At 39.9% G+C, this 72,089-nt stretch overlaps 1 protein-coding gene and 1 long non-coding RNA gene across 2 annotated transcripts; one reads left to right on the forward strand and one right to left on the reverse strand.

Annotated features, from left to right (window-relative positions):
• The first annotated feature begins 15,835 nt into the window (after positions 1-15,835).
• fnbp1b (formin binding protein 1b) lies at positions 15,836-49,621 on the forward strand. Its single transcript, XM_013274042.3, is given in 17 exon segments — positions 15,836-15,989; positions 16,753-16,868; positions 20,520-20,576; positions 20,983-21,130; positions 26,852-26,914; positions 28,108-28,212; positions 32,077-32,205; positions 32,768-32,914; positions 35,137-35,328; positions 36,924-36,939; positions 36,942-37,111; positions 41,882-41,896; positions 44,627-44,736; positions 44,818-44,950; positions 45,375-45,496; positions 45,622-45,779; positions 47,146-49,621. Coding segments are annotated over 17 exon segments (1,902 nt in total). The 5' UTR covers positions 15,836-15,947; the 3' UTR covers positions 47,325-49,621.
• Positions 49,622-69,944: 20,323 nt separating this feature from the next.
• LOC109202747 (uncharacterized) lies at positions 69,945-71,303 on the reverse strand. The gene is made up of 2 exons (XR_002062662.2): positions 70,801-71,303; positions 69,945-70,097 (listed from the first exon to the last, which is right to left on the reverse strand). It is a non-coding gene; the product is annotated as an uncharacterized LOC109202747 (long non-coding RNA).
• Between the last annotated feature and the right edge of the window lie 786 nt (positions 71,304-72,089).

The following is a 72,089-nucleotide window of genomic DNA, read 5'->3' on the forward strand; positions in this document are numbered from 1 at the left end:
AGCAGCAGAAGACAAAGTAGAAGCCCAGTGACCTACAGTAAATTCCTCTACCATGATGTCACTTTTAAGCCTATTCCTCTTTGAAATTGACTTTCAGGCAGTGTTGAACTTCTTACAACCTGGAAGTAGCCCTTATCAAGCTAGCTGGCATTTCCTAATTTATATTCAGACACATGATCACACTTGTAAGGCAACCCTGTAAAGAAAAAGGAATAAGCAAAGCAGTAATGAAGATTACATTACCCTGTCAGACTCTTTTTTTTATGACTTGATAATAGGTAGTTGTTGCAAGTGTGAAAGAGTGATTCTTCTCTCCCCAGAGGTGCTTGCTTGTTGGCTGTTTCACAATTAATTGCACGTTTTAAATATAGCACATGTGCTAGTTTGTGCTTTGGCACAGGCATGCATGAAGCCAAGCACTGAGTATAGATTTGAACCCGCCAGGAGGGTCAGAGTGTATTTACATAAACTCACGTTGCACCATTTTTCATGCAAATATTTATAGCAAACACAGCTTCTTTTAATATGAGGTGTTCAGCTTGAGAAATTTATTTGCTTGGTTTTTACCTGTGTGCAATACATCAAATTACAGTCTCTTTAGGATTGCAGCTTGGAGCCCTTTTTGCCCTGACACAAACAGCAGTCTAAAGTCAGTGTTATAAGTTTGATTTTTTTTTCTTCTTCTTGTAGACATCAAGGGGTCTGGAGATAGTTAACGTAGGGATGTTTTCTCATTTCAGAAAAAAAAAAGGAGCGGGGGCCACTCACTGAATTCGCCAGTAATTTACCTGGTCCAAAGTTCACAAAGAAAACCACCGGCACTCCACATTTTTTTGCAGTTTTTCCCGTGCTCTCTGTGTATTTTCACTTTTGTACCACAATGCTTGGCCGACAAATGCTATTGCCTAGGTAGTCATGCATAGCCAACATACCCTTGAGGTACTTTACAGGCTTTCATGTGTACCTTTTGGTCTGGAAAGCATTTACAAGTTTTTAAACGTAGTCTGGCTTTTTGCAGAGAATAATGTATTACAACCAGATGCTTGCTTTTTTTCTTAGCAGGCTGAATAGAGTCCAGACACTTGATTCTTCAACATGCCATAGGGATGCAGGCTGATTTGAGCAGTGATCTGCAGGTGGACAATGCACACAGCTAATTGGGCTGTCGTCCCAACCCAGCAACCTCAGCTATGCTATTGTGGCAGCACCCACGCTTTTAAGTAGAACAAGGATGTAACTAACCAGTATGTTGTTGGTTAGATTGCATGTACATTTAGTTGTGCCCTGCATCTATGCACGATCTTTATTATGTACAATCCAGTTACTTTGATGTTTATTTTCACAATAAAATGGTTATCATAATAGCTGTTTTAAGATGAGTGCACGGTTTCCGCCAGTGTAATATAAGCATTAGCTGGCACAAGGCTCGAGTTTAATGTTGCACTCGCTTAATGCAACGCTATCCATTTGCTATAAATCTAGAGAGAACAGCATAGCTGTGACTCTGCACCTGTCTACCTCCACTGAACATGAATGGATGAAATATCAAAAATTCCGCTTGCGTAAACCATCCATTGCTTAATCATTGCAGCTGTAGTTATTAGCCTGGTACAAAAGAAATTACTGGACATTAGCCTTAAAAGGAGCATGCAGCGTGACAGATGAAGGATGAGTCACGACATGCACTGCACTTTTTCAACAAGCTCATCCTGTTGTTTCTCGCTTTGAACAGGAAAGTGTATGATATTTCAGGAAGTGAAGTAAAAGTAGAGCACAGTTTCTAAACTCTTAGCCACATGGTGAGGTAGTGCAAACAGATCTTATGGCGATATTTCTCCCTTTGCTGCTTTGTGGAGACAGTAGAGTATAACTGAAACTTTATGACAATAGAGGCTAAGTGTTAGCAGAACTGCATCAAATTAAATTTGTGGCTTGCAAATGTGAGCTTTAGACAGACTAACAGGGTAAATAAATGAACATGACTTGTGGTGGGTCTCTATTGTTTGAACTGCATTATTCACAATGAGTAAAGCACCAACCAGTGACTCCAAAATGTTGAATACCTTTGGTGCAACATCACAGCACCGATAATAGCATTCACTGTGTTCTTAAAGAAAGGTTTTGAGAATGTTTACTGGCATGCCATCACACTCCTGTCCTTGTAACAGTAACAGTGAGATGCTCAGTGTTACACAAACAGTGTTTCAGAAGAGCCTAGCTGTGGCTTGCAACATTATTTCTAAACAGCATTTGCCACTGACAATACAACCTAACCAGGATATTATACATCATTACATTATGACAAAATGCTATAAAAAGTAAGTTGGCATCAAAGTCTTTGCAGGATTGTTAGGAAATAACTGGCTTTCTTTTTGTGAAAGCAGAGAATTGAGTAAAACAATTAGAATCACATGCATGCACAAAAGGGAATAAGCATTATGTACAAATGTGACCGAATGGAACGAAATAAGAAGGAAGTCAAATGTGGTCTAACTTGTGACTGTTTCAATCTGGACCTGGTGTCAGAAAAAAATTAAAATTTTGTTCCTAACTATAGAGGTCTTGTCACCTTTAATTTAAAAAAAAAAAAAAATCTAAATCAAGTCAGATTGAAGTATTCAAGAAAGCAAGACCGCAGCATTTCCTCTGAGACGTTGCTTAGATGCACAGTGTAGAGCTGGTGCTTTAAGCTGCAGAGGTGCTACTATATGAAGATCAACGAAAGAAGAAGATGCACATAATATTCTCAAAAACCAAAGTTGCATAGCTGTGAAAACTGAAAAAAGAAGTTAACCTCACCCTCTGGCTTTACAATGTGACTATAGAGCTTTCCATTATGACACACCTTGAATGTTTCACTTCTCTCGTGTGGATAATTTGGGAACTGGACAAAAGCTGCTTTTCTCACAGTTATGCTGGAGTCCACTAAGTCTGCACTGCCTGTAGGATGTAAAAGTGTCTTTTTCTGTGACATAACTAATTGATGAGGCAACATGGACAAGGCTGAAACTCTACTCAAAGAGCAGCAGCTTAAGGTGAGTTGAGCTTTACAGAAGCATCACTGCATTTATGAATGAGGACACAATATCCCACAGAAGTGAAGTGCACTTTCCCAGTTTCTTTGATTGTGCATTGTATTGTATTGCCAGTTTCACCCAAGGCATGGATCTGTGTATTGGCCATCAAAAGGGAAAGTTGTACAGTTTGGAGAGGATTTGTCAACTTTGCTTGCTTTCTCTTATATTTTTAATTGGAAATTTTAAGTCAACACCTGATGGTTTTAGTCTTGCATTTGCAGCAGTGAAGTATTCAGGGCTTTTTTCCTGGTGGTGTTTTTGGAGTCTAGTGTTAGGCAGATATTTCCCCAGTGTTTTCTGCTGTTCCATTTCATCTTGATTCAAGCTCCCCTGGGGTCTAGCCTCATCCCTCCTGGTGTTCTCTTGATATTCAGGGCACTTCCAGGACTGAAACCTGAGCTAGCTTGTTTCTTTCTATCAGTGTGTTGGAGTCAGTGGGGGTCAGAGCCTGAAACCCTTGGCAGACTACAACCACCATTGCTCTCACCATTAAATCTTATACCCATCACTACCCACCTGCTGACTCAGCGTTACCACTTCCAGTCCATTTTCTCCTCTCCTCCTCCTTTAAGCTGTTGTGATGCTAAAAACAAAGATGAATGAATCTGAATTTGTTCTAAAGGCTGTTAAGGAGTGAAGAGCAGAGGAAAGCAGTATTCATACAGAATTGGCTCACAACATTTTTTTAAATTAGCTAGACCATTTAAAGTACAATTTTGATTTGATTCCCATTTGCTGGTTTCTTAAATGTGAAAATTTGGTGCTTTTCAGATGACACGTGACTTCCTCCTACCTTCTCCACAATGGGAGCGGTTTAGGCTGTTTTGTCATGTTGTCCATGGAAATGTGACTCATTTCCTCCCACCACAGAGTCTAACTGTAACCTCTAATCTTTAGTCACCACTTCTTTTGTTATTTGTAAAGTCAGACTCTAATCAATGCTGTGACAGTGGCAAATATGCAGCTGTTAAACTGCAGTCACTCCAAGTGGACATGTTGTCACCTGAACCTTGTAGCTGTCTGTATTATCCTAATTGCTGTTATATTGTACCACATACTGTAAGTGTGACTTGTAGTGTTGGTAGTGCATTTATTGTCTGTCTCATCTAGGAAGCATCAGCGTTTGTGTGTGTGTGTGTGTGTGTGTGTGTGTGTGTGTGTGTGTGTGAGAACATGCTGAAAACTTGAGTTTAGTAGTTGTTGTGAATGCACTTCCTGATACTTTGCCTTCTGGAAATCTGTTCATTTTTATTCAAGATGTGGTCAGACCATACTATCAGTTAATTCAAGACTTTATTCATGTAAAATGATTTAGTGGTAATAAAAACTGGACCATGCAGACATTCAGTTGCTACACGTTTGTCTCCCGCTGTTTTAACTGCGGGACTCCATTTCTACCAATCACTCATACCTTTCTTTAATATTGCTCACTAACTCTTGTCTCTTATGCTCTTTTCATGTTCACTTGTTTGGAAACAGCTTTAAAATACTGTTTGTTTGATATGACCATGTCAATACAGCATTTACGTGTTGTAGTTTTTTGGGGGGATGCACCAACTTCTTAAACAGGCATTGGTTCATCAGCCTCAGTCCCTTCAGTTTTGATTATATCTGTGATATTCCTTCCTTTACAGTTAGAAGAAGAAGAAGAAGTGACTTCATATTTTATGATTAATAAGTGGCTGTGTGAGCTTTTTTGAGGCTTCCTTGGAAAACTGCAGTGTTGTAATGGATTCTGCTGTTGCAGGATTCTGCATTAAACCCATTTTGTCTCAGCTAGACTGGTATTTTGAATAAGGTAGAAAGTAAATTGTGTGCACTTACATTAATAATTAATAGTTAATGATGCCAGACGGAGAGGACAGAGAGCACTGATGTAGTGTAAAATAGCTTTAACAGTAAATGCCATTTAAATCTTTATCCCTGATTCCCGTTCAGTAACAGCTACGTCCCTCACATTTCTCCCTGAATATGTGTTGCCCTCCATATACTGTACATTAAAATAGAAAACACTGCATAGAACTTAGAATTGTCAACGTGTTTTTTTTTTTGTGCAAGTTCCTCCATGATGAGTAATCTGCCTGTCCCCTAAAAAGTGGCATCTTTACTCATATTCTGAGATGAGGCATGTTAGGGTGGAGCGAAACAACTGCCACATAATTTGGAGATTGCCTGGGAAACTGTAGCACGTATCTCAGCTCATTTAGATAAGTGAAAGTACTCAATGTTCCCTAAGGCCTTTACCTTGTGGAGAAATAGTGTACATATATTAACATGAGCGTAAAAGAGAGGGAAGTGAATGGATTTATAAAATCCAGTTATGGTTTGATTGATTGATTGATTGATTGTTAATTTATTTCAAACAGTTGTGTGGCCTGTTAGCAGATTACTGGCTTTTGTTTAGCTGTGTTATTTTAACTAGTACACTAGTGAAAAACAGCGCTCTCTGTTGTATTAGCAACACTGCTTCCTGACTGCGCTAGCAGTAGTTGTATGACGTCACTTTTAAATTGTGTTATGTCACTCAAGTCAACTTCTTGCTGATGTGCGCCTTCACCTTAAAGAGAGTGGTTTGACCTTTGTTATCTGAAGCTAAGCTGGAGTGAGTTGGAAGCATTTGCAATAAATGTTCCATGTCACTTCTGAAGAAAGTCTCTAGCAACACAGTTGGGTCAAAGTGTAAAATACATAAGATGCAAACATGTTTAATCTAGTCTCTCATTTACAACCACAATGTTTGCCAGCAGACTTAATTATAAGGTAATGCAGTTTGTTTGTGTTATTTTTTTTAAATTACATAAGTCCCATGGCAGCCATAATTTGATTTTAAGACTGACACTTGTTGACAAAGATGTGCAGTAATCTCAGACAGTATAGTTTGAGCCACTGCAAAGGAACATGTTGTTAGTATGTTATTCAGTGGAAAGTATTTAAATTGGGCATGTCATGGCAACATGTAGCATGACTGCCTTGAAACCCAGTATGTATACTGTTAGGGACAGCTGAGCAGGGGTGTCATTTAGAACCTGAAGTCAGTATTAACTCACTGGTTTGGCATGTGTCTGTATTTATTTACCAAGCAGCAACCTCTGAGCCTGTAAAAATGAAGCCAATGTCCAAGTGCCAAAGGTGCATTTCCTTAAATGGCCAATTGAGGCTGGTTCCAAAGATGAGCAATCTGCAGCTCTGCAGTTACCACTCTCATTTAAAGTGTCTTCACACTTAAAAGTTATTTATGTTTGAGACATGGTTGCTTTTAATGACAGGTGGGTGCTGAGACTGTTTTGGTGCATGTTGGAGCTTTTTTTAAGCTCATTATCTTACATTATTTGACACTAGACCGACAGACACTGCACAAAGTCTTTTCGTAGCTTATTTATTTATAGGGGATGAAATTCTAGTTGTATTTTTTCTATTTTAGCAATGATGAGAGGGATTGTGTTTGTGTAATACACCCGTGGCTATGGATGCCTTGAGCTGGTCAAACTGGTGATAACTTAGCACTGCCTTTAGCACTTAGCACTCCTCTCATAATTTAGCTGTTAAAAAACAAAACAAAACAAAAAGTAGCAATAGTATGACTATGACTCAAATCTGTAAAACAGTAGTTCAGGTAACAAGTTCACAGAGGATCTTTCCTATGTGCTATAATAGCATGCATATATCTGCAATAAGCTAATATCAGAAAATGCTGTTATAGGTTGATTCAATTGCAAGTTGTTTGCAAATTAGAGTGCCAGATTTAGGTAAAGTATAGATCAGCCTATATGTAATGGACAGTCAGTACACCTCTTGCTTTAGTGATCCATTTATATAATCTTATGAAGCTTATGGACAGAGAATCTATCACAGTTAAATGTAGATAACATTCAGCTTGAAGAAATGAGAGATGATTATCAACTGACAGACTAAAATATAAATTCATTACAGTTCATTCAAATTGGGCATTTTCCAAAGTTCAAAGTTTCCTTCATTCCACAGACCGTGTTATATAAAGAATTAAAGAGCTTTATCCTCCAAAAAGAAGAAAAACAGCTCAGCAGGAACAATGGCTAATGTGTGTTTGCAGGATTAGCCACAAAGCAGCCTATTGGGTAGTAAAGGTAATTAGAAGGGGGTGTAGTAATCAGATTAATGACTTCATGGTTTAATCAAGTTCTGTGCTAGCTCCTTCTCATTATGCTTCTTATTCTTGGTGCATTCTAGTTTACACTGGCCCCTGTGAAATGAAAATGTTTGCGTATTAGGTATTATTAGGAGTCTTTGCACCACTGTATTCTGGATCTTCAAACTATCAGCACTCAGTTATTTGTCCAGGACAGGTTTTTCTTTTCTATTTTATCCCAGTGAGACGGATTAATTTGCGACTTATTTGCCTATCCCGTCGCTTCATGAAAACAGTGACCATGTTACGGAGAAGAAGTGAGTTTTTTGTTTTTCTGGACAGTGCCCTTTCTGTGATTACACAAAAAGAGGAACAGAAAGAAGAGCCACAGCTGAGCCCTTGTGACGAGTATCTACAGGTGCTAATGCAGATGAAAACGACCAGTGCTGTAAGTCAAGTATTTCTGACTTCAGTCATATTTGCACAGTGATTCGTTTAGTTCAGACAAACATCAGGATTAGTCAAAGGTATGGGTAACAGTCATAAAGGGTTCTGATATACTGTCTGAGTGAAAGAAGAGACGCCTAGCTGCAGCAGAACTTTCCATTTGATGTCCAAACTTTCCTTCTTGAGTTGGCCACCCTTTCTGTTACTATGACTAACAACTGACATGCAGAAATTTCCTGTTGCATAAATGCCACAAGAAGCTCTTCTTATTAAAGGAACAAAGCTGTGAGAGCTTCTTACCAGTGTTACAAGACAGAAGTAAAGACAAATGACAAGCTAGCACAGTAAAAAAACACTATAGCTTAAAGCAAGAGTGCATTATGCACATGTGCATGAATCAACTTCCATTCTTAAATTTTCAGACCATCAGAGGAGTTATTTCTATAAATACCTGCATGGCATGCAAACAAGAGTTGTTTTACGTAAGGTCATCCATCGCCTCAAACAGCTGTTCATATTTTACAGGAAGTTTTGCGTGTATGGTTGCTGCACATGTGTGCATTTGCCCCTGGACACGTGTGCCTTGTACTTTCACAGTTATTTTCATATTACCTAACATCAGACAGTTGATAGCCGATCCTAAAAGGTGATAATAAAAATTGTTTTCATGTCATCATCAGTTTTGTTGTTGTTGGTAAGGCTGAGGCAGGGGGCACTGTATTTGAAGTGTGTTCTACCTGCTAGTCTTTTTTAACTTTAATTCATTATGAGGAGATGGGTCCATAATAAGGCCTTTTAACCCAAGTTATGATGCCTCTGAGTGTACTTTCTTTCTTTAAAGTTGCCATTGCCCATAGGTTTGCAGGTAGGCTACTTATTGACTTTTGTAACTTACTGAATTTTGTGCTATTTAAATATGAACATATGTTCATTCTTTTGAATGAACATATGTTGCTACTCCACGCTGCAGCTGGTGGAGCTGTGATTGAATATGTGTACCATTTACAAAACTATTATTAGACCAAACCTACTTTGAGGTAATCATCATAATTTCACACTCAAAGCCTTAAACATTTAAAATTAAAGTGTAACATCCTATCACAGACCCGCTTTTAGATGGTGATTGATAATGATTTTGTTGGTAGTTGGAGACGAATGACGAGTACCTGCAGCTCATGCTGCAGATGAAAATAATTTTGTTTTGAGCTGTAGTATGCAAACTAATGCTAAATTTACACTCGACTGCTTATTTTAACAAAATGAAGCAACACATCTTTGACCTGGTGTCAGGTAGTTTTCCACTGACTAAAAGTAAACTTTAAGTAATTTTACTAATTAAGCCATTTGGTTTGGGGGAATTTGGTCACCACAGTTGTGAAAACACCGTGGGTTTAAAGATGTAGCTCTTTAGCCTCATGAAATCAATGGTGACCAATTTCGCCAACAGGCATAGTTTTTGACCTGGACTTGGCTGATCATGCAGTCCTCAATGAGAGTATTAAGAATCACGTCCAGAAAAAAAAAGGTTAAACATGTACAAATTTGCTCAGTTGCATGAAGAACAAATTTGTTTACATTCATATATTACACTGGAGTTGGCCGAACAGAGCCATGATTTGGAGGCAGAGCATAAAAATTCTAAAAACAAAAAACAAAAGAAAATCCAAATTTACTTATAAAGCACATTTAAAAACAACAAAGTTGACCAAAGTTGGAACAAAGGATTACAAAGAAAGAATCAACAGCTAGGTGAATAATCTGTATTGTCCAGCCGCCCTGCCAAATTTTAGGTTCCCCAACAGTGGAAGACAGTTTTGCCTGTAAACCTTTTTTAGCCTTTATTAACCCAAAGTGACATAGTTGAGGGGATCTGTTTGCTGGCACTGTATATGATCTACTGTCTGTGTTTGTGGGTGTGCACATGTGCATTGTTGGTGTGTCTCTTATCCTGCAACTCCTCCTGGACTAGGGGGTTACACCGAGCTATGGAGGCATTGTTCCACCCCACTTTATTGGACAAAGCCTGATGTGTGTCAGAGAGAGGGTTTGGCATCTCCACCAAATATTTGTTCTTGCAGCTGAACGCCCACTGTCGTGAGGAGGCACAAGAAAACACTGCATTGACCCACTCAGGGGGACATTAGTCTTCACTTCATCTCTGAGGGTGGTGGTTTTGTCTGGTCAGTAAAAAGCTGTATGTAACTTTCTGAATAATCACTTAATAAACCAGACCAGGACATTTTGTGCAACTTTTTTCTTTTAAAGTTGAAGCTACATTTGGTAGAACAATTGGGCTATTTGTTTTTTTCTTTCTTTCTTTCTTTCTTTCTTTGGTGTGACCCTCACAGCTTAATGACCAGTTCTCAGTGAAAGCAGATTCTTCCTCACTCTTCTCATTCAGGATAGGGTTTGTGAGCTAATGAGACTCAAAATAGCTCACTCATATTTCCCGTGATTAGAGTTTAAAGCTGTTCTGATACCCATAACACTAGTTATGGTGTGAAACAAAACAAAAACCTCTGCAACTTAGACAGTCAGTGGTCTGTGTAGGAATCCCCGTCATTATATACCTTGCATGATTCACTTCCACCAGCAAAAGTCTAGACAAGTAGAAAAGAAAGAGCTCCTCCTTTGACAGCACAGGCCTGCTGTTCTTGCTCTTCAGTCAACGCATTGACCCTTCAAAATGAAGGCAAAAGCATCCATGGACTTTTGCACTGCTTCCTCTCTAGGTGAGCATCTGTCTCCTCGACCTCTCTGGGTTACCCTCTGTGCTCATGTGACCTCATCACTTTCTGTTCTTTCTTTTCATTGAAAGCCTTTCAGTGGGTGGTTAGACTTCGTTGTTATTTTTAATTCACTTTTCATTTACTGTAGAATTGACTACTTTGCAGTGAGAAATAAATGAAGCACATTATACAAAGTCTTTACTAACAAAACAAAGCCAAACATAATTCATACTTTCATTTTTGAAAGTTATTAGTCTGTAATTCCTTTTCATGTTCTTTCCTCTGAGTTGACAAGTGAAATAGCGCCCCCCCCTTTTTTTTTTTCTTTATTCTTGTGCTTTAATGGCATATTGATTTTTACTGTGATCAGCAGAGCAGCAAACTGACCTCTCCAGGGTTGGTATGAGTCCAGTAATGTAAGAAGTGTGCCCAGAAGTTTGCTGATGTAACACAGGGCCTGTTTCAGGTGCTTTTTCCATGATCTCATTATCCTGGCTGTACAAAAGGAGAGATAACTATGCTAAATGGTTCCCTTTTGGTGCTCCCTGCATTCCTTCATGAAGTGAAAAGTCTAGGGCTGTCCTAAATACTCACCTTTAGCTTAGAAGCTTTGGTAGTAATCAAAAGCGAATATCTCAATCTTTAACAAAACCTGGGGAGCGGGGTGCTAAAGATGACTTATCTGATGCCTCGTTCTTTAAAAATAATTTTTATGTTTGGCTAATTATTTTAATTGTTGATTCTAAGCTCACTAAATATCTGAATGTAAGTGTGCTGATACTCTCTACTGTCTGCTGTTGAAGAAAGGAGAACAGACAGTAGGCCAGAAAATAATTTTTCTGCTTCAATACTATTTGTATTTGACTTTACTACATTTCTCTGGACAGTTAAAGAAATATATACTGCTTAAAATGTGCATTTGTTATTCAAAATCATTCATTGGTTAGGAACTGATTATTAGGATAAGATAAGACTATTTTATAATATAATAAAAGACTATTTATAATATAATAATAAAATCTTCATAGATTAGCCCACTGTTGCATCCAAAAACGGGTAACATCAAAGATAACAAAATCCCTGAGTGGATTACTCCAAATCCCTTCAAATAGCTGTTATTGCTAATGTTGTTACGATAAGAAAAGAAGCCCCTTCTTTCAGTTGAAGGAAGAAGTGTAAGGTATACATCATGGAAGCAATGAAATGTCCTGGAATTTTTTATTTTAAAGCTACTGAGACCCAGATTGGGTTAAAAGATTAGTTTTGACTTTGAATACCACTAAATTTATAGCAATTGTGAAATTTAGCCTGAGGTCTTCATGAGGTTTGATTTAATTACACTGGTTTTCAAAAGCTCTGCTATGATCAGAGAGGTTGGAGTGATGTTTTAAGGGCCTGAATGTTGGTGTTTGAAGTTTTTTTTTTTTTTTATATACTGGTCACTGTTCACATATAACTTGTGCCCTTTTTTTCATTAGATTTTGCAGAGAGGGAAGTTCCAACCACATGATATCATATATTGTCTACAAAGTGAAATATTTCTTTGAATTTGTAACCGTTGTAACCGTTCCAGCTGCTTTGACTTGATAGGTGATAACCAGTACAGGGCACAGTGAAACTGGTTCATCTTTGCCTCATGCGTGTCCGTGTGTTGAGAAAGCCTTTCTTTAAATGGGGAGCAAGGCAGTGGCCTGGGCCTTTATTATTTGTGAGATTTCAAAAGTTGTTGTTCAATAATATGTATTAGTTCAGATTAAGTAGCAGTCTGATACCTGCACTGTAATCTTCCTAAAACGCTCAAGAATAACTAGAGGTTATGAGGCTGACCCTTATACAAATATGCATTAGTTTTCTTACAGCCCATGGACCACCTACGTAAATTTAGTAACTGCTAATGTTCCCTTTGTTCTCAGTTTGAATCTGTTTTCCATTTCCTGAATAATAAAAAACATTTAGCCTCACAGTTCTATTTATTTTCTTTTACATACTACCACATAGTACATGTGGGTCACTGACTGGGACGGTATCCTGAAAAAATAAGTGTAGTGGACCTGGGTCATCTCCTGAAGGGATTCCAGCATATTGGCTTTGATAGCAATAAAGTCAGGTGTCCGAGGCAGCAGATGAAAGGATGGTTGTCATAAGTTATTAGTACAAGAGGCAGTAGGAGGATTAATGGAATGGATTGTTTCAAGTTTAAGGTCTGTTAGAGGTTTTGTTTGTATTCAAACCACTTTTGTTATCATATAATGTATTTCTGCTTGAATTATTCTCGTGTTTTTTAGGGCTACGACTAATTACACTGGTTTGAATTTTGGCAGTCATTCATTTACTGTGTTCAGTGTCAAAAACTAGTTACTTTTTCACAATTCTGCAGAGCAAATGTATGTATTATATTGGCTAATATTGGCTTAGTTGACTGGTGTCGTTTTTTTGGCAAGTAGCATGACATTTAACCAGAGACAGTGAGCAATTTTAATCTGTTGGGTCACATCTATTTTGTGATTCCTAAATAAGAAAGGTGGAGACCTTGCCCAAAAAGAGCCAGCAGCCAGAAACGTAAGCCAATCATGTTGTTACACCTTTGCAAGCAGTGGAGGTTCAGCTTCAGCTCTGCAGTGACAGGCCTATTTCTTGTTATTGTAATAAACAGTGTTGTGAAAAAGTCTTTGCCCCCTTCCTGGTTTACTATTTTTTTGTATGTTTGTCACAATTAAATGTTTTAGATCATCAAACAAATTTAATAAGATAACACAAATGTATACAAAATGCAGTTTTCTAAATGAAAGTGTCCTGAATCTGATTGAGATGCTGTGGCATGACCATGCTTGAAAACCTACCAGTATGGCTGAATTACAACAATTCTCTAAAGATGAGTGAAACTAAAATTGCTGATAGAGTCATTGGCAGTTATCGCAAACGCTTTATTGCAGTGATTGCGGCTAAGGGTTGCTCAACCAGTTATTAGGTCTAATGTCAAACTTTTTCACACAGGGCCATATAGGTTTGGATTTTTTCTCCCTTAATAATAAACACATTCATAATGTAGCATAAGCGTATGCTTTAAAAACTTTTTTGTGGCTTACTAGTTCTTTAAATTGAATTAGCATCTTCAATGGTATCATGGGATTAGCATCGCTGTTAATCACGTTGACACTGTGGTTTGAGCCGTCATCTTGTGAATCTGTGCACATGCATTGTGGAAGTTTTAATTGAGCAGTTCTATATATGCACGTATTATGTTCCTCTAACCATTGAATCGAAAGTTATGCCTCAGTCTAGGGCTTTTTAGACATAAGTTGTAATGGCCACCATTTTCTTTGTGAGTATTTATTACACGGCGTGCTGCGGGGAAAAGCCTGTCCTAACGTTTGAGTCTAAGGTTTATTTTTTAGCACCTGACAGCTCTTTTTTGCTTCTCAGCTGTAAACACTGCATATTCTTTCACGTGATTCAGTTTATTTTGAAAAGTCTCAACAGGATCTTGAGCTTTATTGTGAAAGGTTTATGTGGAAAATAAACAAGCGGACACGCGATGGTTTTACCGTCGTTGTTGCTAACAACAACGCATAAAAACAGTCGCTTGTCTGTCCGTGGTGTGGTTATATGAAATATAAGAGAAAGGGAGACCTTTAAGAAATTAATATAGCCACTACAGTGACCATCAAAACGATGAAAAAATATTGCAGTAAACAGTTTATTTTGTGACACCACGAAACAAACGATAGCGTAAAATGAAACGATAGTTTTTATATCGTCATCCAATATATATCGTTATATTGAACAGCCCTACCTCAGTCTACATTCATATAAATAGAGCCTTCAAAATACCTGACCTTTTATTTGATGCCTGTCAAGTAGAGGTACTTACTTTGAAATATGTGGGGTCAAAACCTCCCAGCAGAAAGGTCAAGTCTGCCCCACCTGATACCTTTAGGAAGTCAGTAACTCCAGTTTATCAATAAAATCAGTTTGAGATGCTCCTGTTGTTGAGATCATGGCATTACAATACAGGATTGAAAATGGGGTTTGACCTAATGATAAAGTATGAGTATATGCTTGTGTCTTACTTTCACATAATGCATTTCTTTCTTTGATAGCACTCTCTTCTAATTCATAATTTATTAATACACTTTTTCTCTTGTAGCTGGCAAATTGCTTGGTTGATGGCTTTTCCATTTTACTTCAGGAAGTGTCTCTTGATTTGTGATCTCAGAATGACTCAACATTATGATGGATCGATTTTTTATTTTATTTTATTTTTTAAAATGAGATAAATGGTAAAATGAACAAGGTGACAATGTTTATGAGACCCCAGCAACATGGGCTAGTCCCTCTTGTAATTTTAATCCCCTCACATATAATCCCGCCTCTTCTGTAATTTCCATTCTTTTCATGACCCCTCCCTCCCTCTGTTTTTCCGCTCTCTCTCACTGTCCTCTCTCATCCCACTTATTCCACCTTACGGCTGATGGAGCATTAAGCCTGAGTGCTGTGGGCAGCCATAGCTTCAGATTCAGAGCGTGCACTTGAGTGAGCTACTGCTGCGCGAGTTCCTCCCCTGGTCTTTCACATTCTTGCTGTTTCTGGATAATCAGGAATTACTTGCTTGAACTGGCCAGTTTCTGTTGTTATTGTGTAGAAGTGGGGGTTCATTGTTCCCCATGACGTTACCCCTTTAACTGTGGCTATCTAGAGCATGGTCTTGTGGATGCCCTCTCCAGATTAACCACAGCTTTTTGGTGCTCTAATTTGGAGGACATTGGATGGACATTTTCTGGATTTGGATATTTTTGAATTATTCCACGACGAGACACAGTGGATAAGATGGTGCCCCTGCAAAAAAGGGTAATCTGAGTTATGTGTGCAGAGGAGGAGAGGAGGGTTTTGTGTGCATGATGTGGGTGGAGCTATGTGTGCTTATTGTTTTCTGTTTTGTGCCCTGAATGCTGGATGTCTGTAATAGTTTTCATAATGAAGTAAATATTGTTAATTGCTTTAATTGGAACATGGCATCTCAGAGTGAGCATGTGCTTGGGCGATAACAGCAAGCAGTGGATGGGTGTCTGAAAGTAAAGACTGTAGGATTGATGAGGCAGAGTTTAATTTCAATAAAATGTGTAAATCTGTTGATTTCATCTTGTGCTGAGTGGCTCGTTGATGAGGAGTGATTGAAACTGACTAACAATGCAGAGTGCACCGCTACCCCTCACCCCCACCCTTCTCACTCCATTATATTTTGCTAGAGTACCAGTTAAATGTGTGAAGGCTTGTTCAAAGGTGTGCAAGAAAATTTTTTATCACACTCTAGACAACATTTTGTGGCTTCAGTAAAGCTAGAAATATATTTTCCTGAAGTGTTTGAATGTTTTGCACTTCTAACAAAAAAGCCAGTTTAACACAACTTCTCATAGGCTACACTACACCTCTTAAACTTTTCATCACCACAACCACTTCCTGTGAATGCGCTCTTTGTGGAGGATGTTTAAAGCCGTTCTAAAGTGCCCTGCATGGTTTGCTTAGAGAATTAGAAAGAACTTTTCGCACTGTGCTTAAGAGCAATTATCTGCACTCAGGAAGACTACCGACATGTTAGAAGAGAGGATGGGAGATTGTTGGAGCCGCACTAAGGTTGTCCGTGTCTTTTTTGTTGTTCACCTTTGGAATTATTTTGTAATTTTCTTGGAATTAAGCATACGATTGTTAGTGAAACTTTGCACGTATGTAAATCGATATTCCAGATGAAAGCTTTTCTTTTTTGAAGTGATGAATTTCAAGACGTGACCTCAGCCAACTAAAGGCTCATTTTTTCCTCACAAGTCATGAACGAATCATGAAGAATGAGTTCAGTCTGAACAGCTGTGTTTGGTTATCAGTAGTGAGGATTGCTGCTGCTGCTGCTGCTGCCTGTTTTTACTATGAGCTCTACTTTTTCTCTGTGACAGACCACAATTTGAAATTAAATTAAGAGTAGCAAGGGGAAACTTGCTGGAAAATGACTCTGGTGTCAGGAGGACAGTTGCAGGCTTATTCCAGGAAACACTTCCTTTGAAGAGTTTAAATCACAATTTAGGTTTGTTTGAGTTCAATTACTGAGAGTAAACCAATGCGTGCCCTGTGGGAAGCCAGATGAGCAGTAGTCTACAAAGAAGTTAGATTTTAAGAAACTTAATGATTAGTATGAGCAGTGCTCAACTGCAAAGGTCTTTGGTAAAAATGCACGTGGGCCAGAGTAAGTGAGCAAAAGATCGACAATAGGTCCCTTGCAGTGCCCTCATTGAACTGACTGAATCGTTTGTAATGCTTAACTTTCTTATTACAGTGTAAATGGCATTACACAGTGCTTTATTTTCCTTCTTGAATGATGTAATCACCGTCTTCTTCTTTTCTGCAGGATCAGTTTGACAACTTGGAAAAGCATACACAGTGGGGGATCGAGTTTGTGGAAAAGTACACCAAATTTGTCAAGGAGAGATCAGAAATTGAAACCAACTATGCAAAACAGATTAGGTGAGTATTTTAAGTTTACTCAGAATCTCATTGTGGGTTGCAGAAGCAGTTGTAATAATGGTGAATGTTTTCCTCTTGATGACATAGATAAAAAAGACACACACAGAAACAGACACTCTACAGCAGGATTTGACCTACCGAAGTGCCCTTGAGACTGAATCTTAAACACCACATTTTGAAGCTGACCTTGACCTCTGGCCTCCCATAGGAAGAGGAGACTAAATGAACAATCCCATGTGGGAAACCGTGCATTGGAATACAAGTTATCAAGAAATTCTCTTATTTTCACAGCAGTGTTGTTGTTTGCCTGCAAGGAAGTAGAATTACCTTATGTAACTGCAGAACCAAACATGCAAAGCGGAAGAGGTTGTCTATTCCCCTCCATCCTTTTTGTCTGTGAAGAGTCTGTCTGCTGCTTTGCACTCTATCCTGCGTGCTGTCTGATTGTGTTGCTAGCTTCAGTTTCAGGCAAGAGGAAGTCAGGTTGTGGGGGAAGGGGGTGAAGCTTGTGTTTCCATAGAGATTACTAGGTATCAGCATTATCAACCCCAGGTCTGACCCAGATTTTTTCCCCCTCCAATCACAAGTGTCGGTCCCGCCCCCTCCACTGTGTTTTGCTGCAGTCACTTATTTTTTTCAGGGGAAGTAGTGGGAGTGTATTTGGTCCTGCATTGACAGGATGCGCCTCACAAGACCTCTTGCATCCATGCACAGTGGGAGATACCCCCCAAATCCACAATCCTCGTCTTTAAAGAGGCCAGGCAATATGGCTAATGCTATAAGTATTGACCCCCAACCCCCAGTTTCACAGAATCTAGCCACTACCATTCCAGTATTCACAATGAAAGCCTCTGTAACCCGCCCTGTGATCCTGTATGCAGACCTTGCAATGCCTGTTTCTTGATAATTAAGTCAGCTTGAGATAATAGGACTATCTGTCTGTGTTTATATGCATGCATTATCTACATATCTCTGTATTCATTAACTTTTCAGACCTAAATAAGGACACATGCAAACAGAGATGTTTTTTAATTGGTGCATGTAGTTTTCCTAACTATTAATTTTGTTCTGTTTTTTTCTTTCTGCAAATCTGCTAAGAAATAATGTTGAACTTTAACTATTTAAGGTCCTCTTTTTTTGTCTGGATCATTTTAATGGCATGTAAAATACATCGCCTTAGTTAAATAAAATTAGTTAAATTAAAGCACTTCATTAGTAAATAAGGTGGGCTTGTATGTAAACAAATATAGATATCCAATAATTCTGTTAGTTACTAGCATCTGTCTCTGTGTGTTCCACTCATCTAGCTATAGTAGGTTTATTGAACCGGAGGCTCTCCAGATGGTCCAATGTTTTCAGGGCTTGCTGTTATATAGCACACTCATACACACATACACATATATGTGCATATCGACATGCTTGACAGAAAAGCTAAAATGAGATAGTTAGGACATTAAGACAGAGGTTTTGCGACTCATTGAGTTTTCTATTGTTTTCAACACACTGGTTCTTTGTTGTGGTGCTACTTGGCCATACCTCAGGACTAATTACCCTCTGTAATCAACTTCATTTGTGACATCAGGTATAATCTATTGGGCACACTCATACTAAAAAAAATGCAGAGCTCTTAAATCTAATAAAATAATGGAGCTAATCCGTTGATCTAGTCCTCCTTTCTCTCAGCTGTGTTGTTGGGCAGATTTTTCAGGCTCAGAGGTAACGTCTTTCATCACAGTAGACAACTTGACAAGTCACAACAGGAAATGCACAGGTGTATTTAAAGACATTGCTTAACCTTGTGCAAGTTTATAGTTATGGTTTAACTTGCTGGGTCACCTTTTACATAGAGACATAAAATTATATGCATATGAATCATTTTTTTAATTAAAAAAAAACCTAATTCAAATGTTATATCTGGGTGAACAAAGAAAATGTTTGTCAGATCAGTAAGCCTGCAGAAATGGGCCAGTTATGGGAGGAATCATCAATAAGTGAGGCCACAGTTTTAATACAGTTGCAACAAATGCTATGTGAAACATGAAACACTTTGCATTTCTAAAGACCTGAATGCCATGTATGGCTATAAATCTACTTTACACCATTTCATCACCACACCAACCACACTGCACTAATCCACGAATAATCCTCTTTCCCTGAATTGGTGTAAACATGCACAATGCTTCAGTGTAGTCATTGCAGGGGCAATGCATTAATGCCCCACCCTCCTCTCCCCTAGAGTCCAGTCTGGAATAATCCAAATCAAAGTGGGAATAAAATCTTGCTGAAAACACACTGGTAGAGGGAGAAAATGTTATCAACTGCTTCAGAGATTTTGCCTCAGTAACTGTCCAGTAAAATATGGAGTTGCCCCCCAACTCCATTTAACCATCCTCATTTAAAGCTAGTTGTTACCCTAGTTTCAACGCATTTGCTAAATATGTTGCTGAGTTGAGTGGGACACATACAGTCTGACACGTGGCTTCTGGCTGTAAGTGAATGAATGAGTGAGTGGGAGCTAGGACTATAATTAGAGGTTGGGTGAAAAGGAGAGAGAGATAGGCGCATAGATCTGCCTAGCAACAGTGCAAACACCACTCGGAAGTCGTGTGGGGGATGTGGGCATGAGAGAGCTGGATGGAGTTCATGCAGACCCACATTATATCTTTCTTAATACATTTATTATTTATTTCGGCATGAATTAAGCAAGCTCTTGTGCAAGCTGAGGCATTTAGGTCCCATCACTGAATAAACTGCTGTAATCCCAGATCAAACACAGTCACCAATGACTGTAGTCAGGTCTTTGCATCAGTTGACATTGACATGGTGTAATAATTTGGACGTTAATGTCGCCAAAGGTTTATGACATTAGACTGGAAAATTTCACTTTCTCTTTTTTATGTCTTTTCTCTGAATCAGTTAACATATTTGTGGTCTTTTTTTTGTTAGTCCACAGCTTGGATATTCATTTTTAATTCGACAACAGTTCCTCTAAATTAGACAACGGATCCTAAAGGTGCAAGCACACAGAGTTCCCAAATCCATCAGAACATTGAGTATGTTATTATGATTTGCTGACAGAGTCCCAGTTGGCTGGTGATGAGTCTGCCACAGTGTCTTTATGAAACGAGTGACATGATGCACCTTGCCTGCAGTGCATCATGTTGCTGGGCTGCGTGAAAGACAGTGATAAATGCTGCTATAGTGACATTAAAGGTTGTTATTTGTGTTCCACACACAAAACTAACCATGCACCTATAGTTACAACCATGTTTTATTTCATCTTTACGCATCCCTGTTCACTGTATGTCTCATTTTCCCTCCCCCTCTCTGCAATGCTCTACTCACATACTGCTAACATACAGCCAGAGTCAAAACAAGGGTAATGGCTGCTTTAGAACAGCTTTATTCTGGTGACTGGCTCTGCATGCATGCTCCTTAAGGGCAATGATTTATGACCTGAAGTGAGAGACTGTAGCAGCAGGAGCAGAAAGCACTCTGCTGGATTCAATGGTGTACTTGAATGATCCTTTGGCAGGTCCATAAGGGCCGTGTCAGGGAAATATAATGGCAGTGGTACACTACTGGTCTGAAGATGGGGCTCTTTGTAAAGTTCCAGTAAGGAATATCTGACTGGAATCTTTTTCTTTACAGGAATCTATCAAAGAAATATCAGCCCAAGAAGAACTCCAAAGAAGAAGAAGAGAGCAAGTAAGTTAAATGATGCTGCATATGAAGTAAAAGGAATGCTGAGATCAAAAAATTTTAATGTTTTGTGGTGGACAGAAGAGCCAGTAATTTTTTATGACTAGAAATCACTGGAAACATTTAATATAAACATATAAAATCATAAAAAAGACAACGTATATAAATGATACACTTAAAGCATCATTTAAATGGAGATTTGTTAATTTTTTGCTGTAGTCTTGTATATAATTGGCAGATTTGAGAGTGGTATCCTCTCATTAACCCTGTATTTAAAAAAAATCAAACTATTCCTTTTACTTGTTCTCATTTTTGAAAGAGAACGACCTCAATCCCAAATCCAAAGCAGCACTATTATTTATGTTTTTTGTAGCCATGTCTTTCCTCTGACTTCATTTCCTGTCCCCACTAGGTACACCTTCTGTCGAGCCTTCCTAACAACACTGAACGAGTTAAATGATTATGCAGGTCAACACGAGGTTATTTCTGAGGACCTGACATCTCATATCATCACCGAACTTACGCGCTACCTACAAGAACTCAAGACTGAGAGAAAATCGGTGAGAGTTTTTGATATCAGATCTTTGGTTATTTTCTTTTTTTCAGTATTTGATTTCTGTTTCTTCTATTCCTCTGTTCCTATGCCATAAAAAACAAACTTTGACTTCAGACAATAAGATATGTTTAAGGAAAACAGACACAATGGGCTTTTTAGCAGTGCTTTTCCTTTGCATGTTCTGTTCTCCATGAACTGAGGTCATCACAGAGTAAATATAGATACACCCAAAGGCTCACCAGAAGAGCAAAACGTGACTGAGTGAGTCCTTTTTATAGAACACTTCGTCTCTCTGTCATTACACACTTATTCCTTCTTTTAAACCAACTAAATATCGGTACACCACATGCTATTCTTAAACATTTAAGTCACTTTTATCATTACCATTATAAAGTGATTAGAAAGAGTGGTGCACTTGCATTGTGTGACACATAGAAATCAAATTCATAAAGGTGGTAGAAGAGCAGAAAGCAAGAGAGAGGATGAGAGCTAGCCACCTGGGAAAGTTTTCTGAAAGTCTTTCATGAACTCTTTTGTCTTGGAAGTCCTGCTGGGGGAACTTGAGTGGAAACCCAAAACCAGAGTGCTGCTCAAAGGCTCAGTGACCTTTTTTTAGATTGCGTTTTCATTCACACAGGCACAGACATCAAGGCTCCTACATTTAGTCTATGGACCACATCATTAGTGATCATAATGAATTTTAAGCTAAGTTTTAGATGGAGATGCTACAGAAAAAAACGGGAATTTCCCGTATTTGCAAAGAGAAATCATACACCCCCAATTCATTTGTTACTTTGGTTTAGCCTGCTTCACACAGCAAAGATCACATACAGACTTCAGATTTGTCTCTTGTTGTAAAGGTTGATTAGAGAGACTCCTGCTGCTCGCAGGCTGCAGAATGTCACTTTGACACCACTGTTCCTTCTCATCTCTCTGCACAGTTCCTCTTTTTCTACTCTATTTAATTCTTAAATATATCTGTTTGTCCCTTTTTGATCCTTTGTCATCCTTTTTACCCATTCTTTTCTTTAGTCATGTGTCTTGACTAAAGAAGCCTAAAGCAGTATTTCTTCAGTTAGCTAGTATTGGAGGTTCCCCTTCATAGCACAGCCATAAAACAAGTTTTATGGCTGTGCTATATCCCCTGTACAGAACAGATAGCTTGTTCTGTGCAGAGGATCATTTCATCTAAATTCATTGAGTTTCTCATGTTTTGTACAGTGTCCTTGTGGAGTAAATTTAACCTGTTAAGCTTTCATTCATCTAAATGATTTTGCATTGAGATTCAAAGGCACATTCATACAACTCGTGAGTACTGGGGTGTGACTTTGGCTTATTTTAAGTGTTGAAAAGCCTGCTGACAAAAGCAAATTTCCAGCTACAGAAAAACATAGCACTACCAGAGAAAGTGATATCTTGGGTGTTGTTTGTAAAGCCTTATGACCCCAGCTTCCTATCATTCACTTGTCAGTTTTTTCCCTTATTTGTAAGCACTACTCAGTGTCCCCTCTGCAGCATTTTGTTTGTGTTAGACAAAGCCGTGTAGGCAGACCCAGACAGTGGGATTAGAGGCTGAGGCTGGCCCTCCAGGGTTTATAGGAAGCTTATTGCGCAGGTAAAAGCCACATTACAAACCCGGAAATGAAAAAAAATCCTCATTAAGTTCTCATATAGACTTGTTTTGTAACTTTCTACACTTCCCCTTTGCTGACTCCTTGAGTGAATCGCTTGCTAAACTCAGCTCGGGGTGGCATAAGAGGTGGCCAGCAATGTTCTCCTAAAAGGTTTAACATAGCAAATCTAGTTGTTTTTACAAAGGTAGAATCACATTTTATATGTTGGACTAAAGTTGTTGTAAGCACAGTAAGAAATATTTAAAATATTTCACAGTTATGACAACATACTTTCTTGTTTTTGCATTGCTTAATGCCTTAAAGTGTAATATGAAATGTTGTAGAGGGGGCAGGGTTAATATGGGATGAAGACTCTTTAAGTCTCACTGGACTGTTTGTGCTGAGGAATCATAATAAGGTGTTCAGTCAGCATACTGCTGTCCTTACCAGGTCTCTGACCACAAGGCTTAACTGGCCTCTCTAATGAAGACTGCCGAAGACCCTAAGACTGTGCAAGACTTCCTATAACTCATCATAGGTTCCCTTTTTTATATAAGTATGTGACATATTCAGCCAGGTAGAAAATTAAAAAAAAGAAAGACACTAGCTCATTTAGCTACAAAGACCAGAAAAAATTGCATTGCATTTAGTGGAAAAGCAATAGACTTTTGTGCCAGAAAATATCATCCTTGTTGTTCTCGTTGAGGCAGACAAGAAAGAGAAATCATCACTCTGGGCTGTCCTCAAATGCCTTCTTGTGTTGAGTGGAAAAGCAAATAGGAAGGTGAGAGGGAGAATTGATCGTTGGATCTTCCAGTAGTCTCTGCATGCATGTATCAATCCAGAATGACTTCAGTATAAACAAACACTGCAGTACCACTAGGTCTGAACTGTTGCCTAATGGATTCAACATGAGGAGAAACGTCCCAGTGGAGCTTTCATAGGGTTTAATCATCTCTGTCGTCTGTAGAACTCCTACAACTTGTGGCTATTTCCAGTGCCTAATGATTATATGCATGCTGACAGCTGTATGAGGCTGCAGGTTCACATTCCTATGACCCAAGTCAAGTCAACGAATGAGTAATATATCAGTTAACTGCTGCATATGCACAGATGTGCATGCCCACATCTTGACTCATGTGTGCTTAAAGATGCACATGCTAAGCAGTAAAGAGGTTTTCTCTTTTACGTGTCAGAGAATACAGATTTTTACAGTGGATATGGCAGCCTGTGAGTGCACATCACACTCAGCTCAGTCTGGAAAAGGATGCCAGTAAAAAGAGGTATGTAAGAGAGAGAGAGCGTCCAAAGGATCATGGTTGTGAAAACCCAAATCTATGTCCTTAGATGCCTCGTATCTTTGTCAGTGCTATGGTACCTGGATGGCATTAGAGAGTCTGTGTCGCAGCATGAGGAATTCCTTTATTTATGAAGGATGTGTCACAGTCATGAAAAAGCATTCCTACTTTCCATTATTAAGTGAATATTCAACTTTGATCTTTGATCTCATATTTTCCAATCTCACTTTTATTACACTTTAAATATGAATGCAGCAAAAGGATGAATTCTCGGTCAAGAACTTTTTAGGCCTTTTTCTCTCACTTGTTCTGGTAATGGAAATGGCTTGAGGTCACTGAACTGCTCTCAAATGTCACTGCAGTCACATGCTGTTATTGATTAGCATGAATGGAAAAAAGATGACATGCTCATTGAGTTCTGAATGGGCTACAAGGGATATTTGTATCACTAGGGTCTGTTAATTTAAACACTGAGAAACCAGTACAGCAGAGCATCTGCTCTGATCGCTGTATATGTGTCTGTCAGGTGGCTGATGGCTCTTTTTATTGTGTTTGAAAGTAAAACAACCCCATTTGTCCCTGTAGTCAGTAAATCTTCATCCTCCAGCAGATCTTGTAAATCTGATGGAGCTGTTTATTGCACTCTGTTTATCTCCATAGATATTTATGTTTTTTTTTAAACCAGATGATATGCAGATTTCTTTTTTATAAATGTGGTTATAGAGGTAAATATTTGGTTGAACGAATTCTCCATAGTAACAGTGATGTCATACGGTCTGTGAGGTGTGTTGTGTGGAGAGGCTTCACGTTCACTTATCAATTACCAAGAATTACTTTCAGAGTACATCATTGAAAAGTTGGTGTTATTAAACAGTTACCTGCAGGTCCTGGTTAGCAGATTTAAAAAAAAAAAAAAAAAAAAAAAAAAAGGCTAGTTAAATGTTGCATTGTTGGGAGCTGACTTTAGCAGTTCCACAATGTCCTGTTTTTTTTTTTTTGTAACGCTCAAATACTTCCTCTGAAACACTGGAACAGTTCCTTATTTTACTCAGCTTCCCTCGAAACTTTGGGAAATGGGAAGTGTGAATGCCTGAGGTACACCAGGTTGCATTCTCACTTACTACTCTCATGTCATTCAAGTAAGATGAACTTTTAAGCCTCCTGCATCAGTTGTAATTTCACATCTCTTGCTTATTTAATCAGAATACTGACTTCCTTGTGCTTCCCAAGCATTGAAATACCAGCAGAGTACAAACAGCAGCTTTCTGTTCTTTATAATAGCCGTTATTGAATAGCAGCATCGATATTCAACTCAGCTACTGATCCCAGCTTCCGCAGTCTGCGTTACTATGGGATACCGCATTAATAGTCAAGTCCTGGTGCCTTTTTCATTTTCATTTGATTCTTTTTGAAGTCCTGTGCAGATTAATCTTTCTGTCAGCAGTTAAAGAAGTATTTGCATGCTTTATAGCTAATCGCAATCTATTAAAAAAAAGAAAAAGTTTAGATTGTACCCCTGTGTTTCCAGTTTCAGGGGATTTGGCTGTGATCCACACAGAGAGCTGTAGAGGGATGTGTTCTGTCTCTGGGCCAAGTCCACGTTAGTAGGCTAAGTGAGGCCATGTACAAAAAGCACAGCGTATTTGCTGTACAAGTTTAGACTAGCAGCTGCCACCTAGTCCTCTCCAATATGCTACAGTTGACATTGCCAAAATCCTTCATTGCGTGTTTGTGTCTAAATAGTTTCTATGATTTAATTCATGCCTTGTTCTCTGTAAATTTCTACTTTGTTGCTTCAGCTGCTATTTTAGAACTTCATCAGTTAGCCTATCTGTTTCTTATTCTGCCCACTTTGCTCTGGCTGTTACTATCGTGTTTATTAATACTTGGTTGTTTTGGGAAAGTACAAATTTTACCTGCTAATGGCTCTAAAACAGTTAGGGGAATACCAACATGATTACCGCTTAATCAGACATCAGAGCTGTCACACTGAAGTAAAAATATCAACCCCTACAAAGCACCAGAGAAAAGGGGGATCATCAGACTAATCATTAATATTGTTTGTAGGTCACAGTATTGCACTGGTTAACCAACAGAATTTCCCTCATCCAACAGCAGATTCATGCTTTTAGTAGTTTCTTTCAACATGCTTTCTAATAAGCTGTTTATAACTTCTTTGTCTTATAGATATATATATATATTTTAGCCATTTCTGTTAAGAAAAAAGTAGGATTTAGTAAGTTTTATCAAATAATATGCATTCTGTATTTGCATGACCCTCAACATAGAGCAGAGAGGACTGCTTTTTAAAAACAGAAAGCTTTGGTGCACAGCTCTGCTATGAGCATGGCGTGACTTTAGTGCTTTGTGAAAACAACTGTGTACAGTATCTTTGACTGGGTTTTATTTTAATGATTTTACTCAGTTAACCTTTTTTTGTCACTGTAACACACTTTCTCTGTAGCAGTGTTGGTACACTTGTGGTGAGCTGGTGGTTAACCTTTCATCAAACAGACTTTTAGCCTCCTGCTCACGCTTGAATATATCTCTGAGCACTAAGCTCGTGGGTTCTATGGTCGTAATTTTTAGAATATGTACAATATAGTGTCCATCTGAATTTGCACTGCTTCCTCAGTTGACACTAATACTTCACTGCCACAGTGTAGGAACTAATCATAGTAGTTAATGATTACCTCATCTAATTTGTAAACCCTACTATATCAAAGACAGGTTCACCTGATTTTAAATCCCTTGAGCTCATAAATAAAATGAGAGAATTTAACAATTCTGTACTTTTTCTGTCATCTCTTGCAGCACTTCCATGATGGGCGTAAGGCACAGCAGCACATTGAAAGCTCGTGGAAACAGCTGGAAGCGGTAAGTTAACCTATTTACGTGCAGTTCCACAGTAGTGCACTAGTTGCCACAAATATATACTGAGCTTGCATCATTTGCAAATATAACATTATGAAATTATAAATGACTAAAATAAACCATTTTTTCTGGATGGCTTGTCAGTTTCTCTTGGCTAGGGAGCCAGAGGCACTTCAGATTTTAGTGGCAGCCTAACCCCAAGATGAAAAAAAAGCAAAAAAAGCAATACTTCTTTGAACAAACAAATAACTGTTTGTTTATGAACGATTTGCTCCAGGCATTGTAGATCATTCCAGTTATTTCCCAGGCGAAGAGTTGCTACCAGTCAGCAGTAATAAACTAAAATACATAAAGCACATCATTATGAAAAAACTGCCAGACATGAGGTGTTAGTGGGAAAAATGTAAATCAGCAGAGGTCCTTGTACAGAAGAACCTCCTGTTATGTCCTAAAATCTCAGTGTACATTTTCTGTTACATGCGGTGAGGGGGACAGAAGTCACACACTGTAAATAATAATAATGACATCAGATGAACTGATTGATACACACACTGCCTGAGGTGCACCTAGTACTGAAGACTGAAACACTGAAGTATAATGTAAATATCAGCTGCTGGCCAGATTTTAAGTACATTGTTTCTCCTGTTGAAAAAGTGCAGGTCCAGGATTTCTGTTTGTATTTGCTTTAGTAAAGAAGCTCGAAGAGAAATTGCACAGAACACTACTTCTTATCTCTGGCTGGCCCCTTTGACGGGGGGGAGAAAGCGTGTGAGAGAGATGCCTTGTCCTCCTCAAACTTCTCTGTGCACTCAATGGATACCATTGTATGTGAGGCAGATAGGCATAGTTCAGAGTGCACACTAGCCCAACAAACACTGATTGTTCAGTTAGAGGGGTCGAAAGAGGGTTGGATGAATGCTTGTTTTTCTGTACACAAATGACCACTATGAATATTTGTTTAATCTGCAGACTGCAGACTTTAACAAACCCTGTTCCTGTGTCAGTTGACATAAACTGACCTCTGCTGCACACAATGCCAGGCCTTAAATGTATTTGACGTACACGTACACATTATGACGTCCGTTACTGTGCTTATTTAAAAGTCAAGTAATATAGCGTACTGCTATAGCTCGTGGCAAGAATTGACTGATGTAATGTGTGTGATCTTATTAAATCATTAAACTGTCTTATTTCAGAGTAAAAAACGGTTTGAGAGGGAGTGTAAAGAGGCAGAAAGAGCACAGCAGTACTTTGAGAAGATGGATGCTGACATTAACGTGACTAAGGCTGACGTGGAAAAGGTATGTGTTGTGTCACCTCATATCCAATGAGCTTGCCCTGTACCCTTCATGCTTAACACGACTGCCTGGCCTTCTCACCCTCCCACCTAGCAACCTTTTTTTCACGATTTTCTTTTCCACGTATTCCCCCTTTTATGCCCCAATCCTGAGTCCTCGTTCCAATGAGCCTAAAAGACAGCAAAGACTGACTGATGACGTTCTTGATGCCAGGAACTGTGCAAAGAAGCTGGCATTGTCCCAGCAGCACAGTGATCTGCTGCTAAACAAAGCTGATAGCAGCAACAAGTCTGAATTATCTATGAAGAACAGCCACCAAAGATTTTTGTTTTGTATAAAAAGTCTTTCGGTTTATACATGTAGGTTTGTTTTTGCTTTTTGACTGTAAAAAACTAAATAAGTAGTGTGCTGTTTTAGAGATTATATGTCCTGTTCAATAAATCATCACAAGGAGCGATCATCCGATTCTCAGAACTTGCAGCCCACAGTCCCCTGGGCCCGTAGCTGATGTCATTTCCTGTTGTCATGTCCAATTAAAGGAGCCCTCAAAATCTCAGACCCACACAGCTCCCACGCCCGCAAGGCATCATGGGTCAGCAGCGCATGTTCCTGCTGCTTCATCAGCTGTTGGAGCAGAGCTGAGGCTCACAGTTGACACAGTTCAGACCTGATTATTATGCAAATATAGGCTGGAATAAAGAGCCTTTCTGCACTCTGGACATGCAGCCAGAGAACTACAATCAGCTTAAGTGAGCACTGAACTCAGCTGGAAAGACCCGGCACAACAGCTCAAGAATCTATTGTTGAAGCAGGAGTTTGCTGTACTCATTTTAGAGTTACCTTTATAGTCACACAAAATTCATAAATTACACACGATTCAGCAAATGAAAAGATTTTCACTTTATTTGAGTTTAGCCTGTTTGTAAAGTGGGCACATAAACTGTGTCATAATATGCCAGAATCTTCACAAAATAGTCTTAAACTTAGATTATAGGTACATATGTATGCAGTGTAGTGTATGAACTGTAGTTAACTGGACAAGCCCATTAATACCACCGATATTACCCTTTTATTTAAATACAATCTCTTGTATTTAAATACAATAGATTTAGATTTAGATACAAATAGATACAAAATAGATTGTATTTTGTATGCAATCTCTTGCATATCTCTATACAATCTCTATACAATCTATGCATATCTCTATACAATCTCTCACATTGCATATCATTTAACTGTGCTTTAGTCCTCTCCTAGTCCTTCTCCTGTGGATCATTTGGGTGAACTTGGCTCGCTTTTTTACTTACTTGTGTCTCAGTTGTACAGAAATGAAGAATTCAGAATAGGAAAAGCTGAAAGATGATCTTGTCAGTGTCTTTCTATAACAGGTACTTTTCTTCCAAAAAGTACAAAAAAGTAATGACTCATAGTTTTACAGAGCTTAGTGTTCTTAGTAAGATATAGAGTATAGCCACTTAGACACTTATGTTATTACATTTGCTGCAAAATACATGCACAGTTTAATAGGTACCCAGATGAAATGTCCCAACCACAGCTTAGTTTGCATTTTAGTCATAGTGAAAAATGTTGCCCTGTGAGGAGGTTCGGGGTGAACAGATAGGTGGTGGCATGGTGGTAGGAGAGGCAGAGAAAGAGAAGTCATGTATATTTTGACCTGTCGACATCAGTATTCTGCAGCTAAGTTAGCTAAATATGTCACAGACATGTATTTTGATAGTTCATTCCATTAGATGCTTTTGTCGGTCATGCAATGCCCTTAATGCAAAAGAGCTGCTGTTTGTCGAGCTGGGGTTTTGTGGTTTTAAGCACAGCTGGAGCAAACCTCTAAGTGTTCTCTCTCCACCTCTGGCAAACAAATCCCTGAATTAGGGGTTTGGATTTGCAGCCCAGATATCCACAAAGACAGTTAAGGTTCTTTGAGGGACCCCCGCCCCTCGCACACACTGACAGACTTCCCTGTTGTGGATTCTCCGTCATAAAGTATAGGGATACAACATATTGGCTTCCTCTCAACTGTTCAGCCTCTACCAGTAGCAGAGAACAGCAGCTTAAAATCCCACTATTTTAGTGGTGATTGTGTTTGTTTATTCTGATACCAGCTTCCTTTTTTAGCGATGATTCTCGAGGTGGTGCAGGAAGTGCATCTATGGCAACTTCTTGTTTAGCTGGAAACAGCTAACAATTCTTTTGTGTGTATGTGTGTGTTTGTAAATTTATTTTATGCCATGCCTTGAAGCGAAGTTTCCATAAGGTAGGTCCAGCGAGCAGAGAACCTTCTGTATCTGTCGGAACACACACTGTCTCGACTTGTGTCTCGATATACACACGGTCTCCCGTAGAGTCTGACACATAGCCTCAACCAGGTCTGTTACCACGCCCTGTCCTGTCTGACTGTGGCTTATCGCGCTGTCTGCTGCTCTACACCTTCCCACTCTGATTTTTATGTGTAAGAAATATGAGAGAAAGGCTGATTATGCTAAGGCAAACCTTTATAAAAGTTCATTCAGTTGTTTCTTTGTGTTCCACGTCTTCATTTTTTCATCAAACTCCTGTTTAAAATCCACATTTGACAGCTAGATAAATAACTTGAAATGTGTAAATATGTAGTTATAACCATTAGTGACAGCTAGCAAAACAGGTAATTTCCAGAAAATGACAACAGGATGTGATCTGGCTGCAGGCACAGCAACTTGTTTTGAAGCACTGGCAAAGTTACCATGGTGATAGCGCGTACCCTCATTATTTCCAAACGCATTCAAAACACTTTGCATGCACCTACACTTGCAAAGCACATACGCTAAATGCATGCTCACATGCTGGCGTTTAGAATTTAAACAGCTGGACTTCTCCACGTGCTTTTTAGCTTTTCTCTAGATTTCACGTTCCTGTCTTTTGTAGGCTGTGTGACTCACAGCCAATCATTTTCCACTGAGGTATCATTTGTCATCCCTCATGTGCTGGAAATAATGTACCTTCGTATCTGACGTGTGTCTCGACTCTGATGCACTGTGTGTGTGTGTGTGTGTGTGTGTGAGTGAATGAGTTAGAGATACTCTGCTCTTGCTCTTAGATCAGTGTGTAGGTGAAAACTGGATGAAGTCCTTTAAATGTTTCCTCTTCACTATGAGAGATCAGGGTTATGTTCCCTTGGCTGGCTCTTACAGTTATACAGCTGCTCTTTTTTCTGTGTAGCCTTCAGCATATTAAATGCTGATCACAATCACAGGTTCGTAAGGTAACTCTTTGTTACAGATGACCCATTGAAATCAGTATTTATGTGAGGACGGCCTTAGGTCTGATGGAAAGAGGAAACAGATAGGAGTACTTAGCTGCACGCAACACTAACGCACATACACACAACCCGCACATGCTGTCTAGCTGAGATAATCTCATCTCCATCTGCTTAGATTTGTAATAGGCCTCTCCTGCAGCATTTCTGACTGCCTTCCTTCCTTCCCTTAGACTAGCTTAAAATAATCAACATTATCGACAGCAGAGGCAGGCCAGACGGGGCGGACAGAGAAAATCCAAATCCCTCCATTCTGCAGCCTGTGCAGGCTGTTGTCGTCTTCTTTATTTGTTTGTTCTGGCCTACATATAATCTAATGCCAAAGGCTGTTGCTGCTTGACAACTCTGAATTGCACTTTTAGATATGCATTCACAAGCTCTCTGTGAATATGTGTGTACATGTGCATGCATGAGTGCTCATATACACAAATATGTTGACTCATTTAGGTTTTTATGCTCTGGCTGTGTCTGTGGTCTGTTTTCATCAAGGGACACGAGGTTAGTGAAGAGAATGTGGTTGTGATATATGTGCTTGTGTGTGTGTCTTTTTTCTTCAGGCACGGCAGCAAGCTCAGATGAGGCACCAGATGGCTAATGACAGTAAGAGTGAATACGCCGCCTACCTGCAGAAGTTCAACCAGGAACAGAATGAACATTACTATACAGTTATTCCCAACATATTCCAGGTACATACAACAGCTCTACAGTGCATGATTTACCTCAGCTGATTTGTCATAAAACTGGTTTTGGTTCATCAGTGTCACCATTAAATAGAATTTATTTACTCTGCCCACGTGAGAATATTAACACCTCCAAAATTATTGCATTTTTTTCATTATTTTCTGTTTTTCTTACATAACCAATGATTGCACAGTAATGCACTTTTATCTTGTGAATGCAAAGTTGTTTGCAGCTCGCTACACCCAACCCCCCCTGCAGTTCTGTTGCTAAAATTACACTTTTGTCATGCAGGAAACACTGACAGAAGCAAGCAGTCCTTATTTAAAGTGCAGTTATTTTCGTCTTATTTTCATCTTACAGTTACAAAGTTTGTGACTTTGAATTCACTATTTTGTAAAGTTCATGTTTTTTGGGCGCTCCCATTTCCAGTGTTGTTTGGTCTGACCAGCCTTTGTTGCTCAGCATCAAAAGAGAGCACTTTGAGATAGATTAAAGGGTTTTTGTTTTTTCAATCAAACTCGACCCACAATTTTGTTTACGTATAAATATGCTTGTATTGAACTGTAGAAACTTCAAGACATGGAGGAGAAAAGAATTGAGAGGATATCGGTGTGCATGAAGAAATTTGCAGACGTGGATCGCCAGGTGCTGCCCATTGTGGGAAAATGTTTAGATGGCATGACAAATGCTGCCGAGTCCATTGAGCCCAAGGCTGTGAGTATCTGTCTTATCTATTTATCCATCTAGTCAATTATTTCCTTGTGGTAACAATGCTTATTGGCAATAAATCCTATAACCTTGAAAAACCTGTGTATTTCCCCTTAAATGGTGCCACAATAGTAAGGAAAATGCATTTGTGGGTTGAGTGTCAGAGAATGTGGCTAATGAAAAACTTGCCAGATCTTTTGGATGACTGAAGTCTAAAGAAACCATATCTTGTTTTCATCTTGAGATGTTCCTGTATACTATACCAGAAAATTAGTTATGGCATTCCATATATGCCCTGCCTGTTAGCATCTTGAACCCCTATTATTATATGTTGGATTGTCTCAGTGGCACCTCTGCACAGTCTGCACCCACTGTCTTTCCAGCTATATATGTATACTATATACCTCTTAACCAGGTCTTGGTTAACCCATCACTGTATGGGGGTTATTACTCAATCAGCCAGTCTGTCACTGACAACCCACACAATCCCAATTATGCTTTCACTTAAGCAACAAGTAGTTGAAGTCTTGGAGGACTTGTTAAAAGGTGAAAACACCTCACCTCACCAAACAAAGTGGGAGGACCTTGTCGTAAAAGAGAAAAGCTGTACAAGCTGATTCAATTAGTATGGTCCCCTCTTATAGTAAGCAAAATTAGTGACACCTTTAGCTTTCTGTGTTAAAAATACTCACTGTAGTCCTCCTTAAAGGGGTATTACACTGATATTAGACATAAAATTCCATTAATCCCTCAACAGATGTACTTCACACCTGGTGAAAGCAATTGTGTAATATGTGTGGTTTTGGAAGGAAACTTATAAAGACTGAAATAGTAAGAGTGATTGTGTCATTAGGATTATATCCACTTTGGCTTTAGGATTACCATTTCTGACAGAGCTGCACACTGGGGATGTGAAATCTAAAAGACACATGTATTTAGGGGCATTTATCAAGTGAAGGCGTTTTTGAGAATATACTACGAAATGTCACAGAGAATTAGGCCTTTAGTGCTTCTTTTTTGGCTATTCTTTTTTTATTCAAATATGTTTAAAGTGGATCTGAATGAAATCCAAACTTCAACACCGTTATCTTTTACCTTAAAGATGATGAATGTACAGCTAAAAGAATAACAAATGTCGGTTAACAGACATGGTTTTTAGTTGAACTGAGTAACACAGAGAGTTAGGTAGCTTGACTCTGGTAAATGGTAACAAAGGCTAGCTATGAGTAGCTGTAAAGCTCACACATTAATGTGTTAAATCTTGCCCCATTTCTAGTCTTTATGCTAAGTTTAGCAATCTGGCCAGCTGCTGTGGCTTCATATTTCATAGGCAGATGTGAGAGGTTTATCAGTCTCGTCATTTATCTCTCCTGGAAAGAGAACAAGGCAATTTCTAATATGTCAGACAATTCCTTCAAGAAAAAGTAAACCACAGATTAAAGTTGTGTTTCATTGCTTATAGTTATTTATTATTTAAATAGGTAATAGGAGAGCAGCATTTGCCTGTGTTTAAAAGTGTGATATATTGAGCTGTCACATGTTGGCTGCCTGCCGTATGACAAAAAAACCCAAAACCATCCTCAGGGATCACATAGTTTGTGTATGTGTAGCTGTGTATGTGTGTGTCCTTGGCTAGGCTCCAGGAAGATGACTCTGTGCTGGAGTAAACAACGGCAGGGAATAACACATCACATGCTACTTTTCCTCTGGCAGACACTCTTCCTCTTTTCTTCTTCTCTCACATATAGAGGACACAAGAGCAGATCTGTGACCCCCTGATCCTAACTCCAACCAGACCCTTTGCTATTATCAGTTCAGATAGGCTGGCGTGCACTGCAACTGATGAATGTGCTTCTTCCTGTGTCTGAGAAGCCTGGCTGTATCCCCGACCTCAGTGTTTGCTCATAACTCCTGGCTGACAGATTTAGGCCTTTTCCTCTTTCTTCTGTAGGCCACAAACTGAGTAATTCCAGCTTCTCTCCTTTCTTGACACACTCTTGAATTGTTATCAGAGAGAAAGTAATATAAACAACTGAGTCACCGGGCCACATTTGTGTTGCATATAATCACCAGACCTATGATGCTCGAGACATTCTCAAACAACAAAGACCCTCCCTTTAGTTATTGTTTGGTATATGAAAAGCTACTTTGAAAAAGTCGTTGACGCAATTAAAGAGGTTCCAGGATTAAGGGTTCTGCTAACTGCTGCAACTGCTGTCTCTCACTAGGACTCTAAGCAGGTGGTGGAGTCCTTCAAGTCCGGTTTCGAGCCCCCAGGAGATGTAGAGTTTGAGGACTATGGCCAGGCCATGAAGAGGACAGTATCTGAAACCAGCCTGTCCAACACCAAAGAGAGCAAAGAGAAGCCTGGTGGCAAGACCAAAGGCAAACTGTGGCCTTTCATTAAGAACAAGAACAAGGTAACACATGAATGAACACCTTACTCAAAAATCACTGCTACACCCGAACGTATCGCAAAACATCACTAGTTATGGTGCAGTTTCCTCGCTTGGAGCTCACTTTGTACTTTCGGGAGATTTATATGGGGTGGGATGAAGGGCCGGAGGGATATTACAGGTCCCATTATGTTTGTTCTTATGACTTTTTATTTAGTGGCTGTAGAAATATATGTGTTTAGTGTTTGTAGTGTGTGTTACAGTCTTGGCACTGATTCTGTATTAAATTTATATATTTTTAATAGATTTTTTGACTTTTGTTCACTATGTAAACTTCAGAAATTTATTGCTAGTTCTCTGTTATTATTGCCATTTTTGTTGTTATTATTTGCCACCCGTTTCCTCCCCCTGGCAATCACCCTCACCGATTTTGGAGCCTCCCTTTCATAACACACACTAATATATTTCTACCTTTCACTCTATGGACGGACTCAAGTGGCAGATATTAACTTCCTCTTGGATCTGATGTAACAGTCTTCCCTCAGTACTTTTCCACTGACTGATCATCCTTGAGTAGCTTCCTTTAGCTTCCTGTGTCTAAACATCAAGACTGATCTCTGGCTGTCTTATGGGCTGGTGGCACTGTTGGTATTGAATTAAAACAGTGTGATTGAGCAATCGTGTGTGTGTGTGTGTGTGTGTGTGTGTGTGTGTGTGCACGTCTGCGTGGGTGAGGGAGAAAGCGAGTTTGTGCAATGCTACATGAGAAACCCTGCACACCAGGGTTTCTCATGTGCCCAAAATTAAGGCAAACTTGTAAAGGCAGAATTTGGGAGCACAGTGTACAGAGAGGTATTTACACTGTACATGCACACAAGGACACATGCATGCCAACAGAAACACAAAAACAATATTGGTTTACAGAATGAAAAAAAAAGATTTCTTAATCGCGCGCCAGTGCATGTGCAATGTGCATCATGTGGTATCCTAAAACTCATCACTGCTTCACTCTCTCTCCTTAACTGCTGGTTGATGAATTATGCAGTCAGATGTTTTAGAGCCGCAATAAGCAATTAGATTAGGCTGATGATGGCCTCAAATTCAGCAGCTGTTATCCTCGGGGATGTGGTGAATTACTCGTCTTAGCTGGCATGTTGACGAGGTTGGGAAAGTAAAAAAAACTAAACTCAAACGGAGGTTTCTAAAATGGAAGCCAGCATGCGCTTTGACCAAAACTCGTTGCTGTTTGCTTTGTGCATCTGCTTGCTTTAACACGTTTGTGCGCTTTCTACTCACTCTGGTCATTTTGTTCTTTTTAATTCTTTAATTTTTTTATGTTTTACGTGTTGAACAGTTTATTTTTTCCCACAACATAACAACTGCTACTCTGGGTTTGACATCCCTTTGGTTGTCTTTTATGTTCCTTTGGGTTTTCTGTTGCGTGTGTTTATTTTTTAATATTTGTAGGAGGCTTATTTATTTTGTTTTGTGTTCCCTCCTCCTTTTCCTCCTTTGTCTTTTTTCGTTGGATTCTCGGCCCCTTCTTCTTCTTCTTCTTCTTCTTCTTCTTCCACGTTTTTCCTCTTCCTCTCCGTCACGGCTCCCTCTCTTATTGGTAGCTTATGTCCCTGTTAACGTCCCCCACCAGCCCCCACCTGCCCCCCCAGCCTCATCCCCACCCTCACCCTCTGCTGTTCCCAACGACCCCCAGTCTCCCAAGCAGCACAAGGAGCCCCTCTCCCACCGCCTCAACGACTTCATGGCCTCCAAACCCAAAATGCACTGCCTCCGGAGCCTGAGGCGAGGGGTAAGTGTGTGTGTGTCCAAGCCAGCTTTGTGCCTGTGTTTGTGTGTCCGTACACCTGTACCTGAGCTCTGTGGCTGCTACACTGTATGAGTGAATAATCCAAACACGTGCTGAGCTTTCTTGGATGGTCATGATGGCTACAGCATCATTTTTACTTCTGTTGCCAGTAACTGATTAAGTGTAAGCAACGCAACCTCCAACAAGTGTCCCACCTTCACTCATACAGTGCTCAGCTTTTGTGCTTCTCTAGCATGCTTCTGTAGAGCATTACCTATTGACTCCATGGTTTGTGTCTTACTCACCAACAGTCTCTTCATCTTGTCCCTTCATTCTTCAGATTAACTGTGCTCACAATGACAGTCCCTCTCTACCACCTTCCCCTTCTGACAGAAACTAAGGAGCCTAAGCAGTGTTGGCAGTAGCATGAAGACTGCACTTGCTCCCTGTGCTCTTCTCTGCAGTCTATGCTGGAGGCAGCTTGTTTTGGGTTTTGCATGTGCTAGGAACCAAGAAGAAAGTTAAATCTTAACGTATGAATCAAGCGATTGGTATGGTGGGAGAGTACGTTTAGACGACTTCCTGAAGGATGGTTTTATCAGCACCTCTCCAGTGCCCTTGTGTGTGTCATCACAATTTCTGTTCTAAAGTCCAGTGCGTGTTTTGTAGAGATACAGGCGACAGTTGCTGGGGAAGGTCACAGCATGCTTTCCTGTCCTTTCTTACTTCACTCTCCAGTTGTCCGTGACCTCAGGAATGGGCTGTAACTCCCAATGTTCCTTCCGGACTCCACAAATATGTTTTTTTTGTTTATGTTCATAATTTGAAATGGGAGCAGTTCAGAGTAAAAACATCGGTTTGAATTGGTGCTAACATGACGTCTGAAAAGGCAAAAGAACAATGTGGTGCAGTAGTGCAGTGTGAGTATCGAAGAGGAAATGATTAAAATGAGGCAGTGCAGAGGGAAGTGTGTTTTTTTTTCGAGCAGGTCTATCAGGAAGTGCACGTTTCTAAAAGCGGATGTGTTGCAACAGCTCATGAGAAGAGTGATAAAAAGAGTTAAATCAGATGCATTGTTTTCAACTATGCACAGATTAAAGAGTGAAGTTTGACCTTATTCTAACATTTCATGGTATAAGAAAGGCTGAATAAAGGTTTAAAGGTTAAAAGCTTTATCAGACCAGAAAACCTTGCGGAGATCTTTAAATTCATCAGTACTGCTTTCCATTCCTCACGAGGGTGCAGTGAATTGAGCTGTAGGTGTTTTATATCAAGTGGAAGTTTATTTTCTGTGTTTAGATGCTGGTTGATGTAGATTACTGTGTTAAAAAATTGCTTTCTTTTTGGAATAAATCTAATAAAACATCAAAAATGTAGGTAACCATGGTAACAAGGACTTTATTACCATTTTGAGGTAAAAGGCTTATTTTCTCTTCCTTTTTCTTTTACTATGGTTTCAAACTAGGGTCATCATCATAAGTCTGTAGGAAGTCTTAATATATTGGACTAATGTATGTGGTAATGTTAAGATGTGGTTTTGCACGTGCCCGTGACCTCTCAGCGATGTTACTCACTGAATCAAAAAGTGGTATCGTGACAGAAGAGCAGTGCATGTGTAGAAGGCTTCGGAGAGCTAGAGTAGGGAGCTCACCATGTCATAAAGGGAAATGGTAATTTGCCTAAAGCCCTACATGATAAAAACATTTATCATTGCTTAATCCATCCATCATTTTTGTGTTGCGTATATGGATAGACAGCATTTAATTTGATTCAGAAAATATTTAACCTGAAAAGTAATATAATATACTAAATAATTACTTTCCCTTGGTTATTGTCTTGAAAAGACTCAAATGTAACTCCAGCATAATCCCTGTTTGAAATCTAGCAATAAAATCTATCACTTACAGTCACATTCTGTCATTACAGCTGTAGGAAAACGAATAAAATACACAAGTGTTGCTGTGACACCTCCCACAAGGAGAGCACATTTGGGATTAGTGTAGTCGTGTCTGTGGAGGTGGGGTGTTGTGTCTCCGCACAATGGCAGGATGTCTACCCCTGCAGGAGAGCTTGTGTGCACTGCATATGAGATGTCTAATCCATCCCCAGTCACTGTATGTGTGCGTGCACGTGTGTTGCTTCTGAGAAAAAAGAGAACGCGTCTGTGTCTTGAGAGTCAAATTAAGGCAGTATACAGTATAAGAGCTCAAGCACATCAGTGTTGTTTCCTAAGTTCTTATTGACAAAGCTTTATTCTCTCTGATGACCACACAGCAACAATCTCCGCGCTCTCTCATTTATCACAAAGAGCTAATGAAGAGGACTCTGGGCAGACCCACGTATGCTTTTGAAGCAAGGCAATATGTTGTAAGTGTGTGTGCGTGCGTGCGTGCGTGTGTGTCTGTGTGTGTGTTGGGCTTCAGTGAGCACCACACCAGATGTGTGTGTGTGTGTGTGTGTGTGTGTGTGTGTGTGTGTGTGTGTGTGTGTGTGTGAGACAGCAGGTGTATATTTGGTGAAAAGCGTGTATAAACATTGAATAGTTGTGGATGTGTGTGATTAGTAAAAGCCATGTATAACACAGGCAGTAGCCTCATTAATAATTGTCTGAGGAAATTTTCACCATTAATGAGGCAAAACATGCTCACAAAGGAGGCTAGTGTCTGTGTTTGGCTCAGTATTGATCACATGGTTGTGACATGTGCAGAGTCGGAAGAATGATTTTAGAAAATGATGACTTCATCCCTCATCACATGTGCCAGCTTGGGGTCTGCTGTGTCTTGCAGCTGTTTCAGGGCTTCCCCACTGAGCATCTACAAGGGGTCAATTCACAAAGTGTCACAAGCACCTGAGGATGTGAGAGTTATAAGGACGCTATTTATGATACTGAGGAATTACCCCTCCTTACTTATTAAACCTCATGTGGCTGTATGACACGAGGTGCTGGTTACACTTTGGGTCTGGGTCCAGCTTACAGTACCCAGAATTGACCCCTCTAGGGCTTTCTTTGTGCTGGTGTGCCATAGTGCAGCAGTGTTATCTGTCTGTAATATAACTGTTGATCTGTGTCTGTCTCAAGAACAAATCTAAAACGCTCTTTACTGAAAGCTGCAGCTTTTAAGTGGTCCCATGATAAATCACACATAAACTTAGTAATAAAACAAACAGTTAGAGACATAAATGTACGATGGCTCAAGTCATGAACAGCAGTTATTGACTCAAGCTGCTAATTTATAGGAAACCCACTGTAAACAAAACCGAAACAACCGACAGCAGAAAAGAAGTTATGCTGCTCGTAGATCAGGTAACGCTGAGAAATCCCGACAGCCAGGCTGATGAGTGCAAACAGTTTTGTTCAAAGGAAAACAAGTCCTCAATGCTTTATTCCTGCTGTTTGAACACCTGATGAATGCAAAAGTCAAAGGTAGCTTAAAAGGCTAATTTTCACATTTTTTTCTGGCCTGTTGTTAGAAAGGGAGCATAAAATTGGAATATAATGTGTGGTACAGAAGCAGACCAGCTTAGACTTTTTAGCTAATTATTCTATAAACATTTTAATTTCACAAAAACATCAAACACAGCTTTTATTTAGATTGTGAGAAAGAATATGAAAGGATCTTTTGGACCAGCTTTACTTGATTCTTTCACTTCAGTTTTTATCAACTTTCAGTCAAAAGTTTCTCTTTTTCATTTCCGGATACAAAGTCCATATATGATCCACCGCTGACAGAAGCAAAGGCCCGTGTTTTTGCCTGCACTTCTACAAAAGCAGTCTTTATACATGTGAAGGTGTGTGTGTGTGTGTGTGTGTGTGTGTGTGTGGGTGGGTGGGTGGGTGGGTGGGTGGCGGGAGATCACATAGCAATGACCATAAAAGGCCATTCACAGGTGGATGACTTGATTAGTGGATTTAAGTGAGTAGAGCTCCTCGGTGCACCAGCCTGTGACCTTTTAACAGGATTACAAGTCATCTGCTCTGGCTCTACCAACCAGTTGTTGTTAACCTGCTCTGCACTCTGTTCTTTGTACTCAGAACCATATCCTCTCAAAAGTCCCGCAGCAAATTCTGTCGCTGTTTTAAGTTTTGGCTTCCACTGAGCCACTTGCAAAATTTAGAGAACCCGTTTATTTCTAAGCTGTTCTTCACGAGTGTGAATAGTTGGTTTCTGAAAGCATCTCTCCAGCTTGTCTGTGTACAGTATCTGCCTCCATGTCAACATATGGACCTGCTAATGTGGTAACATGCTTTTGGCGCCCTCTGCTGTGCCCTGTGTGTCATTGTGTTGGCAGCAGAGCGGGATCAAGAAGTAAAGGGTACATTGTCCTCTGTCGTCGTTGTCACTCTCCCTCTACTTCTTAATTTGCATCTGTCTTCCCTTAATTTTTCTCAGTGACTTCATGCTTTTGCAGTAGGTTGGCCTGTTAGCCAACTTTTTTTTCCATTTCTCATGAATTCATCATGTTAGAAATGTTAAACTTCACCACATTAAAAAAAGAGCGGGGTCTTAGTAGCTAAAATTGTTTCTGATAGAGCTTTTTTTTAACTACACAGCTAGTATATAAATCAGATTCTTGAAGTTTTAACTACTTTACCCTCTTTTCCTTATATGGTGAAGTCTGGCAGAGTAAAACATTATAAAAATCACGGAAACTATTTTTGTTGAAAGGAAAATAAAACAAATGGCCGTAATATTCTCTTGATGTTGACTTTTATCTGTTGTCTGTTTCTCTCTCCTGCTCTTCACCATTTTTCTCTCTTCTCCCCCCATGAAGCTTTCTCTCAAGCTGGTAAGCATGACCGTATAACTGCACGACCGTAGCGGCATGACCATAGCACGCATGTCACGTCGTCCCAGTAACACAGTCTTAATAACGTTCTGTACGCTGATATGTTTTTGGTGTGCTCTTTTTTTTTTTTTCTCATTTTATTTGTTTTGGATCTAATTTAATTATTAATTAAGTTTTGCTGTAACACAACAATGGACCTGAGACTCATGTCGCTGTCTCATTTTTGTGTTATGTTTGTTTGTTTGTTTTTATGTTGTGATTGTGTTCCCGTTTTGTCTCTCCCAAAATGTGTCTGTGGTCTCTGTGATGCAGATCACACTCAATTCCCACGTCCGGAATCTCATTGAGGTGATCAGATTTACTCTGTGTTTTATTTGTCTGTCTGTTAGTCTGTCTCGTAGTCCTTCTTGTCTCAGCTGATTGTATGTCCCTGTAACATATACTAACTGCTGATCCGTAGAAAGTGAGCTCCTGTCCTTACACTGCATGCCACTTCGGTTCCATTTATTGATTTATTGTTATTTTTTTGTGTGTGGTTTGTAAAGCTAACACTAGTGAGGATTTCCTCAAAACATAAGGATTAGTGAAATTGTTGAATACGTTTGGGAATGCTTTTCATATTTTGAAACATTCACTTTATGGTGTGTTAAGGGATAATAGTGATACACACTGGAAGCACTGGGAAACAGCTGTCCTGGCTTTATCCAGAAAAACCTAAAAGTTCTCTAATAGTACTCCATCTGCTTTACCTGTTTAAATATGTAAAAAAACCAAAAACCAAAATGGACTCAGTAGGGCTTGGCAATAAGACGAGAAACTCGTATCTGTTTTTAGGCTAACTGTTATATCCCAGTTGAGGTAATGGCCTGCCTGCTTTGCCTGTGACTCGCCTTTAGTATCAAAGCAGATCAGAGAAAATCTCTTTGTATTTCCGGCAAACAAAACTAAAAAGCTTTAAGTGGATAATTAAGCAAAATTCATTTTCAAAAATCCACATGAGTCGTGTCTCTCCATGTTGCTTTGTAAGTTAGGTCCAGATGCACAGGGGGAGTGTTGATGGGATGGTGCACAGCTTCAAAGAAGAAATAGTTGATGTAACATAACATCAGAGTATTGCCCTTCATGCAAGGCAGAAAGGAGGAGATCTTCACCTCTGGACAGTGCTAGGCTAACCGTTTCCCCGCCCTTCCAGCTTTTATGTTAAGCATATTTTTACAGACACGAGTTTCTTTTCTGAAAAGAAAGCCAACAAGTGCATTTTCGCAAATTTTAAACAGTTTTAAACTTTTTTTTAAATTTTGACATTTTACAGCATACGCTTGGTTTGTTTTTGTACGTCAGTGCCTGAGTCAAATAAGACTGATCAGTTTGAACCTTTTCTAACAGTCCATCAACTTTATTGACTACAACATCAAGTTACTAAATGCCTGCATATAGTTTTAGTTTGTTTATTGATTAAATTTAATCACGTAGAATAAATTTAAATTTAGATCGTAGTGCCTCACTAGTCTGAGGATACGTGGATACGTAAACACTAATAAGTCATTTCTGTACTGTAACGTTTCACTGATACGAGAGCATGACATGCCTGCATGATGACTGACAGATCTTTGTTGTGTTGCATGCCTTTAAGTGTTGCATGCTGATACGGGGAGAAGGGGTAAGGTTGCCGTGGTAACTATCTGGCTCATGTGATGTGAATCCTGACCTCCAGGCTGTAGATCCAGCAGTTATTTCCTGTGGTGCCACTGTGACCCATCTCAATGAGATCCAATCACAGGCCTTGACCTCTTCAGTCCACACAGTTCATAGATTTTCTGCCGATATGTCACTATTTTCTTCCTTTTTTTCCAGCTAATCATAAACTCACTGAGCCACAATGCTGCCCCAAATAGAGTAACAATATAAAACAAAGGCCTCATTGTATCTTATTGTGAAATCCTATCATTAAAACCTGTGGATAGTCAATTCTTTTTAAACAACAACAGTAGCACAGTATATATAGGGTCAAGAAATTGAAACCATGTCATGTATTAAGTAAGCTGTGCTGCAATACCAGCATTTCTGAGTTATTCCAAGACTTACAGCAGCAGCTAGTTAATTACCTTATCCTTATTGATCAACTTATTTATTAGTTTTGATGCTTTGTTTACAGATGTTAACAGAAAGACTGAGAGGCAGCGGAGCAGCATGACTCATTCTATTCAGTGTTACAGTCTCAGCAGGAAACATGACTCCTGTCAAGCCAACCTCTTGCAGCTCATATAACCTTCATTTTAAGAAAGAGCTGTTCCTGTCAGAGAACAGATCCATTAGCTAGCTCACCCTGAAACACTATATGAGCAATGAAAGGATGTGGCCAATACTTTATTACATTTCCGTTGCATTTACAGAGCTCTCTGAATTAGATGTGGTGACTGAATAGGTGAAAGGCCTCAAGTCTACACAGAGCCAAACATCCTAAATGTCACAGAGTGTGTTAGAGAGCGGCTGCAGTATCTCCTTCAGTGATTCAGTTAGAGCCTAACAGGAGCTCCATTTATTTGCCCTGATACCCATTTATCCCTGAGTTTTGTTTCTCAGGGTTAAAAAAACAAAAAAACCAGAGAGAGATACTGCACCTATCTAAAACTGATTCCTGCTAAGGCACAAAGAGGTAACGGATTATTGAAGTTGGTTATTTTCTTTCAGTTTTTAAAAAAAGTTTCCATGGTGTGATTTTTTTTTCAGGGTTCTGTACCGGAGGACTTCAGTCACCTGCCGCCAGAGCAGAGGAGGAAGAAGTTGCAGGGCAAGATCGATGAGCTGAGTAAAGACATACAAAAAGAAATGGACCAGAGGTATTCAGAGGGGTTTTTAATCTAGTGTTATAAATCTTTCCATTCTGTTCTGAAGTCTCAAAGACTGATTTGCTCTTCCAGAGATGCTCTGACCAAGATGAAAGACGTGTATATAAAGAACCCTCAGATGGGAGACCCGGCCAGTGTCGACCCCCGGCTAACAGAAATAGGTCAAAACATTGAGAAGCTCCAGTCTGAAGTACAGAAATTTGAAGTAAGTTCAGTGTCTGTCTGAGCCCCTATTCCTTTTTGAGTGTTAATGTTGGCAAGGCCGTGTTGTTTGGTTTATCTGAAACAGTAAATAATGAGGAGCTCAGACACACATCTCCAGCTGGGGTAATTCCAAAGAAGACTGTCGCTCATCCATATTAGGAGAAGATGTGAGGCAGCTGCAGGGATTGGCTGCATGTTCCATGTTCTCTGTGCAGAGAGAGAAGTCCCAGAACAATGGCCTGGTTTAACCGTGTAAATAAATGGGGGAATGCAAGGATGAGGTGTGCGTTCTGTGCTAGGTCCTTGCCGAATGTAAAGGCCGTCCGAATCACAGATAAAAAGAATTCCTCAAGTTGTCATTCGTCCAAGTTGTCATGTAATAAAAATGAAAAGCTAGAGCCAAATAATGATTGCGTGTGTTTCAGGGCTGGTTAGCAGAGGTGGAGGAGAGGATGCCGTCTAAGAGTGATTCACAGCGGAAAAGCGGACTCTATGAGACCCAGAATAGCACAACAGTGAGCAACAACTGTGCACAGGACAGAGAGAGGTATGGTATACTTGGACAAACAGCAGCCACAGAACCCAGAGTTTGTAACACACATGACTTTTTGGGAAGAAATCTATGTGTGTTTTCACAGTATATTTACTGTGTGTGTGTTGGCCCCTGAGCAGCCCGGATGGCAGCTACACAGAGGAGCAGAATTCAGAGGTTCAGGTCAAAGCCCAACCCATCCCCACCCCAACCACCACAACGGAGTTCGATGACGAGTTTGATGATGAGGAGGTCCTGCCTACCATCGGCACCTGCAAAGCCTTGTATCCCTTCGAAGGTAACTGCACTGGTTTAAAATAAAAACAGTCAATGTAAGTATGAAGCCTGCTTGTTGGCTGGTGGCTGCTGCTGAGGTCCTGTTATTTCTGGAAATAAGCTGAACATGAGTCTGATGAAAAACGGGTGGAGGAGTTTGTTTCCTCTGAATGAGGAGGAGGAGTAGGGATGTGACCTTTGTGTGCAAGTGTGGAGGAGTATGAATAAAAATACGCTCATTTCTCAGCTGCACTATTTCAAAATCAAATTTGAAAAATTATTCAAAGCTGCTAAACATAAAGCTCAGTGCATATAAAGAGGCGGTAAAGGTCTATCTGGTATTGACATATACATACTTTAGCTGTAGCGACTGCTGGGTTAACGGTGAAATTGTGGTTCATTGTATAGGTTAAACTAGTTTTTCAGTTGTGTAAGACCTTTGATGAGTCATAATCATGAATATTAGAATAGCAGTAATAAAGTAATTCTGTAATATTGCAGTCATTCTGGAGTTTTTGTTTTCAGCAAGGCGACATAACCAAATGCTACCCACCCTACTGGCAACAAGAAATGAGAGAAAAGTCCCAGGAATAACCCCAGTCCCTACTGTAGTGGATTACAGTCACGTAAATGAATTACAGCTACACATATTTCCAGAGAGCTCACCGCCCTGTATCCCTTGTGTTTTGGCATAAAATCTTCATCCTCAAACATTTGTCCAAAAGGAAAAATAAGTGTACACTCAAAAAAGCAATTTGATTACAGATAAGGTTTCCAGGTAATTGTGTTACGCAAGTGCAGCGTAAAAGATTAAACTTACTGGAATCTGGTCTATTGAAATCTACTTGACCAAAGCACAACATTTAACAAAGCTGCAAAGTTCAACCACACAACCACATCACAAAAAACAAATAAACAGTAACACGATAACATTGATCTTGGAGTTGTATTCCCTTAATTATCTGGTTAAGGTTTTTTGTAGGGCCTCAAACATCTTGGTTCCCCAATCCCAGCCCCCCAGCTCCAAAACTGAATAAGAGGGGCTTCCACTGAGTAACACTTTCCTAACTAATGTATCCATAAATGTTTACTTTTCAGAAATAGATGAAATTTAGAATTTCTGTTAAAATGGATAGATCACCTGAAGCACTACTAATTGTTAAAACTACCTGTGCTTATTCATATATGTTGACTCAGTACATGTTAAAGTGCCAGTGCAGTTTCTACAAGTAGTCTCTGACTATATTCCTGCTGTACAGCATCTGGTTTTGCTTCCTCTTTTGTGGATCCCTGATTTTCAAAGTGTGCTACTAATCAACATGGTTCCTGTTAATGCACAAAGCCAGCGTTCTTATCTTCTGTTGGTTTGCGGCTGTTCTCTCCTGCAGGTCATAACGAGGGCACCATCTCCGTGGCTGAGGGCGAGCTGTTGTACGTCATAGAAGAAGACAAAGGAGATGGCTGGACACGCGTGCGGAGGAACGAGGATGAGGAGGGATACGTGCCCACATCCTACGTTGAAGTGTTTTTGGAAACGAATGCCAAAGGTGCTATGACATACATTTAACTCAGCAAGTTCTTGCTATGACAGTTTTTGTTACTCTGTATTCCATTCACGTGCTGAACGAGTGGGGCAAGTTACAGAGATTATAGATGCTAGCTCAGACACCCACACACAGACACTTGACGTCGCTCCACAAAGAAGGAGCAATCGGATTTGTCCATTGTGCCTCATAACAGTCTGAAAAGTTGTTTCTGGTAGCGTGAGCTGTGCCAATCAGATATCATGTCTAAGAAGTGTTTGAAGTGAAGCCTGTTGTTATCTCATCTCTTATTCACAGCAGTGCCACCTAGTGATCATTGAAAATAAAACATGGCACACTGAAAGCTCATGATGGCGCAAATCAGCACCTAACAGTGATCACCTGTACATTTGAGACATTCAGTATTTGATTTTCTTTTAGGTTTTAAAATGTTGAATAACAGTATTCCACTCAAATAAAAACACTGTTAATCGAGACTTTGAGCCAGAACTGTGGCCAAAGCTGAGTCTGTGTGGTGATAAATCAGCTGAGTGAATGTAAGCACCATGTGAAGAGGCAGTGACCATCAACTCAAAGTTACATTTTTAGAAGTTATTGTGTTTTGGTCACTTGACGTACCTAAAAAGAAAGAATGCTTAATGTGCAATCAAGCAAATGTAATTTAAATCAGCTGTACAGTATGAAGACATATCAAGAGATATTTTTGTAGGTTAAACTAGATTAAAAATCATGCTGCTGCCTCTCAAGTGTCGCATGCTCTAGATAAATTACAGTGTTGTTACAACAAGAACAAGTTATTTTCCCCTGTAAGGGGCCATTTTTTAAAATATTGTCCAGTTTAATAAAATTAATAGCCGCCTTATAATGTTTCCTTTTTCTAAATTCACCTTTTGATAATGACAGTGTTGGGCTGTTCTGGTCCTTTTTTGCAGGCCAGTGGTAAAAGAATAAAGGACTGAGAATTAGCTGAAGTGAACTATATATGGTGAGGCTGAGCTGGGATATGGAGCTGGTCATGACTCTAAAGCTTTGTGGTTTGTTTGCATCGGTCTCTGAAGTGTTTACTCTAAGAGCATGGTGTGTGTAGCCTCTGGGTCATTTCACTGCTCTGTTACTCTTTTCCAAGATCAGCGCTCTCTCAAAAATCATACCAGAGCCTTTGTTTAACTCTCACTCTTTTAAAGACACAACTCACCTCAAAATTGAATTTACACATTTTCCCTCTGGCCTCTAGTGCTATTTTCTTACTGTGCAACTACATCAACTAACTGTAAAAAGCATGCAGCTAGCTAACATTAGCAGAGGGGGGCACCATTGATGTTTACATGCTGTCACTCTGCTATGAACAAGAGACTGTTGTCAGTCTTTTCTGCCCAGTGAGACAGTTTAGGTAGAAAGAAAACAGGTTTTACATAAATCTGCTCGCACCAAAACAGTCTAGATCAGGGATGACAAAAGCATTTCACACTGTGGGCCACATATAGCCGCCTACCAGTTCTACTCCCCTTTCTGTCAGTGTTAAAAAGTAAAATTACACATTTAAACTTTGAGATATCTTAATATAATTTTTTAAAATAAGGTGCAATTTCAACAGGACATCTCATTTTTTTGTACATGATAAAGAAAAACTGCTGTAGTAAATGACAGAATGACTCTTTGGGCTTAAATGGTGAGAAACAAATTACAGAAAAAAATTTAGCTGTAGCACATTGACTACCCTGTAATTAATAGCATTTTTCTTTAGTTCATTCACAGAAAATGTCCTTTTTTTCCTTACTGTGTACACATTGTAAAAAAACCCTTCCTGTCATTTCATTTTTATTCTATAACCTAATTACTTTAGTGTAGTGTGAATAGCTATAGGCTGGTTTTTATCATTAAAGATAAAGCTGGAAAACTTATAAAAATATCATCTTTCATGTTTTCCAAAGCTGTCCAGTGGACCTGATTAGGAGTCGTTGCCAGGCCGATTCTGGACCCGGGGTCTTATGTTTGACAACACAGATCTAAAAATAGTACTACAGGCCAGATTTCGTATGATTTTGGGAGTTGAAGGGTCCCTTGTATCAGTTTTGAAGATTTGTTAAAGCCATAGCATGGCCGTGTCTGCGAGGTGTAACTCTACATCAGGTTTTACACAGAGTAATTGTGAAATTTGGTGTGTGCTGTGGCGTGTGTGGGAGTTTTATCGTAACAGGATTACAGCATGTTGTGACAGTACAGCCACTGCATTCTAACATGCATTCAAGCCCAGTGGTTTTTAGTTAAACACATGCATGTTTGGGTTAATTCAGGTCGTACAACACACGTCTTTCTTGGAGATACAGTAGTAGAACCAATTTAATATAGTCTCATATTTAATGCAATGACCTCCTCTCCATATCTGAATATATGGGTTGGTCTTCACTTCTTTTTAAAGCTAACTCTTCTTTTTGTTATTTTTTGTTGTTTGTATTTTCCTTTTTGAATTACAGATTCCTAAAAGTGTGAGGCTGGCTGAGGAATGGCAGGGCAAGCAGCCTCGGAGAAACCACCACGTTCCTCACATGCTCACAGAGTCAGAGAGAAAGATGACCTGAGTCTAAAAGAAAGAGAGAGAGACGGCCGATTAGAACGCATCTGAATTTTCCAAACAAACAAACAAAAAGAAAAAGTTTAGATAGAACGCATCGAAAATTTAGTGCTCATAACTTCTCCATTTTTAACCCCCATTCAGCAGTCACAGCCGCAGTACACAAACGGCTTTATGTTGTTGTCAGCAACGCTTTGCTTCTTAATGTAACTAACTGCTCGCACCATGTGCGGTCATGACTGAGGCTGCTGGCTTCCCTGGCTCTGCCACTTCTCTTTTTTCCTTCCCTTTGCCCTGTGACACACAAACACACACACATACATGAAGGAGGGTGTGGTCAGAGACAGGACGGAGACCGACAGGAGCGGACGGACAAAAGAACCAGGTGGATGAAACGCTCACTCGCTCACTGACTCGAGACAGAATCATCCCAGGTTCATCTGACGCCGCAAGATGCTCATATTCACGCCTTCCACTTAAATCAGCTCTATATTTGCAGGTTTCACTTAACTGGACTCAGAAGAACTGAAGGTGCTAATCATCTGTCTTTGTGTCCTGTGCTTCTCATGTACGTTCGTTTGATCTCAGTGGTTGTTGGTCTTTTGTGTCACAGTGTCCACTTTCCTCCTCACCAAGATCACTTCCACATATCCAGGACCAGCTGAAGGGGCAGAACTCTAGATGATGGTGTCATCCACCATCCATCTCATCCAGCCATTTCTTGTTCTGTCACTGGTGCCTGTTCCTCTCTCTGACCACACCCCACCCCCTTCCTCACCTCCACAGCCCTTCCCCCTCCCTCAGGCTATGGCGGCTCAGGCTAGCTCCCTTGGCTGCTTTAAGCCTTTTTTTTTCTTGTTCTTTTTTTTTGTTTTTCTTTTGCAACAGCTCGGGGGGCGGGGGTCCCTCAGCGTTGTGGTGTGCTGCATGCTTGCCCTGTCTTCCTCCTCGCCCCTGTGCTGGCGGGTTGGAGGAGGCGGTGGGGGTGTTAAGCCTGCTTACGCCCCTTCCCTCCAGCCTTTAAGTTCAGTTAACCCTCATTGCCTAGTCATACTGTTCGAATTAACCTGAATGCTACTGTTTGGGTTTGGTGCCTGTGGGTCTTTTTTTTTTTTTTAAATTACGTACATGTTTTTTCAGTCATTGGTTCAGAAAGCATGTTTCCCTGTTTTTAACAGAGAGTAAGTGATCTCAAATTTGTGTAGTTTAATCACAAAAAAGGATGATAGGGACCCGAACTGTCATTTTGTTTCTTGTTTTTTTCTTTTCTTTTTTCCTGAATGATCTCATGCATAGATAGATCATGGTTGTTTTGTTTTTTTGTAAGTACAGTACGTATGAAAAGTGTTAGTTTGCTATGTTTTGATCAGAGTGTCTAATGCAAGTTATTAGTTTAAAGTTAATCACCTTGTGGAAGTGGCTCCACTTGGTCCAAGCAGCACCCAAAAACGAAACCTATGAAGATATGAGTTACACCCGATGTTTGTAACAAGCTCCACCTACTGTCTACTGTATATGAAAATATACTGTGATCGTTTTCCTGTGAGTTTTTGACTGAAATGTGACAACACGCCGATCACCACCCGTTTTGAGCCTTAACCAGGTTTCACTGAGAGGAGGAACGATGCTGACGTTAGCTGTGGTATGGTGAGGAGATGTAGATGTGATTATCTCGAGGGGGCAAATTTCTAATCATGAAACTGTCAGGGTAGAGAAATGATGTCCACTGATTCCCCCTGCTCAATGGCACATAATGCACGTGATTTTTAACATTTTTGTTTTATATATGACGAGTGAAGATTCTTTTTCTTCCTTTTTTTTCTCTTCTTTTTTTAAAGCTGGAATGATATGTTGTTGCTTATTCTACCTGAATGGGACTAAAATCCCTTAACTGCAAACATGAGTAACCGTTACATTGTTTTTATGTTTTGGATGAAGCCATCGTACATTTGTCTAATGCAGAATTTTATGAACACTCCCCGTGTGGAGGAATGACGGACGTACTGATCATTTGGACTGCCGATGTAAGGAATGATCAAATCCCTGCTGAATCAAATACCACGTTTGCTTTCGCCCCTCTCATCGCTTCACACATCACGGTGATCAAACAGTGTCTGGCAAATGATATGATTAAATCCGATGAGGCAGCAGTAGCTTTAGGGCAGGCTTTTTCCTGCCACTGCTCTGACACGAGACCACCACAAACGTTTTCTGTCGATGCCCCAGAATAACCCGCGTGTACAGTGGAAATGACGTGATGGAATTAGAGAAAATATATATGAGTATATAAATAAAGTCTAAAAAGGAAAACATCTATTTTAACTATGGAGAGTCTTACCATTACTTTATCTGCTTTGCAAAGTAAGACTTCTTTTCCTTTGTAAGGTCTACCAGATGGTGTGTTTTTGCACTTTTTCGTTTGTGTTCCATTCGGTAGGCCATGCTTGTGTTTTGGAGCACTGAATACTTTGTATTGTGTTTACTGTGCCAATTAAATATGCCTGGAGAGTAAATGGTGTATTGTCTGCTTGTTTTTCTTCTCTCGATGAGCCACAAAAATCAATCACCACTAACTGCATCAGCAACTTCAACCATAAAACACTATGTGAATGGAGACAGATAAAGTGTGATGGCAGGGCTTTACAATTTAATTACTCTTAACACAGACCACTTGTAGCACACTTTGTTTTATAACTAAAGATTGTTTTTGTCATTTTTATACTCGTGTTTTAATCATTTAGCCCATTAAAATTATGCAAGTATAAAAAATGACAAAAGCATTACGAGTTCTCAGGGCGCTGAGTGACTTGTTCATATTTCTTCTTTGTTGGAACAACAGTCCAAATGTGAAACCAGTTAACTGACTTTTTCTTACTCTGCTTTTCACCATACAAATGTGGATAATTTATTATATTATTACTGAGTCATTTTAATGAATACATCAACCATTTCTATGATTAAAGGCACAACATTTGGATTTAGTCATCTACTATCAGAAAAGGCAACACTACCTTTTACAAGTCTCTTTTACAGCAGCGGTGTACCCAGACCTACTCATACCCCCAGAGGTCTGTCGGCTTTAAACCCTTTCATCACCCCCCTCTCATGTTCACATGTGTTCAACAAACACTGAACTCATTTTTCAGTCTGGTCTCTGGACTGCTTTCAGTTTACCATTTACCACACTTAGACATTGCTGGTTAGCAAGCTGCTATTTATTTGTGACTTTAATTGCACTCAAACAGTTCTTTATTTGTGCTTACTGATGCTCATCCACACTTCACACCAAGCTAATATTTCAAGACAGCTATAGCCATGTCATTCACATCTTTAGTAAAATATTCCATATTTTTATTCATAATTTCAATAATTGTTGCTGCTTATTGTTTAGTTTCGCAAGCAATTTTAATACGTACACAGATTTGCTTACCTGTACTGGTAGCAGCAGTTTTTACACCTCATACATTGCTTTAACATTCAGCCTCTGGCCCTATATCTGACCCCAGTGTGCAGTGGTCCACTGGGCTACGTGTACCCCGGTTTGGAATCTGTGCGCTAATATGTACAACTGCAACTGAGCACACTTGCATTGTTAAGCCCCCCGCCCCCATGCCACACTGTACTGTGGTTACACAAAGCTTTGTATATCAAAAACTTTCCTTTTTAGCTCCAGATGCAGTTCCCCATCTCGTCCAGCAGAGGGTAGTCGTGCTCCATTTTCAGCTATGGTAATGTCACTTAAATGGTTGGGAGTGTTACACTTTTTATTGCCTTATTTTTCAGTAACAGTGCTGGGAAAAAAAGGAAGTATTTTTCAGGGACGAAGCTAAAAAATAAAACGCAGATGGTTCTTGAATTATGTTTAGTGCTCACTGGACAGACGTCAGTTTGGATCATGTTGTGTTTACTTAACTCTCTCTCTCTGTCTCGTAGCATTTTATGTCCAGTATACTTTTTTTAAAAGGTGTTCTTACTAACTGTACTGTTATTGGATTGCATCTGGCAGTCAGACACTGGCAGTAGTCACATATATTGATTCTGGACCACTAAGCTGCAGCCTGATAAATCCCAGCTGCCCCACAGTATGCAGGTGCATGCTGTGTAGCAGATGCAGCACTCACTTCCTCCACCACACTTCACCACACTTTCAAAAAGCCTCATTGGCTTTTGCTCCCTAGAACTCCCCAGTAGCTTGAAAGGGCTAAAGAAAATTAATTGCTTCAGTGGATCCTACAGGGCAAGGAAGTTTGTGTTGCCAACACAATTCAGAGCTTCTTCCACTTTGCTTTTTTTTAATTGGTTTATTCAGGAGTGAGTTTATATCACATGCAGGAGTTGCCCTGCAATAGCAAAATTTTCTTCTCTAGTCACGTGCAGGAAGGAAGGCATGTTGCAGCCATGTGTGTCATCCTCAAAGTGCAACATCACACAGTACATGTGAAACAGATGACAAGAAAACAGATGAAAATTGAATTACAAGACATAACTGTAACCAGCTAAGCTCACATAATTCATTCAAAAATAGCTAGCTTTTGAATTATTACATTAAAGGTGAAAATAAGTAGATGGCAGCAAAGCGTTACATGTTCATTTCTTAAATTGGCCTGGTTGGCAGGTTTACTTCATTTGCTTTCTGTGAAGATGATCACGCCATTAAAATAGGGCCACTGCTTTTAGCTTCAAGGATTGATGATTAAAGCTGCCTCAGACTAATCTTCCATCTGTCTTTGAGCCCAAATAAGTCAGGGAACAATCTTTACAGATTTATGGGCTAGTATCACTCACTCGCTGATGGATCGTCACACCTTTGTAAGAAGTCATGTACGTTTTATTGTAGCCAACAACAAGTGAAAATGGTTTGCTGTTAGCTACACACAAACTGATATGTTGCTTTTCATTTGATGACTCTGGGTATCCATTTACCATTTATACCATATGTGTTTACTCTGGTTCTAAAGAGGCATTTTTATTGTTCTGTTATTCACGTTACACATTCTTTCTAGCTGCCACTAGGGGGCGATACCCATGGTACAGAAATACTTGATGATGAGTTTATCGGGTCTTCACTTACTTATTGAATAAAACAATAAATCAGTTTTATGAATTTTGGCCATTTTCAGTGTTGAAAAGAAGGATTATTCAGGCTATGTTCACTTGTGATTGACCAAGGATGATAGATAATGAGCATGTGGCATTTTGAGATTTATACTGTCTATGCTGTGCTCTCCTATTATACTCCATGACTTTGTTCATACAGTACAACTGTTAGTTGCTTCAGTGTTTCAACAGCCTCTAATAAGAAATACAGCAGTGCAGCAGGATGAAAGTAAGGCAGGGGAAGATTCTCTGTTCTGCACAATCAACTGACTATTCAGTCCTAAAAATTCGACTGAATGTGGATGCTAATGCTATGGCTCTAGGGTGAGTCAGACCACTAGTTTGTTCCAGGCTTTACAACACTGTACAAATATAAACGGGGCACAGAAGCTGAGAATAATACTTACTTTTACTGTAATGGCACAAAGAAGTTGGCATTTGCTTTCTTTAGTTAGTAATTGCCATGAAATCTGCTAGAGGTCACATCCAAGTTAATACGCATTGTAACAAGTTGGAGCATTAACTAAGAGTATCCCTGTCAACTTTCAGATCTATTTTTATGTGCAAAAGATAATGCCTGCTGAACATCAGCATGTTATCTGTCTTTCTTTTATCTTTGTGGACTTGTTAGCATGCTGACATTAGCATTTAGCACAAAGCATAGCATGCTTACAGCAGCTAGTTTTTATTTTCTGAAAGGTGTAGATTTAGATGTAGTATAATCTTACATCTAAATGACCCTCTTATTCTTTACTCAGACTTCCTCTGTAATTTTACTTATGTAGCCATGAACTCAAGTAAAACCATATATTTGATGATTTTAGAGCGATCACCACAAAACCCCTCCAGAAAAAGCTTGTCTCATGACTTGGACTTTGGCATGGTGACTTCAAAGATTCAAAATCCTTGAAAATCCCAAACTGGCCAACTCTTCATACGTCACAAATTTAAAAAGGGTCTCGACTTGAACACTCTATGCTACTGTTTCACTGTCAGACTTTGTCCAGCGAATCAATAAACCCGGTGTATAAATTCAGCAGCTTGTTTGGAGGTTTGTAAGAGACTTTTGGCCACTTACCACAGTCTGCTTTACCTGCTGCTTTCGCTCTGTTCCATTACTGCTATGTTCCTGTCTGGCCTGGAGTGAGGGCAGGCCGCCTGATGGGGAAAACACACCTCTGGAGATCAGCCCAGTCTGTCCCATCATTAACAGCCGGTGGGGGCTGGCGTCCGTCTGTGAAATGAATCAAGGCTGTCACCTCATAAGCTACCTTTGCAGCTTGTTTCATTCATTTATTCATGTATTTTTTACTTCAAATTTGGCATTGTAGTTCAAAAGGTCCTTTCATTTTAGTGCTGTTTGAGCATTTTTCATGTATTAAGTCACCACAAGCTCCTTCAACTTCCTGAACAATTATGATTGCTACATATGATCAAAAAAAATATTTAATGTTACTACATGTTCTTCACGTCCTTTAAGCGATGGCCGCCAAAAGGCCCTGCGGGCCTCGTGGACCTCTTTCTCCTGTCCTTCTAATGACGCTGAGCGTTAATACAGCGCAGGTCCACACAATGAGGAAGGCTGTTCACAGGTTTTGCAATAGCAATGTCAAATTAATCCTGAAACGAGTAAACAGCTTTCATTTGTGAACAGCGCTCAGCTGCTGGCCTGCCGCTGCTCCGTCTTCTTCACTGGGACCATCTTCAACTTTGGCAAATTTCTCAAAGCCAAAATATGCTGAATCCTTCCCAAAGGTATGACAAATGTGGGAAAGGAAGACACAAACCACCAGTCAACAAAAGAAGCTTGGCCACCTCAGACCGCTTGGCGGATATCAAGCTTTGCAGACACAAAGGCCATTAATAAGGCCATTAATAGCCGGTGCTTCAAAATTTAAAAACAAACAAAATGACGTCAGCAGTGGCATTTCTCAAAATTAAAGCACAGATGTTTCTCCAGTGTAACAAAGAGAAAGCTAGTTCCTCCATCTGGAATAGCTATGCTGACAGCAGACCGGGTCCTGAGCTGAGCTGAGCTATCTTGCACATTACAGCCAGGACTGTCAAGTCAGCATTGTACAATACAACCTCTTGCCACTGCCGTTTGGCAATAAGCGCTCAACATGGCTAACAAACATCTAACTACGGAGCAAAGATCTCTGATTTATGCGTGTCTGTCATTTGGACTCAAGTGCAGTCATTTGGCTGAGCTGTCCTCTTTTGGCTAGAAGCCGTTTCCTGTTAGGTAAGACAGGCAACTGGGGGCACTCAAGGAGCTGACTAACTGAGTGTGGGAGCTGCTGTGGCTACAACATTCACACAGTGGATGAATGGAATGACGTTCCAGTTGGAAACCTCCCTGAAGGGGCCCTCCTCCTAGCTACCTGGCAGGTGTATTGCTGTTTGATGGAGCGGTCCAGCGTCAGTGCCTGCTTTGTTTTATCTCCAGGTGCTCATGATTCCAACTACAGTCCAGGGCATGCTTGTTTGTGAGTGACAAACTCCCCAGAGCAATGCAATGGGCTGTGTTGTGTGTTTATATGTGTGTGTGTGTGTGCGTGCTAATAGGCACATTTACCGACTGCTCCTTCTAAACACAAACTATGCAGAAACTTGAGTTGTATGTTTTAGATGCACTCTGTTTCATCCCCGCAGTGGCCATGTCAAAGCAAGCAACCAACAAAAGTCATGTTTCTGCTTGACTGTTTAGCAGTGGCTGGCTCAGTTAGCATCCTTTGTTTATCGGCAGCTTTCCAGCAAATATTTCAGCGTTGAATTGTCGGTGGCGGTCTTTTCAGGACAACTGGTCAAGGTTAAAAGATAGTTCCGAAATCAAAGTCGTGTCGACGTAGAGGCACAACTTCACCATGTAAATCTCCTGGACTTTCTTGTTTCCAGCAAAAGAAAGTTAGTCTTTAAAAATTCTTTCATATCAGTAAGTACATTTGATTTCTATAGCACATTTAAACTAAAGTGCTTCACACTAAAGGGTTGGGTTTTTTTTATCGCTAGACAGTACAACTAGCTTCCATGCTTCCTGTTTCTTATGAAAACATGAAAAACTCTCTGAGACCATTTTTTTTTTCAACTGAACTACCTATGACTACACAGTCACAATGTGTAACCTGCGTTTTGATCACAGGTTTACGATGGTGCCAACGGGCAGCAGCAAGGCAACGACTGGAATGGTTTGGCATGTTAAACTCATCATAAGTGGAGACAATTTGAGTTTCCTGATCTCATTGTCAGGTTCAGGAAACCAGTTTGAGATGAGCATTGTGCAATGGGTGTAATTGGTAAACTGATGACCATAAAATGATGGACGTAAACAGTAATAATACTCAGGTAGGCTGTAGCGTTTTAATAATGATCAGGTGGTACTAAGATGCCCAATGTGTGCCAATTAAATATCCCCACATCATTACACCACCACCATCAGCCTGAACCTTTGACACGAGGTAGGATGGATCCATGATGTTTTTTTTAAATGTTAAATTCTAAACCTGCTCACCAAATGTCACAGCAGACCAGGAAATGTTTTACTGTTTCAGTGAGCTTGTGTTAATTAACAACTAGCCACACTTTCCTGTTTTATCTGACAGTAATGGCAAGTGGTGTGGTCTTCTGCTGCTGTAGTGCATCTGCTTCAAGAGCTCAGAGATGCTCTTCTGCATACCTTGGTTGTAATGATTAGTTATCTGGATTACCGTTGCCTTTGTATCACCTTGAAGGAGTCATGGTCATAATTTCCCTTTCTCTGACCATTCTCTGTAAAACCTAGAGATGGTTTTGTGGGGAAATCCCAGTAGATCATCAGTTTCTGTAACACTCAGACCAGCCTGGCACCAACAACCACGTCACAATCACAGTCATTTAATTAGTGTTTCATCACTTTTCTCCATCATCCTGCTACTCACGTTGAACTTCATCAGGCCAGCTTGACCATGTCTACATGCTTAAATGCAATGAGTTGCTACCATGTGATTGGGTGATTAGATATTTTCATTAATGATTGGTTGAACAGGTACTTATAATGAAGTGACTGGTTAGTGTATTTCTGTGTATTTCTTAAATCAGCTATTTAAATTTTTTTTTAAATATTAGCCTATATTATATAACGTTCATATTGGTATTATAGATCTCAATTGTCCAAAACCAAAGTTGCTGAATCACTGGAGCTGAATCTTGGCTCAAGGTGGTTCAACTTTGTGCTGGAAGCCAATGGCACTCTACTGGTCTGTCTTGAAAAGCATAAAACCTTAAATGGCATTCGGAGTGCGAATCACCTGCCAATGCACAGGCCTTGATACCGTTCTCCACCGAAGTTGATGAAACTGGTAGATTATGTATAATCCTGCTGACAAATGGACAAACAGACAAACATCACCGAGCACATCTTACAGAGAAAGCGTTCAGAGCTGCAGGCTGGGTGCGAACGTCCTCTTCAACTGATTCACAGCATGCACTACTTTCCCCAATCACAGCCAGACTTGTAAAAGCAGATGTGAGCTATATGTTTACATTGAGCCTGGGGGGTTGGAGGTTGTCAGCAAATACTTTTCACTTTCTGCAGCGAGCCTGTATGCTACTACCCACTCATCTCCGCTCTTCAATTACCTGCTGCTAATTAGAGACAAAGGCGTGGAAGCGTGGGTCAAATGCTATAAAACACCTCGCAATCGAGCAGAAAATCTATTGCTATGTGAGCCTTCTCCTCATTTCATTTCCTTTTTTCCCCTCCTTCTTCTTTTTGCTCCAGGCACTGGCAAAATTACGACAGATCCCGTTTATTCTTTGGTGCAGTGGTGGAAAATATGCTGCCACTAAGTGGGAAAACTTGAGCAAAAACGGCCCAGATGAGCAAGCTCAGGACTGCTGCATTTGCTTTAACTTGAAATTTTAAGTGTTTTGCTAAAATGCACTGTGCTAACAGAAGCTTGTTCTTTGGAAGGTATGGCAAGGATCATACTAGCAGCAGGGAAACCAGAAGAGACACCGAGACTTTGATGTAGGCATTAAAAAAAGGCCCATGTGCTGTGATTTTTCTGGTTTTGGTAGACTGTAGAAAAGCTTATTTTCCCTGTGAGCTCAGCATTTCCACTCATTGCTAAAAGTGTTTGTGTCTTTTTTTTTTGTGGATTTGCTTCGGAGACAACAGCAGCCTTTAAAGACATCTCCTCCACCTGTAAGAAAAAAAAAGAAACATCAAAACAAACAAAAAATGGTCAACAACAAAATTCCTCCGCTGACCTCCTCACCTTGACTTGTAATTTGGTCTCAACAGTGGCTCGGAGCCACTCACGGCTGGTCTGCAGGGTGACATTTTTACTGTAGGGAATGTTACTGCGGAGCTTCTCCCAGTGTCGTCGTCCTCTTTTAGATCCCACATTAAATCACACACATACACACACTCATAATCATACACACACCGCTATGGAAAATGACATTTGGAAACAAACTTTGGTGAGCATGCACAATGAATACCGCAGTGCATGAGTGTAAGGAATGCCTTCACCGCAGGACAAAGGAACGTCTGTTGCTCCAGCCACTCTTTGTAATCTTTGGACAATTTCATAAGGTCTTTTTCTCCCCACTATGACTGCAGCTGTGGCAACCATCCAGACCATTTGGCCATCTCTGACTCCACGCAGCAGTACCACAGAAAACTCATCTCCCAAAAGTAGATGGCAAAAGCACTCATGTGGAGCCAGCAGTGAACCAACAGATCCCTGCTGACTCCCCACACTGGTACACGCAGTCAGAGCTCATTGGAGATGAGGGCTTGTATGTATCTCTCGCTTATAAATTCAAAGGTAAAATAACTATATGGTTTTGTTTCAGTTATAGTTTATTCTGTTTCCTTTTACAAAATAATAAATAAAAGCTGTTGGGTGGACAACGTCTTTAATTTTGACTCTTCTGAGAAAACTGTGTTTGTGAAATGAAATACCAGGGAAGTTGACCAAGTAAGTGGGTTTAGAGATGACTCATGGCTGCTGTTATGAATCATAGATGGAGCAAACCCCAGCTTCTGGGGGGAGTAAGTATATTCAGAGGTGGAATGACCCACAAAATATGCAATAATTATTAAGCTTTGTTTCCAGTGAAATCCTAAGCTACCTGTAGGACAGAAGATCAAATTTCTTCTGGATTTAATTCATGAGATGACTCTGACTGCGACTCTTACTTGTCTCATGCCTGAGCTGATTACAAATTACAGGATTTGTGCCCGAGGCAGTAATAAAATGATAAAAATCAGTAGTGCTGTGCAATACTGCAAATTTTGGGATATATACTTGAGGTATATTTTTTTATTTACAAAAAAATAATGAATTTAACACAATTCAGGTATACATACAGAACGTAGAGGATAGAAACAAAGTATCCTATCACGCTAATATTGATCCAATACCAAAACCTGTGATGGTATAGATAGATATAGGTATAGATCGATCCCCTGTCTTTTGACAGCCAAAGGCAAGAAAGGTTAATTAACCTTGGATTTAAAATATATCCAAGGTTAACTTTTAGTATTTTTTTGTGTTTATCTGCTCCTCATCACCACCCTTCTGTTTGAGCGTTTGACCTTTGGCTGAATCTTGAAAGTGAATCATCAGCAATCAGTTTGTTTCTAGTGTGTGATCTGGTGAACATAACGCTATTATTTCCTCTCATGATCGATATATTATGGTGACTGGTGTTTGCCAGTTTGATAAAACTTAAAGCAGACACTGGCATAGCTCAGCTGATTACACTGCCTTTTGACTTCTTGACTGTCATCAACATTTTTTAGGGCTTGATTGTCAATATTAACTTGCCACCAATCACTAAATTGTTATTGACACTGGAATCTGGAATTTTAAGAAGCTCTGGTTTCAGGGTTGCCCATCAACTGTAAATAAAAGATGAATGTAGTCACAATGATTTCGTCCCTTTGTTTGTGGACTACAGTTTTGAAGCCCTAGAGTTTTATTGCCATTGCCTTATTGTTTTTTGTTTTATTTTGTTTTGTTTTAATTAAAAGAATGCTAGATGGCACCAGATTTACAGACAGAAAAGTTCACTATCCAGAGAAGTTAAAACTGCTGCGAATGAAACATAAAGACCTCACCATAAACCCACCCATGTAGCTTCATTTAAAGAGCTAAGGGCAGGGACTTACTACTTCCAGTGCCCGTGCGACTGAGGGGATAACCTGACTGAGAAACCAAAAATACTTCATTTTGTGCATATGACAGTTTGTCAATTACAAGTTATCTGTACCCTAAACCAAACCTTTCTTTACTGTCAGTTTTAAGCATCATACTGTCTTTAATAACAGCTTAAACTAGCGATTGAGACCATAAACCCTTTGCAAAGTGTTTACTCAGAACATAAATAAAACTGTCTTACACTTGACACATCTGACAGGGAATAAAAAACATGCTTGCAGATTTATACAGAATTTGAAATTCCTGCAATTAGTGCAGGACTATTGAACATTTTATTTCTTTGGGTTGTTATTAACAACATTTGTTAAATTATATTCATTGTTGATGTCACATATAGTGAGGTAGACTGTTTCCAGATGATGTACATGAAACAGATCATTCATGAGCAGTACTATTTGAAGCTTGGCTTTTTCTGTATGATATGCCATAAATGCCATTCCACAGATAGATGAGGGGAAAAAAACTTCACATACATTTCCATTTTAAAGCATTGCTTTAAATTGAATAATGAGTAATACCTTTTTTTCCTCTTCTTGGTTCCTGATTTGTTAATTTCATTAGTATGCAGATGATATATGAGTTTACAAACAGACAAAGAGACAGCTCAACACTCCAGTCATTAGATTTGGAAAACTAACAGGAGACATTATGCTTCTTATTCTTAAAGCAGGTGAGTTTTTGCAGCTTGACTCACATTTCTTTAGTGATAATCACATAAAGGCAAAATCAAAAACAAGCACATTTTTTCCATCTGGGAAGCATCTCTGCAATTACATGCTCCCTCTTCTTTACTTTCTTCCCAGACCAAGAAAAACTGAGTCATGTTTAAGTTTCTCCAGAATCTTCTGGTGCACTGTCTCGGGCTAAGCTGTCTTCAATGTCAGAAATGTCAAACTAGTCAATATTTACTGGTGTCATAATAATAAAAAAGCAGGAAACATGGATCTATTCCTTTTATGTCTCAGGACAAGGAAGTACAGTATTTCATTGAAGCAAAAAGCAAAGCTTTTCTGCACCTATCCTTTGTAGAAGTATTGGGTGCTGTATTCTTTTTCTCTGTTGCAGTGGAATCAACCTCTTGCTACGCAGACCAACTTTCAGTAATCTCTCACTTTTTTCAAAAACACCCCATGGATGTTTTTGGTGAACACATTAAGCTTTATTTAGATTTTCTCACCATTACAAATAGTGGGCGTGCTTGTGCTATAACAGACATGACACATTTTTCCCACATAAAACATTAGCAAAGCTAATCTTGTGCCTATTCTAATTCTAATATAGTTTATGCCCCAAATTAGCCTATTGCTGGCACATTCAAACTGACAACTGCCAGTCCCAGGTGAAGCATAAGAGCAATGGTAGAAGCTTTCACAGTAGCTATATTTTTCTTTTTATGCGTTTCAGTTCCATCTGAGCTGAAAAGGTTAATCTAATTAAAAAAATATTCCTTCATTAATCATTCTGTCATTGTAAAACTATTAGAATTTATAGTGAATTTGATTAAATTAGAAATTTAAAAAATCTGTAACTGAATAGAGTTTAATGTGAGTAATTTCAAATGTTGCTGGTGGCCTATGTCTTAAAACCGTTTTAATATCTTTTGTGTTATAAATACACTGCTCAGGATATTGAATGCAACACTTAATCATAACTGTGTTTGAAAAAGTCAGTTAAAATAAAATTGAATTGAATCCATTTTACCTGCTTTGGTTTAAATCAAAGTGACAACAGCTGCACTGCATTGTTCTCTCCTTATCCTTGCTTCCTGATTTTTCTCTAGTTTTGCATTTCGCAAGTGTCCTCGTCTCTAATGGCGGCATTAGACAGTCATTACAATCAGAGTCCACAGGTAGTCCAGCACCTCCAGAATGGAGAAGGTGGGGCATTACACAAAGAGAGCTGGAGAAGGGCATCAGCCCAGCAAGAGGACCAGTATCTTCTGCGTTGGGAGAAGATAAAATGTCCTCGGACTACTTGTGTGCAGCTTGGTTATAACTTGCCAGGGAACACCAGAATTGCAGGTCCAACACTTGTTCTCTTCACACATGGCAGTAGGTTCACAGTGATCACACATGGCTGACATGAAAGAGTGTGAAGACACTGTGGCAAACATTACGCTGCCTGCAAATTCATCAAGGATGGCCGACTTTAGCAATGTGTTAGTGATCACTGTGGAAACATGTCCCTGGAGCTTCACTCAGGCCTACAGGTGCTGCCTAATGGTATCCCGAGTGCTGTTAGGTACCAGGATGAAGACTCACTGTCAGACTTTGTGCTGATGCCCTAGATATTGTCTCAGGGTTGAAATAGTGACAAGGACACTAGGAAAACGTGAAACTAGAGAAAAATCAGTCAGGAGGGATACGGAGATAACAACGGTCTTTGGCCAACAAAGAACTTTGGGGTTGTTGGCTTGTTGTAGACCTTCAACACAGCTATTGTCACTTTAATTTGAAATGGATTCAAATGGTGAATGATTCCTAACTGGACAGACTGATATCCCTGAAGTTTGTAATACTGTGATGATTGAACGTTTCCTTAACTTTTTTGAGCAGTGTAGTTATTTTTTCCTCTCTTCCCTCTAAAATTACAGAGCAGTGTTATTAAATAGAGATGGTTTGGAGAGATTTTAAATGGTCTCTCAGTAATTGGACACTTCACTGAAGCTTTTTGTGATGGTATTTTTTTAAAGGAACCATGGTAAAAGTACCGCAGCGGTTCTTGGTTTCATTCTTGTAACTGCTAGTAATGATTTTCTCAGCCTGACTTAACGGAGTCAAACTTCAAAGGTGGGTTTTGGCCATTGCTTGAATTCACAATTCACCATCTCGGCAAACTAAAACAAGACATTTGATTGTTCCCCGACCAAAGCATCAGTTGACTCGGAGGTGTAACCGAGAGTAACAGAGTGCCCAGAGGTGCCACACAGATTGGGACAGATTAGCCTCGGATGGAAGATTCGTCACACTGCCTTTATAGTGAAACTGCTCAGCTAAAAAAGACTGAGAGGGGATTTGGATTTAGAGTTGGGGGAGAAAAGCAAGTTTTAGTCTTATTTTTAATCACAACAGACAATCAAAAGCAATTATTTGTAGGCTGGTGAGATTATTTGCTTTGAGTTTCGTGTCCTCAAAAGATCTTTTTATAGTCCAAAGAGGAGGGACGTTTCGCGCAGGCACGCACCACAACAGCTTTGCACGTGGGTGGGCTGGGGATTTAAACTACACGACTAAAGTGATATAATCTTATTAAAGTCTGCAACTGGCTGCTAAACTGATCTCCTACACAGGTTTAAACACACTGGGCTGATGGAGAAGAGTTATCTGCCAGTGCTACACTGAATTGTTCACACTGTAAGCTGAACGTGATACGGAATTTATTTTTCTTGAGAAATTAGAAGATATGATCAAAACTTAAGAGATCCAAGGCTCTGGAGAGAACTGCGAACTTTTCCAGACAGTTGTAGTGGAAGTGGGAGAAGCACAGGTGGAACTAATGACTTTAATGATCCCTCTGTTCCATTAGGTGTCCCAGTAATTCATACCAAGTGAGTCATCACCCAGAATGCCAGACGCCTGGAACTGGAGCACCTAAATGGGCCATAGTCATTGTTAATGGTGTTAGCTACACCTGTGGCTGGAAAGGTTGTAATTCCATACAGCATGCTCACTGTTTATGGTTTCAATTATGTGGTAATTCTCACAGTTTTTGCTCTTTGTACTAACAGAAGACACTAAATGCTCATTGTATTGTAAATTAAGCCGAGACTTCCGAAAGACACTGCTCATTAAATTCTCATCGAGCAAACAAAATGTGTTTTCACAAACTTTGTTTTCTGAGCTGTCTCTGGTGCTTTGTCACCGACATTCACAATCATTTTTTAATGTTTTTCAGCTGTGCACAGTCCTTTCTCTTCCATTGTGCATGGCATCAGCAGAGACACTCTTAAATCTCTTTTAATTGGCTTTTTGTTACCATTTGGGAGCATCTACCATCTACAAAATTACCCCACGCTGTATTGAAGGAGATTTGAAAAAGGAGATTTTAAACTAGCTGTTGAGACCATTCATTTGTTATGGAAAAGTTTACTGAGCTATACAATCAAGTAAGGATGCAGGGTAATTTTTCATTTGGTAACCAAAATCACCCACTGCTGGAAGGATGCAGGTTTAAAGGTGTAACTTTTCAGATCAGAAACTATGTATATCTTTTATATACAGTGTTTAAGTGGAGCTAAGTCCAAGATTGATTTGTACATTACCCCTTAATTTCTCTTCCTCAATGATCATGCATACAGTCATGTGAAAACAAAGGTTTTCACAGGACTCTATGTAGTCCTATGAAGAACTAAGCACACCCTTACTCCTTTAACGTGAATTAAGAGGGTAAGTAGCATCCAGCGTCCAGGTGCTGCTAACCAAATGCACTTGATTACCTGATCGTCATCCAAAATGAGCACCTTGCAGAAGTGTTGGCAGTTTACTGAAGCATTCAGGCATGTGTGAAACCAGCACCACAATCTTACATGGAGTGGACATCTCAGCAAATTCACCCCAGGGTCAGATCATGCAATGCTCTGAGAAGTACATCTCAGACAGGTCTCAGTTAGCATGCTAAATGTGAGGGTTCATAACAGTACAATCAGAAGAAGACTGAACAAATATGGCTTGTTTGGATTGGTTGCCAGGCAACAGCCTCGTAGGTCTGAATAGAACACGGCAGCGCGCAATAGTTTTGCAAATTTACATCTGAACAGCTCACAAAACTTCTGCAACAGGTCTTTGGACTGATGAGACCAAAGTGTAGATGCACGTGCCACCTTTGGCAAAAGCCAAACACAGCATATCAGCACAAACACCTCATACCAACTTCAAGCATGCTGGTGGAGGGCTTGTTTTGTAGTCAAAGGACTTTGCAGTCATCTTGAATTGACCATGAACTGAATACCAAAGTATTCTAAAGTCAAATGTGAGGCCATGTGTCCAACAGCTAAAGCATGGTCCAAATTAGGTCATGCAACAAAACAATGATGCCAAGCACAGCCGCAAATCCAAAACAGAACGGCTGGAAAGGAAAAGAATCAAGGTGTTGCGATGTACTAGTCAAAGTCTAGACCGCAACTGACTGAAATGCTGTGCCTGCAAACCTCAATGAGCTGAAGCAACAATTTAAGAAGAAAGGGACAAACTGATCTAGAGTTAATTAACATGGGTAGGGTCTTTCTTTATAAGTTATGAATGTGCTGTGGTGACTTTCAGATGGCATTTAAATCATGGGAATAAGTTGCTTGCTCTTTTGAGTAGAAAAGGTGCATCTATTTTAGCAGTGGACAGTGGATAGTATTAGTTGTGCTAACCCCAAAAAAGTTTGAGTTTTTTTTTCCTGGGGGTGTTAGTTGGGTTTCTCGCTTACAGCTGGTGTCTGAGGCCTGAATTCCGGCCCAGCTGTGGTGTGTAACAAGGCTAGGGACAGCTCATGTTATCCCTCGCTAGTCATTCCCCTTTTTCATGATCCCCAAGAGATCTCAGACAGGCCTCGTGCTGTGGACCGGTGCCGTTTTTTTACTCTGCAATTTATTTACTCTGCAGTTGTCTAGCAACTGAAACAACACTCACTAACTCCTGCCCCTCTTGTTCTCCGTGTGTCAGTGGTAGTTAACCCACTTTTGTACAAAGCAACAGCTGCAGCAGCCTACACATGTTTTAGGATGTTCAGGTACCGCTGGTAGTCAGGGGTGTAATGTAAGTCAAAATGAAAGAACATTTTTTTCATGCTCTGAGATCTGGTGGTGGACAGCCCCGGTGGGAGTCTATGACAAACAGCCTGTGAGTCAGAAAATCCTACTCTGTGAACTAATCAGAGGTAGATAGCCTTATTTTAAGCGCTGTTCTCTCACGTTGTTGTCTGGGAACTTATCAACGCTGTGCTCTTCCGCCTCGTGCGCCTTCGTCTGTGATGAATGTTTTCTGGAGAGAAAGAGAAGGATAAGAGGCCAATGCCTCCGGTCTGCCATGACATCATCTCTGCACACATCTGGAAACGGTAGAGCCAGCGTGTGTGTGTGTGTGTGTGTGTGTGTGTGTGTGTGTGTGTGTGTGTGTGAGAAGGGGGAACTGCAGAGGAATAGGGGGGTTGTGACACATCAGCAGTATGGAGAGAAAGGGAAGAAGAGAGGACAGAAAAAAAAGACTGTTTATCTGATGCACACAGACAAAAAAATGGGATGTATAACCAGTGTAAACACATCACCCCAACCTCCCCCAGCTCTAATGAATCACAAACTAAGGCCCACACAAACTCTGGTCCGTGCCTCTGTTGGAGAGAGAAAAAAAAGGAAATGCTTTGAGGGTTTCTAAAAATTTTATTTTTTTTCAAGCTGATGCAATATTTCCAAACCTCAAGGATCATGTAACGAGAGGTTGAATATCACCTAACAACATACTGAAAGATCAGTTTCAGATCTTTTTTTTCTTGTTTTAATGTGTCAAAGTTCAAACTTTTTTTTATTTGTTTAAATGTCCGCAGATGTTTGAAAAGTTGTGCGACAAGGTGAGAAAACTGGAGAGGCTCTGGAGGTGTTATATATGTTTATTTCTTATTCTCACCACTAGAGGGGGACACACTTCTCCCACCCCGTGCTCCATTGAGTAATTTGAAATCATGTAAGTGACTGCCTGTCAAATAATGAGAATTTTTTATGACGGCTGTAAAACATCTGAAGGAGAGAGAGGCGATATTAATCCGGTTTTGTTATCTGTTGCTGTTCTTGTGCTCTGTTTGATGAAAGAACATTTATTAGCTCGTTCAAATCCACATGATTTATCTCTGTCCCTTATATTGGCAAACGCAAATGGAGGAGCCCATAGAATAGTGCACATACAGTTGGCAACATAGAGTTTCACACTGATACAAAGATGTAAACATGTGAAATACACACACACATGCTTGGAGAGTGGGGAATACAAGAAAGAGACAAGTCAGTGGTTGAAGGGATCGGCACAAAGCTGTCTGCCAGATGTTTGTTCCAATGCTGCAACATGCCTTGGCAAACAAAATCTTAGCCTAACCCTTGATTTAGTGTTTTATAATCAGCTTTCATACTCCCCAGATCACTCAATATAGCTCGAAACGTCCCAGTTATCTTCTATTATTCCTTATTCATTGTCTAACTTTCATCTGCTGTTACGTTTGTCTTTGTTTTACGACTGTCAGGAGACAGAACACGTTAAGTCGAGTTGAAGGGGAAAGTGTGGAAAGGAGCAAGTTGTAGGGATGTCCAAATGTATTATGCAAGGGGAAAAAATCAATAGAAAAAGAACGCAGGGGAGGAAGGATATATATCCCAAACCTATGTGTGTTGTACTACCAGGGCCGTTGCTAGCCATTTGGGTGCCCTAAGCACAAATGCTTTATGGTGCCCCCCCCCCCGCCACTTAAAAAAAAACAAAAAAACATTAATACTTTTGAATTTCTCAGTGGAATTTGTTTAATTAAATAACAACAAACATGACAGTTAAACAAATAAATAAGGTTAAAGGAGGTTAAAAATACTGTTACAAATAAATACTCAGGCCCCTTTGGAAAATTAAAATCAGAGCTGACATTAAAAGGACCTCTCCGCACAATTTCAACACGATCAGCATCTACAATGTGAGCTGGCCAAAGAGCAGGATCGGTTGAAGGGGGCACACATGTCTCCACAGTGTCACTTTCTGATAGTCTCTCAGTGACAGGACTCTCAGTGGTACTTGTGTATGGAACTGTACCTGAACTGGTGGTTGATGGTTCTTGTTCTTCTTGGCTAGGGATTGTTGCAGGGTCTACAATGGCTGGTGGTTGATGTCCAGGGATGGCACTACTACTGGATGGTTCATCCTGTCCTTGAGATCCTCCTTGAACATATTTAAGCATTGACCCTGCATACAAGAGAAAATATTCAGGGATTTTACAGAAATACAATTTTGAATCTACAGTAGGCCTACGAAAAATTGCATTATAAGACTAATAAATTAAGTAAGTCACTGGTACATTTAAAAATTACTAACTATATTTTACATGTATAGATTTTCATAATGGCAAATGGCAATATAAACATGCTGTACATAATTTGATATAAATGCGCAAGTAGGAAATCTATATTACTGGAAGATATAGGTTTCATATTACACTGTAATATGAAACCTATATCTTATTTATGCCGCATAAATAAGATATGCGTCTTTATAGATATCCTGAAATGCAGCAACATACAAAGTAATCTTGTCTAATCTGATAATAATACTTGACTGCATCACTGACCTATCCCAAAGTTAAGGTTAATCAGTAGCATGCATGACGTTAGCCAGCTAGCAACCTGAGGAGGGAAATGCTAGTCTCACGATTGCTAACGTTATCTGAAAACCGTCAATTGAGTGACCATGATGAGTTGCTTTTAGTAGTCCATTCTATATTCATATCCACAACGTAAACAAACTACCCAACATCAATCATTTGCAACATTTGTTAACACAGTATGAACACTGCTAACAGGAGCTATCACAGAGTTGACGGACATGAGCGTGCAAGCAAGGGCTACAATAATGAACTTTTTTTATTGTTATTATTTAAACATTGCCTTACCGGCAAGCGACGCCTGAGTTTCATCACGCTTCCTCTTCTTCTTTCTTTTCTCCGCTCCCGACTCCTGTTGCCGTTTCGAGGCCATGTTCAAACAGGTGTTTACCAATACCGAATTGAGGCATTATAGAACAGACCACTGGGAGTGGGGGGGGGGCACCAGGAGGAGACTGGAGACAGGGCACAAAGCAGATTCACCCCTTTTCTCGGGAAAATTGTTTTATGTTGCTTTTGTATTGTTTAACCATATTAATGCATATGATATTTATAGTATTAATATGGTTTACTTTTTTTTTTTTTACGACCCTGATTTTTTTGGTGCCCTACCGGCCATTTGGTGCCCTACGCAGTGTGCGTTATGTGCGTTTGCGGAGCTACGGCGCTGTGTACTACAGAGACCAAAACTGATTGCACCATGACCCACTAATCCTCCACAGCAGCTTGTAACTCTGTTAACTCCAGCAGGGCCCGTGGAGCACAGCGGACCACGGCAGAGCAGTGCTCTCCAGAACCTTGATCCTGAACTCTGAGCCGAGTTAGGATGCATTACCACCAGAGCCACAGACACTGCCCTGCCACATAACCAGTCTATCTGTCTGTCATTCTCTTCGGCTCCCTCCCTCCCTCCTCTTCTTCTTTTTTTTTCCCCTCCTCCTTCCTGTCCTTGTTTGGAGCACTATTTCAGCTGATCACTGCTTAACTGACCATCATGAGAAACCTGTCTGCACTGATCATACAGAACAACAGAGGCAATGCATTCATTTTTTTTTCCATGACCATCATCTCTTCCACTTGGTAATGAATCCCTCCTGGGGAAAGTTGAGGCAAGAGGCTTAAGGGGGGGTAGCTGTGGTGAATCACCCACTCCCACCCCCTCATCAGTGAACAAGGCTTCCACCCCCATAGGGTTATCCTTTCTTCAGTCTGGAAAACTGGAAAAAGATCTGACTCAGGGTGATAAATTCCTTTCCTATGTTGAAGGATTCCCCAAGGAAACCGGCATTAAATTTCCACAAGCTGCCAAAATCAGTGACTTAAAATAAACTGAAAAGCTACTGAGAAGGGAGAAAAAAAACACACTAAAAAACACAACTAATATATATGTTGTGTGCATTTAGAGATTAGATTGGAGAACACTGATTGATTTGATGCTAAAACATGAGGAAGTTTTCTTGCTTTTTTTGATATCACTTGTTTGATTTTTTTTACTGCCTCACATTTTCCATGTTATTGAATTTTATTTCTGATTTATTATTCTTGAGTCACTGTTGCAGGCTTTAAAACACTTGTGT

The sequence above is a fragment of the Oreochromis niloticus genome, linkage group LG7 (genome assembly GCF_001858045.2).
Source record: "Oreochromis niloticus isolate F11D_XX linkage group LG7, O_niloticus_UMD_NMBU, whole genome shotgun sequence".
NCBI classification, from domain to species: Eukaryota; Metazoa; Chordata; class Actinopteri; order Cichliformes; family Cichlidae; genus Oreochromis; species Oreochromis niloticus.